General features: G+C 38.7%; 11 protein-coding genes across 11 annotated transcripts in view; 5 read left to right on the forward strand and 6 right to left on the reverse strand.

The window, feature by feature from the left end:
• Positions 1 to 1,613: 1,613 nt before the first annotated feature.
• Positions 1,614 to 2,384, forward strand: LOC129240989 (uncharacterized). The gene is made up of 2 exons (XM_054877098.1): positions 1,614 to 1,719; positions 1,783 to 2,384. Exons 1-2 carry the CDS (start codon positions 1,699 to 1,701, stop codon positions 1,990 to 1,992), a joined length of 231 nt encoding a protein of 76 aa, XP_054733073.1. The 5' UTR covers positions 1,614 to 1,698; the 3' UTR covers positions 1,993 to 2,384.
• Positions 2,385 to 7,287: 4,903 nt separating this feature from the next.
• Positions 7,288 to 7,830, reverse strand: LOC129241885 (uncharacterized). Its single transcript, XM_054878437.1, has 2 exons — positions 7,758 to 7,830; positions 7,288 to 7,638 (listed from the first exon to the last, which is right to left on the reverse strand). The coding sequence occupies exons 1-2, from the start codon at positions 7,767 to 7,769 to the stop codon at positions 7,288 to 7,290; spliced, it is 363 nt and encodes a 120-aa protein (XP_054734412.1). The 5' UTR covers positions 7,770 to 7,830.
• A 602-nt stretch (positions 7,831 to 8,432) lies between these two features.
• LOC129241886 (uncharacterized) lies at positions 8,433 to 8,897 on the forward strand. Its single transcript, XM_054878438.1, has 2 exons — positions 8,433 to 8,479; positions 8,544 to 8,897. The coding sequence occupies exons 1-2, from the start codon at positions 8,468 to 8,470 to the stop codon at positions 8,895 to 8,897; spliced, it is 366 nt and encodes a 121-aa protein (XP_054734413.1). The 5' UTR covers positions 8,433 to 8,467.
• A 16,654-nt stretch (positions 8,898 to 25,551) lies between these two features.
• On the forward strand, positions 25,552 to 26,095 carry LOC129242999 (A-kinase anchor protein 14-like). The gene is made up of 2 exons (XM_054880003.1): positions 25,552 to 25,563; positions 25,631 to 26,095. The coding sequence occupies exons 1-2, from the start codon at positions 25,552 to 25,554 to the stop codon at positions 26,093 to 26,095; spliced, it is 477 nt and encodes a 158-aa protein (XP_054735978.1).
• A 3,474-nt stretch (positions 26,096 to 29,569) lies between these two features.
• On the reverse strand, positions 29,570 to 30,187 carry LOC129242787 (A-kinase anchor protein 14-like). The gene is made up of 2 exons (XM_054879635.1): positions 30,094 to 30,187; positions 29,570 to 30,022 (listed from the first exon to the last, which is right to left on the reverse strand). Exons 1-2 carry the CDS (start codon positions 30,103 to 30,105, stop codon positions 29,570 to 29,572), a joined length of 465 nt encoding a protein of 154 aa, XP_054735610.1. The 5' UTR covers positions 30,106 to 30,187.
• Positions 30,188 to 35,279: 5,092 nt separating this feature from the next.
• Positions 35,280 to 35,864, reverse strand: LOC129241766 (A-kinase anchor protein 14-like). The gene is made up of 2 exons (XM_054878267.1): positions 35,830 to 35,864; positions 35,280 to 35,762 (listed from the first exon to the last, which is right to left on the reverse strand). Exons 1-2 carry the CDS (start codon positions 35,839 to 35,841, stop codon positions 35,280 to 35,282), a joined length of 495 nt encoding a protein of 164 aa, XP_054734242.1. The 5' UTR covers positions 35,842 to 35,864.
• Positions 35,865 to 39,282: 3,418 nt separating this feature from the next.
• LOC129241767 (A-kinase anchor protein 14-like) lies at positions 39,283 to 39,848 on the reverse strand. The gene is made up of 2 exons (XM_054878268.1): positions 39,837 to 39,848; positions 39,283 to 39,759 (listed from the first exon to the last, which is right to left on the reverse strand). Exons 1-2 carry the CDS (start codon positions 39,846 to 39,848, stop codon positions 39,283 to 39,285), a joined length of 489 nt encoding a protein of 162 aa, XP_054734243.1.
• An 828-nt stretch (positions 39,849 to 40,676) lies between these two features.
• LOC129242764 (A-kinase anchor protein 14-like) lies at positions 40,677 to 41,336 on the forward strand. The gene is made up of 2 exons (XM_054879595.1): positions 40,677 to 40,790; positions 40,860 to 41,336. Exons 1-2 carry the CDS (start codon positions 40,779 to 40,781, stop codon positions 41,334 to 41,336), a joined length of 489 nt encoding a protein of 162 aa, XP_054735570.1. The 5' UTR covers positions 40,677 to 40,778.
• Positions 41,337 to 52,535: 11,199 nt separating this feature from the next.
• LOC129241578 (uncharacterized) lies at positions 52,536 to 53,333 on the reverse strand. The gene is made up of 2 exons (XM_054877986.1): positions 53,172 to 53,333; positions 52,536 to 53,088 (listed from the first exon to the last, which is right to left on the reverse strand). The coding sequence occupies exons 1-2, from the start codon at positions 53,178 to 53,180 to the stop codon at positions 52,792 to 52,794; spliced, it is 306 nt and encodes a 101-aa protein (XP_054733961.1). The 5' UTR covers positions 53,181 to 53,333; the 3' UTR covers positions 52,536 to 52,791.
• Positions 53,334 to 66,534: 13,201 nt separating this feature from the next.
• LOC129241887 (uncharacterized) lies at positions 66,535 to 68,113 on the forward strand. The gene is made up of 2 exons (XM_054878439.1): positions 66,535 to 66,588; positions 67,577 to 68,113. The coding sequence occupies exons 1-2, from the start codon at positions 66,535 to 66,537 to the stop codon at positions 68,111 to 68,113; spliced, it is 591 nt and encodes a 196-aa protein (XP_054734414.1).
• A 2,723-nt stretch (positions 68,114 to 70,836) lies between these two features.
• LOC129241338 (uncharacterized) overlaps positions 70,837 to 71,630 on the reverse strand; it is a 1,257-nt gene continuing 463 nt past the window's right edge. The window contains exon 2 of the mRNA XM_054877596.1: positions 70,837 to 71,630. This exon is cut by the window's right edge and continues 304 nt beyond it. Coding sequence (XP_054733571.1) covers positions 71,077 to 71,630 — 554 coding nt within the window. The 3' untranslated portion in view covers positions 70,837 to 71,076.

Below are 71,630 nucleotides of genomic sequence, written 5' to 3' on the forward strand. Positions count from 1 at the left end.
ATGCAGAAAAAAAGATTAAAAGTTAAATATATATAAAGTTCGAGACTAATCCTGGGATCGTTAAAATCGAAAAAATTTACATCCCTAGTAAGTATACATAGAGGATGGGTCCATATGTAGAAGTCTACGCAAGTGGAGAAAGTTACTGATCGCCCATTCACTTGGGAGTAGACACGACGATTCTTCTGCATACGGTCCAAGCAGCTCACTACTTCAGAGATTAGCCCAAGCATCCTCTGGGTAGCTTCCGAACACCCGTTCGAGAGCGAGCCAGCGTGAGAAGGCGAAGCATCCCAGAATAGCTGGTTGTGCGTTAGGTGTGGGACCCGCCTCGCGAAACCAGATCGATCATGTTGCGATAGATGGAAGACACGCTTCTAGAGGGCGTTTCTTCGTTTCCTTTCGGTCCTATTTTGATCTTGTTTGCTTTGCTTGCTAAATAATAAATGCACTAAGTAGTAGTACCGCAGCTGGCATGAGGCATAAAAATGAGTTCTTTCTCGTATCCTGTCTTGCAAGCTCATTTGCCATGAAGTCTAAAGAGATTGGTGTCAGTTCAGCGAAAAGAATGAAATTAAAATTGATTAAGCCTTGATTGAGTCTGAAATACAGCCAAGCTAAGAGCCATCCACGTGAATTAGTAGAGTGTTATGACTGTCACGGGCCTTCCTTCGTTCTTGGAACTGTTCTGTTTGTATTGTTCTCAAGAACCGAGAACAGAGGAGTCAGGAAGTGATATTACGTTATTTCCTGCAAATCAATAAATCGCAAAGCCTCGAAATTTATTTAATCCAATCTCCATAACACATAGCACAAGCAAAATTAATCACTCTATCGGAAGATTTGTCATTTTTCCAAATGGCGTCGTATGTCAGTCATATTTGATACTTGTGAACTAGACAGTTTCAATATACAAACAGACAAGCAATGGAGTGCGTAAATGTAAAGTAAATATTTGCATTACCCAAAATAATTGTTTTATTTAGTAAATATCGAAATAAATATTTGGTAAGCGTCAAAAAAAAAGATTCCCATTACTCAAAATTATTTTTCTTTTTTATTTAGCAAAAAAGTTATTCAAAAACAAAATTAGATGATTAATTTTGCGCCACCTCAAAATTTATTTATTTAAATCTTACGCCCCAACTGAAAGCCTCTGCTGCTAGCGCTGCGTTTTTTTTTTTTTTTGTTTTTGAGTTTACTAATAAATTTTATTATCATGTAAGCTTTTGAAAATATAAAATATAAATAAATAAAATCTTACGCAGCATATTCGCATCCCACGCATTTGCGAATGAATCCCACTGTTCAAAACCAACCAACCGAGCTGCATTGTTGTCAGCATTGAACTTCAATTGCAATCCAATATGCTAAAGGCATGCCGTTGCACCTCGCTGCCGCTCAATTCTGCTTTACCTTCCGCGTTCACTGCAGTTGTTATGCTAAAACGTAGCTGCAGGCAATTAGCCGCGGTGCACTTAGACTCATTGAGGTGTTAGAAAGCAGTTTGCGTGAAAAAAATACAAATGACAAGCATACAAACGGACCGGAGCGCTGCATCAATGCTACTATGTTAGCTGAGGTGACGACAGCATCGGCAGTATCTTACTATAAAAGTGCCAGCTCGTTCGAGCAGCATCATCAAACTCTTTCTTTTCGTGTTCACTGCAAGTACAACGCAACGGTATTAGCGCAAAAATGTTAAACATATACAAATTGGTAAGGATATATTTAAAAAAAAAATGTAGTACAACAGATTTTCATAGATGTTTTTTTTTGCAGTTCGTGGTGCTCGCTGCGCTGCTCAGCCTTACTGCCGCACGCCCCAGCATCTTGGCGCCTGTTATCGTTCCAGCTGCAGTCTCTCATCAGAGCGTCACCCAGATACATGCACATCATCCAGTGCTCGTAGCTACGCCTATTGTGACTGCAATACATCCCATTGTTACACATCCCATCATTCATCACCCGGAGCACATTGTTATTGGTTAGAGTGTTGTTGTTGTTAACAACAAGAACTACCTATAATGACAGCCATGATAAACCTGCGACTGGACTTTTCTATAAAGTGAATACTCAGCACCTGTCACAATATTACACCACCGCCTACACATATACACATATACACACATACACGCGCATAGTTGCACTATCATCGCTTACATATTCATAAATCTACGTATTTATGTTTGGTATTTGTATGAAGAGCCCTGCAATATGTTTCTCTTTGACTAAGCGCTCGTTGCGTTGCAGTGCATTTAATTTTTATTTTTATTTTTTTTTTGTTCTATGGTTTTTATTTTACTTTGATTTTTTGTTTGTTATCCAATCTAATTTAAACAATTGCAATAAAATGCACAGCAAATATGAAATGAAAATCCAGATTTTTAAATATTTATATTTTTCGTAGCAGAAATAGCTCGGAGGCTTGCCAATGCCTGCCGAGAGGCGACCGTTGCTAGAAAAAATTGTTTTTCTCATTTGTTCATGTCCGGAGCCTCGAACTTAGGCACTTTCGAATGGTAGTCACCCAGCAGCCCCTTCGACTATAGCGGCCGCCAACAAATTAAGGGGTAACACCACTGTACACGCGTAAAATAAACACGATTTTTAAAGAATTTTTTTGTATAGAAGGAAAGGGAAAACAATCACTCTGATTTGGGAAGTTATTACTTATATACTAAAATACAAAACTACAAAGTTTGATCGAAAAATTTACAAAATGGCGGCATTGGAGACATTTTTGTAATGTGGTTTCTCTTGAAGGAGCTCCGCGGCACGCAGCACAGAGGGTGCAAATTTTAATCTGGAACAAAGAAACATTTTTTTTTTATCTAGATAAGAATAGCTAGAGAAACACGTAGGGGATTTAAAAAATATTTATTTTTGTGGAATTAGCAAGCATTTGAAGGAAAAAACTCTATTTTGGACTAAAAAAACGGCACTTAAATAATTATAACAATCGTTTAAATTAATCTATCGAAAATCCCCTACGCTCTTCTCTTAAGAAGGTTATTATACAGACGTAGTGAAAAGCCTGATTAAAAATATTTAAAATTGTTTGAGTTATGCTGCGTGCCAATTTCAGAAAACGTGTTTTGAGAAAAACGCGTTTAAAGTTTGGAAATTTGGAGAAGTCGTTAGGTAGCAGTCACTAACGCTTGGTTAAAAGCTTAAAATATTTATGAAATAAACTTCGGTAACGTATAAAACTTTTTGTTCTGTATTTTAAAAGGTTCAAAGAATTTTTTAAGCTTATAAAAAAAAAACAATTTTTTGAAATTTCTACAGTGGTGTTACCCCTTAAGTCTACTTCTCTAAAACTTTGTGAAGTGCCGAAAACTCACTTTTGCGCAGAAAGGATATGGTTTCCATATTTACTAGGAAATTCTCTATAGTGATTAAGAAATAGAGATGTCAATTTTTTCGATTTTTTGTCCAACTTATTATTTGCACTCGGAGGAATTGGAAGCATTGAAAATGGTTTTCCAGTTATGGACGCCTTCTTGACTTCTAAACCCAAACGATTCATATTCACAACACAGGCAGGTCTGGTACCATAAATTTGCACCGCGATAAGGCATCAACTCTTAAAGCTGTCGAATCACACGTTTTTCGGTCGATTCCGAAAAATGCGCAGGAAACTTTGTTGTTATAATTGGATTATTCATTCTGTTGTGAATTACAGGGTGTTAGCAATGGAAGTCAACAAAGAGAAAATTCGGTACGTATTACAGTTTTCCTTTGATAAAGGCGAAAATGCAAGCCAGTCCGCTGGTGTTTATGGTGACGATACTGTAACAGCAAATTACGTGCAATTTTGGTTTCGTCGATTCCGTTCAAGCATTTTTTATGTTAAAAAATATGTCAAAAATTCCGGTAGAATCACAGAAATAATCGGACAAGCCTGGTAGTAATCGCCCATAAAACAGTTTTAGCACATTTGCGAAAAAATTTTACACAAAAACATTGGATTTCTAGTTCCACAAACTAATATTTTGCGCTTTATTCATTAATCCCCTATACTTTTTTGGCCTAATGTAAACTTCTTCTTCATAAGTAATTGGCTCCTGATTTGTTTGGTCAAAAATCTTGTCGTTTTTTTCTAAAAAATTTTATTTACAAACAAATTTGTATATACTTCTTAGATTATAACAACTTTCTTTATTGTTCCAGACCTTCTCTCCGCCCATGAAACCAGAAATCTCTCTGCCCATGAAATAGTTTCAAAAAAGAGTAAATGTCCAAGATTGCCCTTGGCGCTATTAAAGGGTTTTCCAAAAAGAGGTGTTATTCCTGTAAAAGAGCAACGGTTTCGTTGCTTGTGCGACACGGCGCGCCGTCTTGTTGAAAATAAACCTTGTTCAGATTAATACCATCCAATTCCAGGCATAAAAAATCGTTAATCATCTCTCGATAGCGCAATCAATTCACCGTAACTGTTGCTACAGCTTTATTTTCGAAAAAGTAAGGTACAATGACTCCGCTGGACCATAAACCGCACCAAACAGTCACACGTTGAGGATAGAGAAGCTTTCCAACAATAACTCTTGGATTTTCTGAGCCTCAGATACGACAATTTTACTTGTTGACGAAGCCACCGAGGTGGAAATGGGCCTCATCACTCAAGATGATTTTCGATGAAATTCCGGATCATTTTCATGCATTTCAACGACCCAATCAGTAAAGACACGACGTTGCTGGTGATCGGCCGGTTTGAGTTCTTGTGTTAACTGGACTTTATAAGCCTTAAGACCCAAATTCTTATGCAAAATACGGTATGACGTTTGTGGAATGCCTAATCCCAAAGAACGACGAGGAATGGACAAACCTGGGTTTTCTCCAACTCGTTTGGCTACAACAGTAATATTTTCGACTGTTCTTGAGCGACGTGCACGGGTTTTATACTTCACATCACTAACTTGTCCCAACAGCTCGAATTTTCTCATCAATTTCTGTATTGCGGTCCGACAAGGTGCTTCACGATGATCCAAAAAATGTTCGAGCTTTACGAACCGTCTCTGCCAAATTTTCACCATTTTTATAGTGAATTTTAATAATTTTAATGCGTTGTTTAAGCGTGTATCGTTTTTTTTATCATTTTTGTTAATTGCGTAGTTTCTACTTGTCAAATATCAAAAAGTGACAACTTCAAAAGTGACATCTACCGAAATAGCGGGCTATTCAAAATAACACCTGTTATTGGAAAACCCATTATTTTTATTCGAAGGAATATAAAAAAAATCCTATTTCCTATCAATAATATGACATCTAAAAAGAAATCCTAGATGGTTTTCCATACGACTAATATACATTTTCAATGTTAAACTCTTTTTTTTGCCATTAGAGTCAGCCGCTTTTTGAATTCCTTCATGCGTTTTTTCAAATTTTCATTTGAACGTCATGATAAATAACTTTTGGAATATATAGTTTTATTGAATCTACTGAAAATTCTCTGCTATTAAGAGCAATACATTATTTATATATATGTATATATATATATATATATATGGTATATGCAATTGGCCCGTGCACCCTTTTGGGGTGTTTGGCCGAGCTCCCCTTCCTATTTGTGGCGTGTGTCTTGATGTTGGTCCACAAATCCATTATTTACTTAACCATAAACTCGTACATAAGGCGATGCAACAAAATGTAATAGCAATACTCATATTCATATGTATTTGTATGCACATTTTCATACGCATTGATTTAATTATGGTAATGATCATCATTGGCACTGCCTAAAAGTATGCACATTATTTTCCTTGAAACGATCTTCTCAATAAAGTTTTCGCTGTGCCGTCAATCAGCTAAGCAATCGCATTTTTAAATAAATATGTAATAGCGCTGTGCGAGTAAAAAGATGTAATGGACAAAAATATGGACTATTTGTTTGCAGAAAACCGTTACGAAGCAAAAATTAAATTAGGAATTAGGAAAAATTAAATTATACATCCATGCACTTGAGCTCACGGCACATATTCGTAAGGAAGATGGAATATTATATGGAAGAAAATGCTCAACATGGTGGTCAAAATTCTTATAAATTCTAAAAAATAAACGTGATTTTTGAGCGACTTCAAACATATGTACATTTTCTTATACTAAAATTGAAATCAAATTGCGCACTCAGAAGTTTTCTAAGCATTCTGATTAGAAATTTAAAAACTTTGAAGAGAATTATTGTAATTCGAAATTTGCAAATTGCAACTCGGATTTATAAAGTTTTTGTTATACAACGAACTATGTTTTTATAAAAATTAGAGAAAAAAATATAGCATGCAAAATATAAAAAAAAATAAAAATATTGGTGAAATTAGAAAAAGCTGAATTTACTTAATTATGTGAGCACAAGTATAGGATAGGCAAAATTTGTACATAATGATACCATACAGGGAGAGGGGAAGGGAAAAGGAGAAGTTAAGGGACCAGACAGGTGGAAAAAGGAAGAACGGGCTTTGGATTAGAGGATGACGACCAACAGTGGCGATTTGCGTTGGTTTAAACCGCTTCAAGCTACTCATGAATTACGCCAATCTATTGGCCGACGAGACCATATCAGCTGAAGAGAATGTTCTGAGAGGATTACACCTCGTCCTCCAGACAGCTTCTGCAGAAAGGTCTTGAAGCTACACCAAGTCTCACCGCATGGATAGAAGCATAGCATAAATGTAAATGAACAAAAAATGTACATATGTATATTAGGCCGGGTCGATTTGTGGGGAGGCAAAAAAATCGCCCATTGCTCTATGAAAATCGTATTCTAGGGATCAAAATAAGAAACTTTGCCGAAGTAACCATACCTCTAAAGCGAATTCTGATCTCCCCCAATTTGGGTGGAACTTTTTAGTTTCTTTTCTCATGTAAAGGCCAAAAATGGTGATATTTTGAAATGATTGTATGGGGAACTCCCCTGGGGGGTGTGCCACTGGCATGGGTGGATCGACCGTCCAAAGTTAGTGGGGGTTGGTCATACATTTGGACTCGATTGGAGCACTCTAAATGGGTCAAAGTGGGATTTTTCGTTCGACCCAAATTGGGGGACATCAGAATTCGTTTCAGAGGTATGGTTCCTTCGGCAAAGTTTCTTATTTTGATCCCTAGAATACGATTTTCACAGAGCAATGAGCGATTTTTAAATCGACCCGCCCTAATGTATATCTACAAGAGCCTTCATAAAAAAAGTACTCCAAACTCTGCAAAAACCCTTGGAAAATAAAAAAACGCAACTTCCAATTCCAAATTTATAAAATTTTATTCAAAACTTGTCATGAGTCACTCAATATTCTAATGATGATGCAGCGTATAGGCTAATGGGGCAGAAACAATACTCTTCACAACAGGAGCAGCATGCACCACAGGCACAGAGTGCACCAATGGAACGCTGTGTACGACCGGAGCGGCATGCACCACGGGAACAACGGGAGCAGCGTGGATGGTGGTCTTGACGGCATGAGCGAGGACGGGCTGAACTACGGATTTGCTGTGCACCTGAGTGATACTCTGATGAGAAACGGCCGAAGGAGCGCTGTGCACCACCGAACCAACTTTGGCCAATACAGGTTCATGGACCACATGGTGGGTTTCGATGAGACCAGCACTGACGGCGGCGAAGGTGAATGCACAAAAGAGAGCGACCTGCAAAAGGTTTGCAATCAAAAGGATTATTAAATAAGTATTTATGTATACCGAATATTGAAAATAAATTTTATATATATATTTATATAAATTCCAGAATTATAAATATAAACTCTTACGTATTTCATCATTTTGAGATTGTTTAAGTTTCGTGGCAGCTTTGTTTAACTTTGAATTGATGGTTTGCAACTGATGTTGAAAGCTGATTTTCAGTTGGCTTTTATACGAAAATTGTACCATTTGAGGGGGATATGAAATAACTGAAAACTTCTTCATTAACTTCATATCAACACAGCATTAAAGTTGGCACACCAATGTAGGCGTGTGTGTGCGTGTGTGTGAAGTTCTCAGCGCAGTAGCGGCATCGTAAGCAGCTGATATTGACTCAATAACTCATTCATCAAAAACGTAAACCCATGTCAACATAAGAAGTTGAACGCAAACGAGGTGCCCAAGCCGAAGCGGAATATTTTTTAGCCAGCTGTTGTTGCTGTTGTGCTTGCGTCTTCCGTAATTAAACTAGATATTTAATACGTGCATATGTGTGCGTGTGTTTAGGCGTTTACTTTGTGCGTGCACTTTCATGAACATCTCGAAAACACCTCCATTAAAAATAAATAAACGAAATACTAGCAGTTTTTGTTTTGCTCTTAGTTTGCTTGCTTATTTCAACGATTCCCTGGCAGTAGCAGATTTTCAAAACGTAGCGCCAATGTTGTTGGCTATTTCACTGGGTTACATCCTATAAAAGCGTCGTCGATATGCACTTTTAGTATCAGTCGCAGTTCACTGTTTTACACATCAACAACGTAAACAAAAAATAACAAAAATGTTCAAATTCGTAAGTTGATATTTTACTCAATTAATTATGTTTCTTCAATTTTTGATTTTGAATTTACGCTTAGAACGCCATCCTCGCTGCCGTCTGCCTATTCGCTGCCGCCACAACCGTCAGCGCTGGTCTCATCGAAACCCAACATGTGGTCCATGAACCTGTATTGGCCAAAGTTGGTTCGGTGGTGCACAGCGCTCCTTCGGCCGTTTCTCATCAGAGTATCACTCAGGTGCACAGCAAATCCGTAGTTCACCCCGTCCTCGCTCATGCCGTCAAGACCACAATCCATGCTGCTCCCGTGGTGCATGCCGCTCCGGTCGTACACAGCGTTCCATTGGTGCACTCTGTGCCTGTGGTGCATGCTGCTCCTATTGTGAAGAGTATTGTTTCTGCCCCGTTGGCCTATACGCTGCATCATCATTAGGATAAAAAGTTTGACAGAGTAACGAATTGTCTTTATTAATGCGAAACAGAAATAAAAAATAAATATTTGTGATATAAAATTAAAAAAAAATTGAAATTTTTTCGCAAAATTTTTTTTTTATGAGTAAATATTAATAACCCATTATACTCTAAAAAAATTAAGCTGTTTGAGTTATGAAGATATTTGCAATTTTTACTACTCGCATCTGTTCTCATAACTGGAGCAATGTCAGTCCCGCCATCGGTACCATTACATGAGACACTAAACTTCCTTCTTTTAGATCTACAGGCAAAATATATTGCTAGGAGTGTGGTAATAAAGTTGAATACCTTAAGTAAGTGGTCAAACATGGACTATTTCCATGGTACGATCCTAACTGGTATTTTGGAGCTTCGCGGACTGCTAAACTATGTATTTCCGCTCACAATTTTTATTCAAACGTTCACCCATAAATGGGAACCGGACGATGTGAGACAGAACGTATCCATCCATTTATACACAAATGTCTCAAAGCATAACGGCGGAATATCTGCGAATGCCCTTCAGATTTACTGGCTTCTCGACTGCTGCAGTGTCTTTCAGACTAAACTAATGGCAATAAGAAAAGCCATGTCACTGGTGCAGTGTGATGCGATACCTGGAGATGATATCTACATTTCACACGTAATAATCAGGCCACGATAAAATTCCTCACAAAGCAGTCGACAACATCTAAGGTAACCATGAAACGCAGCACATCTCACGAATTGATTGAGTCAATTCATCGAAAAGTAACATGCGTTCCATACCATTGTGACATTGAGTGGAAATGCAGGACGGATGAACTAGCAAGACTTGAGACCAAGTTGATTGATGAGTACACAGAAAATGGCATGTAAGCTACTTATTTTTGAGAAAATTGTAAGAGCAGGAAATTAAAGATAGCGTAACGAACCCACCTGATTTTGGTTACAGCGGGACACTGTCTAACAGGCAAACATGCCCAGAGGATGGGCGTGCGGGCGCAGGACTTCTGAATCTGCTGCAGAAGAAGTTGTAATAAATGAAGAAGTGTAAGAAACGAACTCGCACCTTCTGTGCCCATATCCTCCTCTATCCAGACGTAGATTCACCATTTTAGGTAGACAATTTTTAATGATTTAGATTTGTTTAGTTAATTTAATGAGAAGAGCTCAGTACTGTGCAAATAAGGTATCTTCAAAATTTTTGAAAAGTTCACAGTGATTTTAGAAGAGATAAGGACAAGTTCCTCCGCAACATCACAATGGGCTATGAGCCTGAGTGTGTCCTAGAATGGACAACCAGTATAGCCTCACCTACCCTAACCTAGATGTGGTCTAATTCTCGGAATGCACTTCCACTAACATTTAATTGGTAATCATAATAAACCGCAAAAAAAAGTAAAATTTTCCAACCACTTCTGCGCACTATTGTCTAAGGCTAAGAAAGTCACCACCATTTAGTCCTTTTTTGAAACAGGCAGATAGTTTTCACGCTGTGTGAAAAATAAAATTCGTTTTAAATAAGTTGAAATGAAACTTTTAGCTCAACCCGACTTTATTATGTATGTGATGATATGATTATCTTAAGGCCAATCACTAGCTTTCTAGGGGGGAGATTTATATTAATTCAACCAAATAGCCTGTCTCGCAGAGGCTCTACACTGTGAGGCTATTGAATAACGATAATGACATTGTAAAAGATTTAATTTCGAGCTCATGAAAAATTACTTGCTAGCATTACCACGTTCCATCCGCCTTCTGCGGTCAGTTCTCTCACCAAGCGTATCGCTTTCTCTTTCACAGCTTCAACGGACTCAAATCTTATTCCTTTCACAGAACATTTTATTTTAAAAAATATATATAAACCACAAGCCTTAAGACCAGGCGAATAACATGGATGATCTGACCATAGAATGTTGTGGTTTGCTTGAAACAAGGAATGCAAACAATCAATCATCGATTTATTGGTCAAGAAAATCGAGGTTTGCCACTGATATTTGGAATCTAAAAACATCGGTATATTGATATTACTTCAAGTGATGTTTTATGTCTACATTTTTTGCATAAATTTAGCTCAAAGTTTACTCCATATATTCACTACACTTTTTTCCCAATCAACCATTGATTCACTCCACCTTTTGAAATGGTGACTCTACTATACATCAATGCCATTAGCTGATAAAAATAATAATGAGAATAATTGACAGAATGAGGGGTCTTAATTGAACATCCTCGGCAGATAACAGCAAACCAGACATGAAAGAACTCCTCATAAAAAACCATTTGCCTTTCAGAGTCGGTTTAAAACAGTGAGTGCCTCCATTTATGGAACAGCATCAAGGCGCATGCCGCAAACAGGAGAAAGAGCTCGGCCGAGTAACCAAAAAACGGTGTTTATGCTATATATCTAGTACCATATTTAAAATTTTTAAGTCTTTGAAGGAAACGAGAAGTTATATCAGAAATTTTGGTAGGAATTGCACGACTGAAAAATGTGTCCGACTCGCATATTTTATTACAAAATTGTGTAGGAAACGAAAGATAAGATATAAAAAATCTAGGGTCTGTCAGACTCACGCACGGTAGAAGTGAAACTTCTAAGTTGGTTGTTCCATGCATGGGAGCCCCGGTTTAGATCTCTCCCCCCTCTCTCATGTTAAATTCAGGTTTTCATTTGATATATTTATTTGATATATTTACTTAATATATATTTACCTTGGATTGCCATGTATTTCATCAGGCATATTGGAGACAACTATCTGTTGATGAGTCGCATTTAATGCGCAAGTTTGCGTCACATCAGTCTCACTCTGACTCATTTTGCCCGTAACTTAATTGTTCACCAACACCCACTGAATTTCCTCTAAATAGTTACGCAATAAAGAAAAATCAATAGCCGTAATACGTATATTCCTTCGATTTAGCGATATTGTTAAAAACTATTAAGAATATCGCTTCGTTCAGTGCGAATCACAGGTCAACGCAATATCCTAACCTCGCTTCACACTTACTGAACGGCTGATGCACGGCGTGGGTAGTTTCCTATAGAGCAAACGGGAGAGAAAGAAATGCATTCGAGAGAAAAGGGGAGAGACGGCGTGTCTCGGTGGCTCCCTCACATCGTTCAGCGCTTGCGATGCGAGAGAGCGACAGAGAGAGCGAATAGGCGAGAGTGGGAAGGAGCAGCTGCTCCTTGGCCCCGCCCATTTGACGGATTTCGATAACGCTCCGAACTTACCGTTTCACTCGCCTATTTTCAATCTGCCTTGGGGCCCCCGACGCGCCTAAAGAAGTTTCACTTCAAAAACTAAATTAAATTAAAAATATATTATAATAAAAAAAAATATTCCTGAATTTAGTTATTTCTATATCATAATAACTCTGAAGGCAGCTGCCCGTTCCTTTTAAATGGTGATCAAATTGAAAACGTAGATAATCTTGTTTACCGGAGTCGTATCACTGCCGCTGAAGACAGTGCGAAATTAGACGATATCACCAGAATAAACAAGGTAGACGGCCCAACTTCGGCCTGTAGGGTCATCGAATATTTTCAGCGTGCATACAAAACTCCGAACCTTCAAATCTAATGTTCTTTCGGTGTTGCAAAACACAAAAAAGTTAGTCTTATTTGGGTGCCTGGACATTGTGGGACTACAGAGAACGGGTTAGCTGATAAACTGACTAATGAAGGCTCTGCAAGTATGCCACTAGGCCCTGAACCCTTTCTAGGTGTCAATTCGGCATCGATTCAACTACGGATTGACGACTTCATGAGGTCTACCCACAGAGGTCGTTGGTCTGGGTTGAACTCGTGCAGAGTAGCCAAGTGCATTGTGGAAGAACCAAATAGGAAAACAGAGACCTTTCCATGGGGGTCGTCGACAGCCCGATAAACCTATCTGCTCTTGAGGATGACGACGCTGCAGAGCATTTTCTCTGTAGCTGTCCGGTTTTTTCCAGAATCAGACTTAGGATATTGGGTCGCGATATACTGAGTATGGATAAGGTTGATACTCTTCCTCCTCCGAATCTCTTAAGATTCATCAATGAATCCTAGAGATTTGAGGAAGAGTGACCTCAAACTAATTTTTCCGACTTATCACCCACACTTTATCTACTGAACTCTGTCCGGGTGTAGTTCAATGGTATTCTCACTGAGTGCTTGGACTTGTCCAACCCCCCACAAATCTATTCTAATCTAATCTAATCTAATCTATCGGTGGTCTTACTTTGAGAAAACTGGCTCACAAATAATTGGATAGTAACAAAAATTCAAAGCTGGTTGCGCAGGCCATTCAAGATCTGTGACGATCTGTATGATAAATGCAAATTTCAACGAATAGTAAATTTGTTAAAGTAAAGAAATTGGACGCCGTAGCCGAATGGGTTGGTGCGTGACTTCCATTCGGAATTCAGAGAGAGAACGTAGACTCGAATCTCGGTGAAAGACCAAAGTAAAGAAAAAGCTTTTTTCTAAAAGCGGTCGCCGCTCGGCAGGCAATGGCAAACCTCTAAGTGCATTTCTGCCATGAAAAAACTCCTCATAAAAAATAAAAACTGTAGGTCCCTCCTCTTGTGGAACAACATCAAGACACACACCACAAATGGGAAGAGGAGCTCGGTCAAACACCCAAAAAGGGTGTGCGCGCCAATTATATATATATAAAGAAAGTGGAGGTGGATAGGTCACACGCTTCGCTAGAAGGCAAATGAAATCTGTCGTTTAACCCTGTATTGAAATCCGCAAGATGCTAGCAAAGTGGGTCGTCCAAAAATATCGTGACGGAGGACGGTTCAGAAAAAAATAGCATCAGAAAAGACATGGAACGAAATTAAGCTTCTTGCAAACAGTAACAAATTGAGGTGGGGCCCTATTCTGCGTTGGGAGAAACAGGAAGCGATGATGATGATGACCACCGCCGCCAGTAATCATTATTCTCAAACCATGACCATTATATCAAATTGTAAACAGTCCATCAAGTCAATGAGTTGCATTCTCACAAATGAAGACAATGGCCAAAACAAATCAAACCTGTCACAACGACATAAGGCAACTTAATGCCTGAATGTACTGAAAGCGGAAATAAATGAACGGAAATCAAACACTCAGTTAATCAATTTAATATTTTTCTAACAAATGACAAACTGAAAACTTAATGAGTAAACGATAAATGGTCAAAGCGCAAATCGAACAAAAAAACCAACAGGTTTTATTTGTTCACCTGTGAAGGTCTTAGATAAAATAATGTTTGGCGCAATTGAAGAGAATAAAGTAGAAGTATTGGGTAAATACCATATCTTAGATTTTTCTAATATAATATGAACATGAAATTGTACTTTATAGTAAATACTAGTGCAAATGGCATGTAATAGTGCCCAAAAAACGAATAAACAATTTATCAAACACTTAAGATAAGAGCCTTAAACGCACGCCCATCAACCATGGACATAATCTGATTAAGTTCATGCCTGCATACGGGTGTAGGCATGCAAGTGGTTAGCCCTTCAAAAGACAAATTGTCTCCAATAATCATAGAAAATAAAAAATGTACTTACATAGTACACAGTTGCAGGTATATATACATGACATAATTGCACTTTGTTGAAGACTTAAATTCTACATACCAACAAGTTCGGAAATGCGAAGTGAGTCACAATAAAAAAATCATCCGTAAAATGGATCGTCATGTGTTGAAGTGCGTGAAATAGTATTGAATCAATGAAATAAAATAACTGAGCTTAAAGTGCGTGAAAACTGTGTGCAAAATAAGATGAAAACTGCGCATAACAACATTTTCGTTGACAGTGGTTCTAGATAAATAATGCGAAGAGTACGTGAAAATCCGCATAAGAGCGCTCATAAGAGCAATTACAAATGAAGTTCAAAAATATCTTGGGAAAAAGTGTCATCCGCATAATCCTAAGCGAAGCTCATTTCCATGGACGCACAGTCCGCAACCAGCCAAAAACCGAACTGATGATTTTTGTAACTGAGAATGAGCACTTCTGTAACGCTATATTTTATGCTGCCTAAGCCAGTTTAACCTTTTCAGATCAGATGGCAAACGTTTTGTTTAAAGAAAACCAAATGCAGAGGTAGGTAGGTAGGTGAAATGGTTGAAGTACCAGGCTGGCAATTACCAAGTAGCATTAAAGCGTCGTTTTGATACCATTTCGAGACCTCCAACAGAGAGAAAACCAGAGCTGTTGCTGTTATGAAAAAGGTTGATGGGATTTAAGTTGGCGGACTGCCCTGAGCTGTAGCAGAAAGGAGCACCCAGTAATCCTAATCGTCTAGCTGTCAAACCCGGACATTTATAGAGAAAGTGCTCAACAGAGTCCCTCTCTCAAAGGTACACACAGCTTCTGCAATGGGCGTGAAATGGTAAACCTACCTTTTCCGCGTGTGTGGCAATCGCCCAATGACCGGGTATAGAACTGCGAGTTTGGAAATTGAATGGCGTGGAGTACCCGGGACATTCTAAGTTCTCCGTCTATTGTATTGGGCCCAAAAGGTTTTCGAAATAGCACATGAACAAATGGCGCTCCATCTTTACTGCACTTTCTTGAGAAATAAGTTGTGAAATTGCCCTTTAACAACTGTCAGGGGGATGCCGATGACCAAGGAAGTGGCCTCTCAGACCAATTCAGTCCCCTTCCTGATAAGCTCGTCAGCAATTTCATTTCACTCATCTTCCTATGTCCTGGAACCTGTTACCTGCACACCCAAGAGATTTGATATTCTCCTTACAGGAGTAGACTAGTTTGGATCTGCAACATGGCATCGTCAGAGCCTTAATCGTGGTTTGACTATCGAAAAAAATATTTATATCTCTCTCGCTGATTTAGAGAAAACCACTGCCCGACTCTCGAGTCCATCTTTGAGCCGTCATTGAAGACAGAGGTACAACCAAATGCAGAGCTACAACCACGAAATCTGTACAGGGCAATCAAAATACGATGGAGGACGTGTAATAGGATGCATGCATCTGAAGGGACTTAGCTTTTATTGAAAGTAATATGGACAGGCATAAATAATTAGATATCTTAGAAAAAGACTTGCTACAAATTGCCACAAACTTAAGCATTCAGGTTGCACAGACTACACGACTCCGTACTTTAATTGGGAGAGAAGATTTCGAACTACAATTGAAGAAGGGGGATGGCACAAAGGGATAAAGCCTGGCCATAGGACTTTTCACATCTACACAGACGGCTCTAAAATTTTAGACGGAGTGGGAGCAAGCATTTACTGCTCAAAACTAGTGATAAGGCAGCCTATCAAGCTGCCAAACCACAGCAGTATTTTCCAAGCGGAAGTTTTTGCTGTGGGGAAAGCCGCGGAGCTAGCCTACACAAGAGCAAGAAAGAACTCAACAATTAATATATACGTGGGCAGTCAAGCAGCAATAAAAGCAATAAGCTCATATTGTATTAAGTCCAAAAATGTTCGGCGGAGCAGGGAGGCCATAGAAAACAGCAAAAGTCATGTGTAGAACTAACGACAAAAAACTGACTCAATTCGTACCTCCGCTCTCGCGAAAGGACTGCAGAACTATTATAGGTATGCTAACAGGTCATAATCTATTGGCTGCACATGCGTACAAGATAGGGATATTGCTAACACGAACAAATGCAGGAAGTACAGAGAGGATGTTGAGGAAACTTTAGAACACCTTCTGTGCGTCTGTCTGGCATTATTAAAAACGCGTTTAAAATGCCCGGGAGCCCCATTGTTTGAGGATCTGGAGGACAGATCTCCCAGCTCTGCTTACATTCGCCAAAAGCGCTCACATCCTTCCTGATGTCTGCTTTCAGTATTCATGGAGGTCGGTCTCCATCTGGTAACCAGGCTAACCTAACCTAACCTAAGCAATCGGGACAATTTTCGCTTCTATTATAATTACGACCCAAAGCATAAATCGACAATTTTACAGAATTGGCTAGTTTGGGATGGCCCACTGCACCACCGTTAATGTTAAATTGAACAGTCATTAAGAAGCTGTGGCCGCTTCTAGATAAATAAGTTACCAGGTGAAACGACAGTAGCTTTGTTCTAATAAATTGGAGTTTATTTATTCAAAATGGTCCCCTCTGGCCTCGGTACACTGTTTTGCGCGATCTAAAAACTTTTTGAAAGAGTGTTTCAGGTCATTGACAGGAATCTTCTTCAGGATGTAGGTGCATTCCTTTTGAATGGCCTCTACGGACGCAAAACGTTTTCTTTTCATGGCCAAATGCAATTTTACGAATAGGTAGAGGTCACAGAGAGCCATATTAGGCGAATACTGTGAGTGTTGATGGTTAAAATGCAATTTATAGTGAAAAAATTAGTCACAAGAGTGAATCGATGAGATGGTGCATTATCATGCAATAAGCGCCAGCTTCCTCCTTCGCGGTATTCAGGGCGAATTCGACGAATCTAATGCTTCACAATGCCAAGATAGAATTTTGCATTGACGGCTTAGCCCTTTGGTACCTTTGGCTCCTTGTGGCCAATTCCCTTGGAATCGAAAAAACAAATGATCATCGACTTGATTTTTGACTTCTCCAAACGCGAATTTTTCGGTGGTGGACGCTTAGTTTCAGATTCATGTAGGAAACACGACGTTTCATCACCACTTACGATGTTGTAAAGGAAGTTCTTGTCTTTTCTCGCTTGTTTAATGAGGTCTTTCGAATGTTGAATTCTGAGTAATTTTTGGTCCTCAGTTAACTTGTTCGGAATGAAACGTGAAACAGACCTTTCGTAAGTCCAAATGATCAGTTAATTGCGATAAGTCGATATTTTGGAGATATTCAGCTCCAAATATAATTTAAAATCAAAAATATATTTTATTTTTCGTCAATCCCATTATTGGATAAAAAAAAGTTAGCTGGATAATTTGACTGTGGACCACTGTATGTCCCATAGTTACTTTTACTCAGGGTAAATTGAAAATTTTGAAGTAATTTTTCTCGACATTTTAGTTTTTTTTTTAATACGATACTATTGAAGTAAATAAGAGATATGTATATATGTATACACATTTTCAGTTTAGCGCTGCAGTTGTGTAGATCGCTTATGTGCATGCCCTTCAATCCCAATCTGGCTACACTTACAAACTGTAAACAACATTTATATATGTAAATATGAAAAAAAATCATAATAAACCTTTAATGCTGCACTGCGTACATTTATAGCTAATCCAATTGAATTATTCACGGTCAGCATTAATGCAGCAAATAAAAAACACATTTAAATGAAAATAAAGTTAAGCCGTCTGAGCTTCAAATTGAAGTTGGACCAACCCACGAACTTACAGCAGCATCCAAAACTAAAACCAATTTAAGTTGACGACTGTGAGTTGTGGTTTTGTATCTGCGCATATATTTTTTTGTGTCCCTATGTCAAGGCTGCCTAAAGCACTTAACCTATAATTTTGACAACTGCAACTGATGCCACAGTCGCCTCCATTGAGTGCAACATCAAATTGTAACCATAATGATATTAATCTTGCTTTGCTGCCTCTGCCGTTGTTCGCTCATTAAGCATTTTAATGCATCTTTATTATTGTTGTAATTTTTGCTTATTCCTTTCATACACTCGAAGGAACTACTTTGAAGCTTCCATTCACTTGCATTACTTTTCTTGTCTTGTGCAATTTTTGTTGGTAAGAAGATGAAAAATAAGAAAACGCCTCGGCTGAATGACCAAATTATTTTATTAAAATTCGAAGTTATTTTTTATATAGAAAGTTTGACTTCAGGGGCTATATATTATATATATATATTATTGGCGCGTACACCCTTTTTCGGTGTTTGGCCAAGCTCCTCCTCATATTTGTGGTGTGCGTCTTGACGTTGTTCCACAAACGGAGGGACCTACAGTTTCAAGCCGACTCCGAACGGCAGATATTTTTATGAGGAGCTTTTTCATGGCAGAAATACACTCGGAGGTTTGCCATTAACGGCCGAGGGGCAACCGCTATTAGAAAAATGTTTTTTTTTAATTTTGGTGTTTCACCGAGATTCGAACCCACGTCCTCTCTGTGAATTCCGAATGGTAGTCACGTACCAATCCATTCGGCTACGGCGGCGGCCAGGGGGTTATATACAATTAGAATTTTCAAAAATTAGATTTTTTTTTTTGTTTTCTCTTAATGTTCATATATTTAACAACATTACTCGAAAACGGATAACCAATTTATCTCAAATTTTAACACGAGCTTCTTAAATATATTTTTTAGTAAATAATTAACAACTAGGTTTGACTACTAGATTTAACATTACTTTGACGAAATCTGTTTGGTTTTTTAATTTCAGCGGGTCAGTTCAGAGTTATAGTGGTCACCGCAAAACGTCTTTTTTGAGAGGAGCTTCCGGAGATCAGCTGTAGCTCCTTTCCAAATAAATATTTTTACTAATACGAAGTCTTAAAATACAGTTAAAAGACATCATAATATGTGTACAAATTTCTAGATCAATAAATTGAAAAGTTTTTTCAGAAAAAATTCTAGATAATTCGCTTTTTTTTCGGCCTTCTAACTGTATATAACCCTTTCAGTTACAGTGATTGTGCTTGTGAGTGAGGTATCGCGCGGTGTGACAGAATATGCTGAAAATGATGCTCCCATTAATTAGTCCTTGTTTTTTTTACTTTTCTTAACTTGTTTTTAGTATCGGAACAAAGCATTGGGTACTGAATAAAGAAAATTTCTATTTTAAAGTGAGAAAATTTACTTTTTTTAATTTTTGCTATTGAACAAAAACTCATTTTTTCAACAAAAAAAATAGACATTTTTCTTTTAGCATTCATATTAATCAAAACAATCGCCTTCACTATCTGAGATATAAAATTTCATTTTTCAGAAAATTCAAAAAAAAAAAAGTTTATTCCTCAAAAGTGACATTTCCACTGTCAAAGTACTCACCATGAAATGAAACACAATTATGCCAGCGTTTCATCCAGCTCTCAAAATATTCCTGGAACTCTATTTTCGGTATAGCATCGCTTTTTGTTTTCCACCGAAAATTACGTGGTTTGTTTGGTCTTTGTTCATTCAGAACTCTCCACTCACTCGCTTGATGTTTTGCGGATCGTGCTAATAAGCCCACATTTCATCTCCAGTAATGATGCGTTTGATAAATATTGGGTCGCATTCAGCCTTGAAAATCATGTCTTTGGTGATATCAACGCGGTTCATTTTTTGCATGAAATTTAGATCCTTTGGGACCAACTTTGCAGCAAAACGGTGCAAATCCAAATCATTTACTATGGATCCAATGTACAAGTCCTCTGAGAGCTCTCTGATGATTAATTTGCAGTTACTGATCAATTTTCCTTTGACTTTATTGATGTTTTCATCAGTTTTCGGAGTCGAAGGCCTGCCACTACGTTCGTCATCCTCGATCCAGAACTCAAATCAGTTGACTTAGAGCGTCATCTGGCGGTTGTTCCGAGAGCAGAAAAGAAAGATGTGTTTCATTTCTCTAAAGGATTTTCTTTCAAATCAGATATGCCAAAATTCATGAAGAAATGCAACTGTTTGTGATGAATCCTCTAGGTTCATCGTTGCCATATAGCAAATACTGGCAAAAAGTATCGACACTCAGTACCAAAATCGAAAAAAAGCGATTAGAAAAATTACTTGCTTCGGGAAAAAGTATGAAATATTAACTTGCAAGTACAGTTATCGAGAAATCACTAAATAGACCTATGGGCTTATTATTGTATTTTCTACTCAGTCTTAGCAAGTAGGTCAATAGCAGGTAAATCAGTGAGTTAATATGCGGACAGTTTACTTTCATATATGTGGGAGCCAATCATGTCTTTGATAAGCTGCAATATAAGTTAACTAAGCACACAACTCGCTATTTAATTCGTTTTTGCTTAGACGTTTGATCGCGAAACCTCCATTACGATCAGTGAACCTCATTTTTCATCTCATCATTGGCTGAACGAACATTTCAATTGCACACCTTCACACCAAATTCTTTATTAATCAAACCTCGCGTTATCGCATTTTATCTACATATACATTTTCACAAATTCCATTGAACATCGTTTATAGCAGAAGTCTTCTTTGACCAGAGGTTCTAAACATTAAATGGCAGTAGACAGCCGGTGATCTACTTCTTGGTCAGACAGACCTCTTATTTTCCACAAATCTCTCATGGGTTGCTCACAGTACTCTAACCTGGGTCAAAACTCAAAGTCAGCCGGATCTAATTTTTAGCTATTATCTTTTTAAACAGTTGGTTTAAACAGCTGACGCACGTTTCGTGTTTTGTTTCACTGTCAAACATCTTCAGTTTGGTCTATAATTTAACCATCAATCGTCTTACAAACGAACAACGCTTGCAAATCACTTAATTTTATTATAAAACTGCGTGTTCTATATAAAAAGTTTAAAGCCGAAAAATTGTGTTCAGCGACGAAGCTCATTTTTGGATCAATGGGTACGTAAATAAGCAGAATTGTCGGTTTTGGAGTGAAGATCAGCCAGAAAAATTGCAAGAGTTACCAATGTATCCAGAGAAGGTCACAATTTGGTGCGGTTTATGGGCTGGAGGTATCATTGGACCGTACTTCTTCAAAGATGCTGCGAATCGTAACGTAACTGTGAACGGTGAGCGCACCGTGAAATGATATCCAACTTTTTTTTGCCCAAAATGCAAGAGCTTGACTTGCATGACATGTGGTTTTAGCAAGACGGTGCCATATCAGCACGCGTAACAATGGACTTGTTGAGGGGCGAGTTCGATGAACATTTTATTTCACGTTCGGGACCTGTCAATTGGCCACCCAGATTTTTTGTGGGGCTATGTTAAAGCTCATGTCTATTCAGACAAGCCTGCTTCAATTAACGCATTGGAAGACAACATTAAAGCATTTATATGTGAGCTACCGGCCGAAATATTGGAAAGAGTATGCCAAAATTGAACTAAGCGGATGGACCATTTGAAGCGTAGTCGCGGTAAACATTTGCATGAAATAATCTTCAAACATTAAATTATATGGACTGTGTTATCGATTTAATTAAAAATGTCATGCATTTTTCTGAATTTTACTTGTGTTTTTTTGAAAAACTTTTCTATAGCTCTTAAAAAATCAACCTTTAGTTAGACAAATGAACTATGCCATTATAGCGCTGTGCCCCCTAAATGTGACTGGCTTTGTTAATAATCTTAATTAATATTTAATCTTTGTTAATACTACAATTAAAGCATTCGTCCGCAGACTTAAGCCAAATTAGCGATACTAATCAGGTCTTGTGATTAAATTTCTTCGCGCCTATTAAGTTCCAAATAGCAACAGTTACAAGTAGGCAATCCAGTATTTTACGAAAATTAACAAAAATGGCATGAATGTAAAAGAGAAACACAGCGCGCACGCTCATCAACATTTATTTCAGTGGCATTAAAATTTAATTAATTAAATGATTTGCTCAATTCGGTGCAGTAATCAAATTTCGTTCAACAGTGAACTTCGTTGAGTTGAGTTATAGGTATGGTTAAATGTGTGATGTATGTCTATATATATGTGAGCATATAAAGTTGCGAAAATTATGTTTAGGGTACTATAATTAGCGTCTGTTTCTAAATTCGAAGAAATCGAACTTTAGATACCCACCGCATATTTTCAGTGATACAGTCAGTAGCCATAGTAAAAACCATCAACAATCACACAGTCCAACAATTTTGCAAAACTGTTAGTGAAAATGAACAAACGCTACTAAGTATTAATGAGAATGTATCCAGGATCAATTTTGATGCAAACAATACTGCCCCAGAATGTCTAAGGAGGGCTAAACTTTTAAAATTATGGCGGAAAGGGCGAACAGTTTATCATAAATATTATGTATAAGACGTCTTCAAATTTCTGTTCCCAAACTTTTTTAACAGAACTTAACGATGATTATTTTTTTAATTAAAATTTTAAGGCTCTACTTACTACCTAAAAGGGTATTTTTAAACGCTTTGATTAAGGGGATTAAAGTTCATTAAAACACACAGCTAGAGGGCTAAAGAATTTCACTGAAATTTTAACCAGACAATTCTGCTTGAGTCTCATTATATTGTTGTTGTTGTTGAAGTGGTTGAGTATTTCTATTGAAATAATCTCAATTAGCGACTAGCGCCGTTTTACCATCAGTGTTCTCGTGTGATGTCTGTTTTTTTAGTCAGATCCATTTCGTAGGATCCAAACGTTACGACTTGTGCTTACAAACGACTTGTGCTTATGCGAGAGCATCCTAACAGGTACTTCGTCCTCTGTATGTTGCACGACAGCCATGTTTTTTTGTTGTAGTAAACGTCGTTAATTGCTTCCACCTTCTTTCTGCAAAGCCTAGTTGTGTGAAGCAATATGTAGATGTTTCTACTGTGTTGAATGGTGTAGCGAATTCCACCACCTCTGTTATGTTTAGTGCAGTACCTTTTCTTGCTAGCTCATCTGCTTTCTCATTACCATGCATATTCCTATGTGCGCGGGAAACCATATCAGAGTAATTTGAAGCCGATGATCAAACAGTTCTAGTTTCTCGCTACACTGTAAGACAGATTTGGATGAAATGGAGCTGGAATTTAAGGTCTTGAAAGACGGCAACTCTTGCACAAATTTCTTTGTAGTCTTTTAGTGATTTGCAGGCTTTTCTGATTGCTCAGGAAGTCTAACGGATTTGAATAATTTGAGGGGCTCCAAATTCAGACCAGCTCGCACACCACAGCTTATCTTAGAACCGTCAGTGTAGATTTCAAAGGCGAATCTCCCAATCACCTTCCCTTTCCTCCATTCAGCTCTCAGTGGAAAGACACATTAGTTTAGTCAAACCTTTTTCACGTACTTTCCTGAAACTCTGCGAGCTTTTCGTCTTCGGTGACACCCAAAAAACTTATCAGCTTCAAATTGTTCTGAAACACTTTAACCCTCTATCTACCTTTCTCAACGAATTTTCATTTTACATGCCTTAAGAAAGGCTCAAATATGCTCATTTAGGTAGGAGGTAGACTGTTAAAATGTACTAAAAAAAAGAATTACTCATTAATTTCTTTTATAGACGTTTGAGGACAGAAATTATATTTGAAGAATTATGTATAAAATAGTTTTGATAAACTGTTTCCGATTTCACCCTCAATTTTAAAACTTTATCTCTCCAAAAATTAAACAAAAAAAGATACATATTTATTTAACATTTTCTTTTATTCCACGGTGTTTTAAGGGTTCCTATTCAAATAGTTTAAATTATTATTTTCTTTAATAAAGCTTAGGTTATCAGCTTTTGGATACTTGTGAAAAGTACTTAAAAGGGAGTGTAATTAATCTGAACTCATTTTATACCAAAAAATCCTGTTGTCCCATTCGAATTCAACAGAAATTTTTAAAACGTAGGTGGCGCGGGTAAAGATGAAACAAAAAACAAAGAAGCCAATAAGCGATAGGCCTTAAATTTTTTTGTTCTTAGAAAAAAATTTATTAATTAATTTGAAAAAGTATTTGCTTATGCCATCCTAGTGTGCGTATGTATGTATAAACTACTTTAAATTCTCTAATAATAAAGGGTTTTCCAATAGCAGGTGTTACAGATAAATGGATTGCGCTATCGACTAACGATTTTTTATGGCCGGGATTGGGTGGTATTGATCTGGACCACGTTTATTTTCAATAAGACGACGCTACGTGCCACACAAGCAACGAAGCGATTGATCTTTTGAGGGAAAAGTTTCCGGACCTTGTTATCTCTCAAAGAGGTGATCACAATTGGCCACCGAGATCTTGTGATTTACCTCCTTGTGATTTTTTTCTTCGGGGCCACGTGAAGGAGAAAGTCAACGCCAACTGCCCAGGGTCGGTTCAAGATCTCAAAGATGGAATTCGTGAGGCTATCGGGGACATAGGGCAATCACTTTGCAATACGGTTATGGACAATTTCATGAAAAGGATATTGTCCTGTAAGCTTGGTCGTGGTGGTCATTTGCCTGATGTTATTTTCCACTATTAACGGCGTGCCTTCCTCTTTATAATGAAATAAACATCAGATCATTTATATTAAAAAATAACCTTTTTCATTGAATATCAAAATAACACCTCTTATTAAAAAACCCTTTAGTTACATTAAATAGTTTGTTGCGCAGTAATTAACTATTGCAGTACCATTAGGCGATGCATGAAAAATAAATATGATAAATAGCAATACTCAAATTATAAATAAATAAAATGCATTTGATTAATAACACAAGAATCAAAATATATTATTCTTCATACACAAAAGCAACGCCCATTCAAACAGCTGCTTCCCAAACCTAGGTCAGTTAGACTTCCGTCCATTGGCACTCAACTGAAATCTGGGTGCAAAGCATAGAGAGTAAAGTACCAAACTGGTTACTCTTTATTTCGCATCAACTGCATACTTAGCTTACCTCAGCGCAAGCGTGTACGTATGTGTGTATTTAGGTTTTTATTTCTACCAACCTTTATCAATTTTATCTATGTACTTATATTTTCTTCTGTACCAACAACAAATTACCTATGGTAAGTGAATTAATTAATGCGGTGGCGCTGAGCATGACGGATTTCGTATAAAAACGCCAAGCAAATCTGAGAATGCCATCAGTTCCAATTTACTTACAATCAAAGTAACAAATTTGCACTCGCAAAAAAAAAAATTAAAATGTTCAAATACGTAAGTGGGATGTGGTTTAATTTTGTAGTATCATTTTCTAATGACAATTTTCTTACCCTTTTCGTAGTTCGCATTCTTCGCCCTCCTCGCTGTCGCCGCCGCCAAACCTGGTCTGCTCGCCGAGACACATACCGTTGTGCAACCAGCTGTAGTTGCTAAAACTGCCTACGTCGACACGAGCGCCTCCTCGGCCATCACCCACCAGAGTCACGTGAACTTGGTCAGGAAGGTGCCAGTTGTACCAGTAGTCCATGCTGCTCCGGTCGTCCATGCTGCTCCGGTCGTCCATGCTGCTCCAGTCGTCCACGCTGCTCCAGTAGTCCATGCTGCCCCCGTTCTGAAGACCATTGCCACACCAGTGGTACACGCCGCTCCAGTCGTTCATGCTGCACCCGTTTTGAAGACTGTCGTCACTCCAGTAGTTCATGCCGCCCCGGTGGTGCATGCCGCCCCTGTTTTGCCAGTCGTGCACTCAGCACCTCTTATTAAGACTGTTGTCTCTTCTCCTGTTGCTTACAGCATCCACCACTAATTATCTGATTAACTTGATTGTAATTTCAAAATAAGATTAAAAAACAAACAAAAAATAGAAAAATTAAAATCTATAATTAGAACTAACTGTTTATATGGTATTTATCGCATCGAAGATAAGGCAAACTTTCAAGTCCTTACAGTTGTCTTAATGATAGACTATACAACTTTGACCCTTACGAATTTTATTACATCCACATTGCTTACGTAAGTTAGGACAGATGGCAATTGTCGAATAATGGACAAAGTTAATGATACAAAGTTAAAACGGCGCCATTCATTTTTATAAAACTAAAAACGAAAACGGAAAGACAAAAAATAAGGGTAATGGAAATATCCGATTAGTGACTATTAGGAATTGTGGGTGAAGAAACGCTGCATGATAATATGGAAATTTTGCAGGCAGATACATTATAAGTCTGCCAGTCTATTAGAACTGAGTGGCAGGATGTCTGAATTACCTTCGCAATGAATCTTTGATGACGACCAGCCTCACGACGAAATTACGTATTTTCAAATAACCAGAATTTCAATAACATTTTTCACGAACTAAGACACTTCGGAAAGCGTGACACGATGCATAATACAAAGACAAACTTCTCTGAATATTTTGCCAGCTATGAATATGTCATTGAAAGTGTTATATACTCTGACAGCTCCTAAAATATAACCATTAGAAAAACTATCATCGCCATCTCATGGCGCTTTACTTAATCAATGAAAGCTGACCGGATGATGGGAAATTCTGTGTCTTTAGCAACACATGAGTTTTACGTGGGTATCTCGCAGCATCGGCTTTACACTACGTTGCTCAAAAGCACATCGGATCAAAATAATGCGTCGATCAGCTGAAATAATTTGTGGTACCAGTTGTTAGTGTGGAAAGGAGTCACTAGTAACCTTGTTGAGGTTCGAGGCTTATCTAAGCCTCTACCATGCCTTGGCTCCGACATCCATCTGCTATGCAACTCAACATTGATCCAAAAGCTCTACACTCATTTGGCTGTAAAATCACAACCACGGAGATACTCCTGCTCGCTTTGATACTATGTAGATTTAAATCTCCGGCCGGATTTTGTTTTCATTAATACACTTCCCCACACAAAAATTGTCAATTCATTACGTAAAGCTTCCAGCCACATCAACCACTACTCGATCATTCACACCGCCAAGAGAAGCTTTTCTGTCCGCGAAATACCTGCGCCTGAGACATAGCGTTCCTACAAAAAAATAAGACAAAAAAACGAACATTTTACTGAAAACGAATTAAATCCAATTTAGTCGCATGAAAATTAAAAAAAATTAATAACTTTAATTAATTTCGACTCGTCTCTTGTTTTTTAAATTTTTATTTCTAAAACTCTTTCCACCGTGGAAGCTTATGTACAAGGTGTGTTCAAAATTATTGGGAATTTTGAATTTTCGCAGGTGACGTATATTCGAATTTGGATTTTTTGTGGCGATATCTTGGTACTCATGTCTCTCACTCACGCCGACCCGAACTCGTCATTTGAATGTTCAGTTACTTGTTGACAGCTGCTTTGCTTGCAAGTGTTTCGGCTCGTCTTCGATTTTTAACTATTCAAAAGATGGATCAAAGAACCTGTATAAAATTTTGTGTGAAAAACGATATTAAGTGCGCGGATGCATTCCAAATGTTGACTGTGTCATACAGAGAAGCTACTTTATCGGTGGTACAAAATGTTCTCAGAAGGCGGAGAAGATGTGAACGAAGAAAAACGTGCCGGACGCCCGAGCACTTCAACAACAGACGAAAAAATGTATAAAGTTAAGAAAAGGGTATTGGCCAATCGTCGAATCGCCGTTAGAGATGTTGCTGAAGACCTAGACATATCGATTGGTTCGTGTCATTCGATTTTTTTTTCAATGATTTGGCATGAGACGGGTCGCCGCAAAATTCGTACCAAAACTGCCCAATTTCGACCAAAAGCAGCAACACATGAGCATTGCTAATGAGATGCTGGACTCTGTCCGCGACGACCCAAATTTGCTCCAGAGGGTCATAGCTGGTGACAAATGTGGGTTTATGGTTATGACATGGGCACCAAAGCTCAATCATCTCAATGGAAGCTTCCTCACGAACGAAACCAAAAAAAGCGCGCCAAGTTTGGTCGAATGTAAAAGTTTTCCTAACCGTTTTCTTCGATTACAGGGGCGTTGTGCATAATGAGTTCTTGCCACAGGGTTAAACGGTCAATAAAGAATATTACCTGCAAGTTATGCGCAATTTGCGTGAAGCAATCCGCCCGAAACGCCCGGATTTGTGGAAGAACAAAAATTGACTCTTGCATCACGATAACGCCCCTGCTCACCCATCGTTGCTTGTGCGTGACTCTTTGGCCAAAAACAACACACTAATGATGCCAGAGCCAACGTATTCCCCAGATATAGCCCCCTGTGACTTTTTTTAATATTTTTTATGAGGAGCTTTTTCATGGCAGAAATACGCTCGGAGGTTTGCCATTGCCTGCCGAGGGGCGACCGCTATTAGAAAAAACGTTTTCTTCATTGTGGTCTTTCACCGAGATTCAAACCTAAGTTCTCTCTGAATTCCGAATGATAGTCACGCACCAAACCATTCGGCTAAGTCTACCGTGGAAGCTTGACCGTGGAAACTTAGGCCTCTATAAATATAAGTTTGTACTGCTCCATTCAACCGCTCTTGTGACATCGTACTTCTTAAATAATCTTCCTATCACTAAGGGAGATTAAGACCAAATATTTTCTTTTCATTTTTGTGTACAAAATTTTTTCAGAGTCGTCAAGAAATTGATTTTGACAAGTATTTATATATATTCTAAGTAATATGATTACTAAAATTTCTTCTTCTATGGATGGTTATAGCAAATTTAAACTCCTTCGCCGGAAGAAGTAATAATTTTTTATTGATTTTATTAAAGCCCTAGAGAAAAATGTGAAGAAAAAATAAGTTTTGATTGTAAACTGTAATCAGTAATGGGTATAACCACCATTCCTTACAATTACTTAATTATTCGAGTTGGAATAGCCCCTTTAAGTAAGTCAAGGCTGCTTAAAGAAATTGTGGATCAATCTACTTTAATCGCATGAATTAATAATATAAAATTTTAATTTGTATCTGTTTTCCATTCTCATACACTCTCATACACTCTCATTCTCATACACACTTTCCTTCATTCACGCATGTTATATGGGGCAGAGTAGCCGGAATAGTTAATAAATTACATAAAAATTAGTATTATCCTTCACAGCACTCGAAACTCAACAAGAGCGCTGCTGGACTTAACAAAATGGAGGTTGGCTTTAATCCCTTTGACATTATCTTGACCTATGCAAATACCACTTATAATTTAATGTGTTGACTAAAATCTTCTAGCAAAATTTCTTTAGCAAAACACATCACATTTAAAATTAAATAACATCATTCAAATTTATTTTAACAAACATAAGACAGCCGGTATCATAAAGAAGAGTTTTAATGATGAACAACATGGGCAACTGGGGCAGCAAAAACTGATTTTACAACAGGTGCAGCATGGACGACTGGCACCACGGGAGCAACAACAGACTTCACCACTGGAACATGATGAACGACTGGAGCGGAGTAGGACTTCACAACAGGTACAACGGGGGCAACAGACTTCACAACTGGAACATGATGAACTACTGGAGCCGAGTACGTTTTCACTACGGGAACAACGGGCGCAACAGCCTTAACAACTGGAACTACTGGAGCAGCATGTACGACTGGAGCCACAGTCTTCACAACGGGTGTTACAATATGGCCATTGTTATGCACTTGAGTGATGCTCTGATGGGAGACGGCAGTTGGAACGCTGTGCACTACCGAACCCACTTTGGCCACAACGGGTTGTGCGATGAAACCAGGAGCGGCGGTGGCGATGGCGAAGAGAGCAGCGAAGGCGATCTGAATTAAAATAAAATGATGATAATTAATTTCGTTTCGCCAAAATATACTAAAATAGCTCAGATTCTTACGTATTTGAACATGGTGTTGTTGTTTTTGTTGGAGTTGTGGTTGTTTACTGTTAGAAGTGTAGAAGGCGTTTGATAGCTTCCTATGGATTTTAGCCAAATTTATAGTACGAAAATTAAAAGTTCAAAACCCGCTAGCTCAATGGTGTATATTTCTATTGAACTTCAAACTAAGAAAGTGCGCGCAACAAGCAGGTTTTTGTTATTATTATACTTATAATAACCGCAAAGGTTAGCCAAATATATGCGTACATAAATAAAGGAAATACTATACCTACATAAAGCTTTACTATTTTCCTCCTTCGTAGAGTACAGCGAATGTCGCAATTAAAGAGAAAATGTTGAACTAAAACTACTGTTAAAAAATCTATTTGAATAGTCTCGTTAAAATGTTAATTGTGTATTAAATATGTATATGTATACAAAATTTCAATTTGCAAAGTAATTTTTTACTACATACAACAAAAACATACATCCAAATCTACATAAAATTTATGTTTGCTTTGCAATGAGTTGATATTTCTAGCTCCTTTTCACCCCAACTTCAAAAAGTGCTGATTCAAATGCAATCATGTGAATGCACACAAGTACACGAAGACCTTAAAAGCGACATTAAAAGGAATTCATACTTCAAACTGAATGAACTTTATTGATTTTGCTTACCTCTGTTGCTAGTGTATACCTCGTTTTTCTTACTAATTAAGCGATTAAATTGAACCTTGCATGATTATTCTACAAATAAATACAAATACAAAGCTTGGCACGAAAATTTTTCTAATCTTGCGTGGGTTTATTACGGGCTCACGAGAATAGGCCTCCAAAGCTCATCTTGGCATGCCCTGCGCACAGGCAATCAATGATTGATGTTTCTCGTTATGCCTCTAATTTTTTTGTATTTTTGTTTTTTGTTTTACTTATACTTATACAGCTGGCGCCATTTCGTTGAGAGGCTTTTCAAAAGGCGTGGAATGTCTAATGCGAGTACGTTGCCAGTCAATTGCGGTTATCGCTGAGAATCAGTTAATCAATTTTATATTCGGCCGTATCCGAATGGGTTTGAGCGTGACTGCCATTCGGCGGGTTTTGGGTTCAATGGCCACTGTGTACAATGGAACATCGAGTGATACGAGATGTTTTTCAAATATTAATCGCCCCTTTGCAGTTGATGACAAACCTCTAAGTTCATGTCTGCCATGAAAATGTGCTCTTAAAAAACTATCTGAGTTTCAGAGGCAGCATAAAACCTCTTTAGGGTACTACATCAAGAATCGCACCAATAAAGAACGATTGCGCTAATTATGGGCATACGAGTAGGTACATTGTATATAAAGGGTGTTTTTTTTAGAGGTTAGGTTTTCAAGATGAAATAAAACGTATATAATTTAATGTTATGGCCAAGAATTTAGCTTTATTATAAAGATAAGGGTTTGCCATTATGTCTTAAAAATGATTTCGGGCAAGTGGCCGCCGCGGCTGGCTCGAATAAATTCCAGCCGAGAGGCCCAATTTTCGACCACTTTTTGCAGCAATTGGGGCCGTATGTCAGCAATAACGCGCCGAATATTCTCTTCCAAGACGTCAATCGTCTCGGGCTTATCTGCGTAGACAAGCGACTTCACATAGCCCCACAAGAAATAGTCCAGCGGTGTTATATCGCACGATCTTGGAGGCCACGCCACAGGTCCACGGCGCGAGATAATGCGCTCACCAAAAGTTTCCTTCAATAAATCGATTGTTGCGTTGGCTGTATGGCATGTAGCGCCGTCTTGTTGGAACCAAAGGTCGTCCACATCAACATCGTCCAATTCAGGCACGAAAAAGTCATTAATCATGGCTCTATAGCGCTCTCCATTGACTGTAACATTATGGCCGGCTTCATTTTTAAAGAAATATGGACCAATGATTCCCTCTGCCCATAGAGCACACCAAACAGTGACTTTTTGAGGATGTAACGGCGTCTCAGCAATGGCTTGTGGATTATGTTCACTCCAAATGCGACAATTTTGCTTATTGACATACCCATTCAACCAAAAGTGAGCTTCATCGCTGAACAAAATTTTCTTCGATGCGTCGCGCGAACCGAACCATTATTTTCGTAATAAATTTGCACGATTTGCAAACGTTGTTCAGGTGTAAGTCTATTCATTATGAAATGGCAAACCAAACTGAGCATAAATCAAGTGACAGCTGTCAAAAAGACCATCTACGAAAAAAGTAGTGCCAACTTGAAAACCTAACCTCTAAAAAAACACCCTTTACATGGTGGTCAAAATCATCTTTCTGGTGAAGCACATTTCGATAAGCAAACTGCCATGTCTGGTGATCGGAAAAACCGCACGTGACCCTCGAGTAGCCAATGCATCCTCAAAGAGTGGCAGTTTGATGCTTATTTTAGAGCGGTGAATGGTGGAAACTCCATTTCGGAAAACTGTGAGCACTACAAAGATATGTTAAGCAACTTTTTGTGGCCGGTAATTGAAGACATGGACTTGGACGATCTTTGGTTTCAGCAATATGGCGCGCCACGCACACAGCCCATGCTAAAATTGATCTCTGGCACGCAAAGTCAGTAGTCGTCTCATCAGTCGTCCCGGCGATGTCAGTTGGCCACCTCGGAGCTGCGGTTCGACACCGTGAGACTTTTTTGTGGCCTATTGTAATACTCGTTGCGAAGGCTGTTTCTCCAATCGTACATAATTTATAAGTGATTCAAGCCAATATCCGTTTTGATAGCGGTTTCCTTTAATGCTAAGTGTTAAGTCTAATAAGCAGTCTTTTTGAGTTGGGAGTGCTGAGAAGGATAATACCAATAGTTATGTAATTTATTAACTATCCAGCTACTCCGCCCACTATAACTTATGGGAATAAAGGAAAAGCTGTATGAGAAACAGATTGAAGATAATTTCATTAATTCATGCGATTAAAGCAGATTGATCCACAATTTTTTAAGCAACCTGGATTACTTTATGGGGCTATTCCAACTAAAATAATTAAATAATTGTAAGGAATGGTGATTATACCCATTACTGGTTAAAAAGAATAACAGTTTACAATCAAAACGTCTTTTTTCTTTACATTTTCCTATGCCGCTTTAATCAATCGAATCAAAAATTATCAGTTGTCAAAGGCAGAATAGGTTTTAATTTACTACTGCCATCCATAGAAGAGGAAATTTTAGTAATCATTTTACTTAGAATTTAATTAAATACTTGGCAAAAACAATTTTTTGACGACTCTGAAAAAAATTTTTATACAAAAATAAAAAGAACATATTTCGTCTTAATCTCCCTCAGTGAGAGGAGTAATCTCCCTTAGTTAAGAAGTACGAAGTCACAAGAGCGGTTGAATGGAGCAGTACGAACTTATATTTATAGAGACTCAAGTTCCCACGGTGGAGAGAGTTTTAGAAAAATCTTTTGAAAGACAAGCGACGAGTCGAAATGAAAATATAAAATATATATTAAATATTGTTTAATTTTCATGCGACTAAATGCCACAATAAAACAAGTGCTTTAGACTTAATATGTTTTCAGTAAAAAAATTTTTTTTTTGTTTTATTATTAATTTTTTAGAACATTGGGTGGGTTTCATAGACCACCTAATCACCAATCTTATTATTTGACGTAGTCTTTATTATCAAAGACTACAAAATCCTATAGCAAAAAAATCGTGTTCGAAGTTGTCACCTTTCTTTAGCATTTCTATGATATTGTAATAATCAAGTAGATGCAACCAGAATCCTAAACCTAATGCTTTGTTTCATATTAAAGGTAAGCCTAAATACCATTCAATATTTCTTTCTACGCACCGTAAAAGGAATCTTACGGGTACTGTAAGTATAGCAGAGGCCACAGATTGCGAAATCGCCCTTGTAAAAATTTCGAAGTACACTTTAAGAATATATTTTGTAAGAACGCCACCTTTCTTTCTCCACTTTGAATATGATTACGTCCGATCACATGTTACCCCATCTTAGTTTTCTGAAGGAACGCAGTGTCTCTGGCGCAGGTATTTCGCGGACAGAAAAGTTTCTATTGTCAGTGTGAAAGATCGAGTAGTGATTGATGTGGAAGCTCTACGTAACGAATTGACAGTTTTTGTGAGGGAAGGAGTATTAATAAAAACAAGGTCCGTCCGAGATTTAAATCTAGTATCAAAGCGAGCAGGAGTATCTCCGTGGTTGTGATTTTACAGCCAAATGAGTGTAGAGGTTCAGGCTCAATGTTGAGTTGCATAGCAGATGGGTGTCGGAGCCAAGGCAGGGTAGAGGCTTAGATAAGCCTCGAACCTCACCAAGGTTACTAGTGAGTCCTTTCTACAACTAACAACTAGTACCATAAATTATTTCAGCTGATCGACACATTATTTTAATCCGATGTGCTTTTGAGCAACGTAGTGTAAAGCCGATGCTGCGAGATACCCACGTAAAACTCAATGGACGCTTTAGCAACACAGAATTTCCCATCATCCGGTCAGTTTTCATTGATTAAGTAAAGCGCCATGAGATGGCGATGATAGTTTTTCTAATGGTTATATTTTAGGAGCTGTCAGAGTATATAACACTTTCAATGACATATTCATAGCTGGCAAAATATTCAGAGAAGTTTGTCTTTGGATTATGCATCGTGTCACTTTTCCGAAGTGTCTTAGTTGGTGAAGAATGTTATTGAAATTCTGGTTATTTGAAAATATGTAATTTCGTCGTGAGGCTGGTCGTCATCTAAGATTCATTGCGAAGACATCCTGGTACTCAGTTTTAATAGACTGGCAGACTTATAATGTATCTGCCTGCAAAATTTCCATATTATCATGCAGCGTTTCTTCACCCGCAATTCCTAATAGTCACTAATCGGATATTTCCATTACCCTTATTTTTTGTCTTTCCGTTTTTGTTTTTAGTTTTATAAAAATGAATGGCACCTTTTTAATTTTGTATCACTAACTTTGTCCATTATTCGACAATTGCCATCTGTCCTAACTTACGTAAGCAATGTGGATGTAATAAAATTCGTAAGGGTCAAAGTTGTATAGTCTATCATTAAGACAACTGTAAGGACTTGAAAGTTTGCCTTATCTTCGATGCGATAAATACCATATAAACAGTTAGTTCTAATTATAGATTTTAATTTTTCTATTTTTTGTTTGTTTTTTAATCTTATTTTGAAATTACAATCAAGTTAATCAGATAATTAGTGGTGGATGCTGTAAGCAACAGGAGAAGAGACAACAGTCTTAATAAGAGGTGCTGAGTGCACGACTGGCAAAACAGGGGCGGCATGCACCACCGGGGCGGCATGAACCACTGGAGTGACGACAGTCTTCAAAACGGGTGCAGCATGAACGACTGGAGCGGCGTGCACCACTGGTGTGGCAATGGTCTTCAGAACGGGGGCAGCATGGACAACTGGAGCAGCGTGGACGACTGGAGCAGCATGGATGACCGGAGCAGCATGGACGACCGGAGCAGCATGGACGACCGGAGCAGCATGGACTACTGGTACAACTGGCACCTTCCTGACCAAGTTCACGTGACTCTGGTGGGTGATGGCCGAGGAGGCGCTCGTGTCGACGTAGGCAGTTTTAGCAACTACAGCTGGTTGCACAACGGTATGTGTCTCGGCGAGCAGACCAGGTTTGGCGGCGGCGACAGCGAGGAGGGCGAAGAATGCGAACTACGAAAAGGAAAAGAAAATTGTCATTAGAAAATGTTACTACAGAATTAAGGCACAGCCCACTTACGTATTTGAACATTTTGATTTTTTTCGCTTGTGCAAATTTGTTGCTTTGATTGTAAGTAAATTGGAACTGATGGTATTGTCAGACTTGCTTGGCGTTTTTATACGAAATCCGTCATGCTCAGCGCCACCGCATTAATTAATTCACTTAGCATAGGTTATTTGTTGTTGGTACAGAAGGAAACATAAGTACATAGATAAAATTGATAAAGGTTGGTAGAAATAAAAACCTAAACACACACATACTTACACACTTGCGCGGAGGTTATCTAAGTATGAAGTTGATGCGAAATAAAGAGTAACCTGTTTGGTACTTTACTCTCTATGCTTTGCACCCAGATTTCAGTTGAGTGCCAATGGACGGAAGTCTAACTGACCTAGCTTTGGGAAGCAGCGCTGTGAATGGGCGTATATTCTTGACTACTGTTATCTTTTGTTGGTATGTTTATCTTTAGGAACAAATCAATTTTGATTTTTTACAATCAGTTTAAAGTAGATTTACACGTCGGCTGGACCAATCCGCTGTTGTATAATTTTTTGAAAGAAAATCATTACAAATAAAGCACCAAAAAATCCCTCCTGGTACGGGTACTGATTTTTATTCAGCGAGCTTTGTGTAGCTTCAAAGAACAAAGATCCAAAGCTGAAAGGTCATTATGTGAAATTTTCAAAGATGGAGTGCATTTTCTCGTATAAAAGAGGTCAAACGCCCATTCCTTCAAATAGACAGGTGGCATACTCTTCTACGTGGAAGATTCTGAGAAAACTATCCTTCGGAAAAGACCGCTTTGTTTTGGGGTCATATACATTTTCCAGTACATATACCTTCAGATGCCCTCGAGCTATTTGTATACTCTTGGAGTTTTCTTTCGAAAGCAGGTATACTCCAGTTGACTTCATTCTTCAGTTCGATCTGGAAATTATTCTCTAATCTACTGACCTTAGTGATATCATCTCTGTGTAGTTGCGCAAGTGGGAGCTGCGGTCTCATCGCAGTTGTGTTCTTGGAAGAAATTACTTTTTCTTTAATAAAACCCTCCCTAGTTATATTAAACACGGTACGCTTGTTTGTTTTCTGACTAACTATGGATCTGAAACGGTATCGCAACTATGGCGCACGTAATGCTAAGCGCTAGTCTCTGTTACCTAACACATGGGCTGAAAAGTCCCGGGCCTAACAAAGAAAACATGTGATGTTTTTTTGTTCAAAATTAGCTTAATTCATCAACGTAATTTCCATCAAGAACAACGCAATCATTCAAGCGCCGCTCTAACATTTCAATACCACTTTTGAAGAACGATATATATTTCGCCTAAAAATATACCTCAGTTTCAGCGATAATCTCTTCATTAGAGCGAAATTTCTTACCGGTGAGCATTTTTTTTATTGACTTGTGGCTTGTGTGTTTTTGGTCAACAGTGAGCAAATGCGGCACCCACTTTGAACAGAGCTTTCTCATAGTCAAATGCCCATGCAATATCAAGCCATCTCGTTATTTTGATATCTTTACGATGTCAGCTAACTCAGGCATCAATCAAAAGGATTTTACGTACTTTTTATGTTTTCTGTGTTACCGCCAATAGTAGCGACACCCTCAGCACAATAACTCACGAACTAAGAAATAGAATATCATAAAATTTTAACATCTGTATTTTTAATGTTATGTACTAACTGAAAAAAAGCGAATGCAATAAAACTAATACTAGTGTGTTAGGCTCAGGACATTTCATCCCATGTGTTATACTGTCCAAAAAGGCAGTTCGTATGTTGCCATTTTCTAATTATCATGATGTACATCCATGTCAGGATTCTTGAACTACAACCCTAGGATTCTCTTGCTAAACTTTTGCACTCCATGGCTCGTATGTGCTTTGCTGCCTGTTTAGTGCCTGCCGTATTCAACCAAAAGGTCGGATGAACATTTTTTTGCGGTCAGGAGATCATCTATGTGTGCTTACCTCACTATTTTGGACCGTTCTTTTATTTTTCCTTAGCCTACTTATGCGATTCTTCCGTGGTGGATGTGCGACACGGTGCTCTTGGAAAATATCAATAAAAAAGTAATTCGGTTGGATTTTTGGACTGCTTTTCCTATTGACTTTATAAATTGGCGTGTGAGTGAGATTTTGATCTCAGCTTGTGAGCACGGCAACGGTTTTCCTATTAACTTTATATAATTTATTAACTATTCTAGCAACTCTTCCCAGAGCAACTTGCACGAATGAAAGATAATTTTCACTTCATTGACTTCGTTAACCTCTGGTTAAATATTAGTAATACATTGTTTCGTAACGTCCGTATTACCACTATCGGAAACAGTAAAGTTTCGGTTCGATCCCATTCCAGTCACGATCAGTGTCAAAAAAAAGTTTGCTTGAGCGAGACCAGATTTGGAACGGCTTGGTCGCTAGTGTGAATGCTCTATTAGACAAATCTTTATGCAGCACTCGGTGCCACTTTATCGACAAAAAGAGTGATCAAATGCCTAGAAGTACAACTAGACTCAAGATAAACTTACTGGGCGCACATAAATCATGCTTCCACAAGTAAAGTAAGTTCATGGCAAATCCAAATCCATGGAAATCCAAATCGAACTCAGAGCACGCGAAAATTTTTAATGGACACGACGAACTCGATCCTTCAATACGAATGCGAAATATGGGCAAATTAGCTAAGGGTGAAATGTCGGTGAAACACTTTACAATCTGTGCAACGTAACTGAGCTCTCGGAGTGGCTTCTTCATACAGAACAGTATCAGAAACAGCGGTTTAGTTATCGGTTGGCAAACAAGATGGAATCTGAACAGTACGGTAAATGGACAGCGAGACTAATGCCCGATTTAAAAAAGTGGATAGAAAGAAAGAACGGTAAAGTTAATTATCACACAGTTTTTGTCCGGACACGGATCCTTTTGCAAGTATTTATAAATTACATTTATGGAGATACTGAATGGAATAAGGCGGACCAAGCCTTTTTCTCCTAAAGAAATAATCGATCAAATGACAATAGGCGAGGAAAAATGGAATACCGTCGCAAATTTCATTGAGAATATTATCCGACAAAAGAGGCGTGAAATGGAAGCTTACGTTGAAAAGCAATATGCATATGTTCTTCAAAACAGGCGACCCTGCACGCAAGGTGATTAAGTGAATGTGTCCTTCTTGGAGCTATGCGAGAGCAGTCCCCGGGTTGAGGGAAAAATCCAAGAGATCAGGTGGGAGGCTTTAAGTGGAATCACCACACACGTAGTACTGATGGTTGCTATATCGTGCGAAGGCACTTTTAACTCAGCCTCACAACCAAACAAAAGGAAAAAAAATCAATACACACTTATACGTAATTGTATACAACTAATATTAGTAAGGATGAAAAACGAAACGAAACGAAACGAAATTACATTGAAATAATATCTTATTTATTTAATTTAACAATATCACAGGTCACAGTGAACAAGTTTAATGATGAACAACATGGGCAACTGGGGCAGCAAAAACTGATTTTACAACAGGTGCAGCATGGACGACTGGCACCACCGGAGCAACAACAGACTTCACCACTGGAACATGATGAACGACTGGAGTGGAGTAGGACTTCACATCAGGTACAACGGGAGCAACAGTCTTCACAACGGGAACATGATGAACTACTGGAGCCGAGTACGTTTTCACTACAGGAACCGAATAGGTCTTTACTACGGGAACAACGGGTGCAACAGCCTTAACAACTGGAACTACTGGAGCAGCATGTACGACTGGAGCCACAGCCTTAACAACGGGTGTTACAATCTGGCCATTGTTATGCACTTGAGTGATGCTCTGGTGGGAGACGGCAGTTGGAACGCTGTGCACTACAGAACCCACTTTGGCAACCACGGGTTGTGCGATGAAACCAGGAGCGGCGGTGGCGATGGCGAAGAAAGCGATGAAGGTGACCTGCTCGGAAGAAAAAATAGTTTTCGTAGTTATTGCAAATATTGAATTTTTAATTAATTTCAATAAAGGAAACATACGTATTTGAACATTTTGCTGTTATATTTTTGCTGCTAGTGTTAGCTCTTTGAAATTTGTTGGTTAACTGATGATAAGCTGAGAGATATGCGAGGAATTTATATATTCAGTTAAAGTATACATCGATATTTTTAAGTTCAACGGTTACACACCAAGTCAATGGATTATTGGCAATGACTTACGCGTAAAAATTTGACCACAAAATACAAACGAGTACATACAAACAACAAATTAATGGACGATCATTCGAAATCGAATACGCAAATGAACTATTTAAAATAAATATGTATGCATTGTGCATATGTATTATATATGTATTTGTGGACCCTGTCTTTTGTTACTTACTTATTTTTAAGAAAATATTTTTTAAAAGCCGTTAGTATTGGGTCTATGAAGTATGCACAGAGTTAGTAGTCGTCCCCGGCAATCACTTGAGCTGAAACTTAAAAATATTTGCCAAATCATTGTAATTGGGCTTTAGAGTTGAACTTAAGCTAATTAATGTGCGTTTAATTGCCCAAACATTTCAATAAAGCTCCTGAAGAGTAGCTCTCGCTGTCAGTTTTCTAGCAGATACTTTGGTGGCGCTAAATAAGATACTTATTTTCTGCTTTCCAAGGCAAAATATTCAAAAGCGAAACAAATTCAATCAAGCGCGCCTCCTAAACTCACTACTTCAGTAATGTTTATTGTTGAGTATCTATTTACATGCGCATATGTGAATGTGTGCGTACTCAAAGCTCGCGAATAATGTTAATTATGGGCAGTTGGTGTCGCAAAATTTTAAGGTTCAAGTTCAATGCGCTATGTTTTTATGCTCAGTTCAGTTGCATTCAGCGTATATTTTTTGGCACTATAAATTTCGCACAAATTCATCTGAAAGCCATCAATCAGCTTCCACCCTTTAAACAGTGAACAACCACAACTCCGTCAACAAAAGCAACATGTTCAAATACGTAAGTCTTTTACATCTCTAGACTTAGGATATATTCTAAAATTTCATTAATAATTCAATATCCTCAAAGATCACTTTCATCGCTTTCTTCGCCATCGCCACTGCCGCTCCTGGTTTCATCGCACAACCCGTTGTTGCCAAAGTGGGTTCTGTAGTGCACAGCGTTCCAACTGCCGTCTCCCACCAGAGCATCACTCAAGTGCATAACAATGGCCATATTGTAACACCCGTTGTAAAGACTGTGGCTCCAGTCGTACATGCTGCTCCAGTGGTTCCAGTTGTTAAGACTGTTGCGCCCGTTGTTCCCGTAGTGAAGACCTATTCGGTTCCTGTGGTGAAAACGTACTCGGCTCCAGTAGTTCATCATGTTCCAGTGGTGAAGACTGTTGCTCCTGTTGTACCTGTTGTGAAGTCCTACTCCGCTCCAGTCGTTCATCATGTTCCAGTGGTGAAGTCTGTTGTTGCTCCCGTGGTGCCAGTCGTCCATGCTGCACCTGTTGTAAAATCAGTTTTTGCTGCCCCAGTTGCCCACGTTGTTCATCATTAAACTTGTTCACTGTGACCTGTGATATTGTTAAATTAAATAAATAAGATATTGTTTCAATGTAATTTTGGTTTTTCATTCTTTACTAATCTTAGTTGTATCTAATTACGTATAAGTGTGTATTAATTTTTTTCTTGCTTGGTTGTGAGGTTGGGTTAAAAGTGCCTTCGCTACTGTGCGACCATCGGCACTACGTGTGTGGTGATTCCACTTAAAGCATCCCACCTGTTCTCTTGGATTTTTCCCTCAACCCGTGGACTGCTCCCGCATTGGTCCATGAAGGACACGTTCACTTAATCACCTTGCGTGCAGGGTTGCCTGTTTTAAAAAACATATGCATATTGCTCTTGAGCACAAGTTTTCATTCCACACCTTTTTTCGGATAATATTCTCAATGAAATTTGCGACAGTATTCCATTTTTCCTCGCCTATCATCAATTTATCGATCATTTCTTTAGGTGAAAAATGTGTGGTCCGCATCATCGCATTCAGTATCTTCATAAATGTAATTTGGTACGTTCACCTTTCCCATTCGCCACAAATACTTGCGAAAGGACCCGTTTCCGGACAAAAACGTTGCGATAATTAACTTCACCGTGCTTTCTATCTACTAACTTTTTTAAATCGGGTATTATTTTTGCTATCCATTTACCGCACTGTTCAGATTCTACCTTATTTGCCAACCGTTTGCGATCTTGGGCCAAAATGTCTATAGGGATGGTTCCTCTGATAACTAAAACCGCAGCTTCTGATACTGTTCTGTATGAAGAAGCCACTCTGAGAGCGCAGTTGCGTTGCACAGATTATAAAGTTTTTCACCGACATTTCACCCTTAGCGACTTTGCCCATATTTCGCATCCGTATTAAAGAATCGAGTTCGTTATGTCCATTAAAAGTTTTCGCGTGCTCTGAGTTTGACCTCCATGAATTTGGATTTGCCATGAACTTACTTTACTTGTGGAAGCATGACTTATGTGCGTCCCGTAATTTTATCTTGAGTCTAGTTGTACTTCTAGGCATTTAATCACTCTTTTTGTCGATAAAGTGGCACCGTGTACTGTATAAGGAGTAGTCTAATAGAGTATCCACAATATCATCCATGCCATTCCAAGTCCAAGACTCTCGCTCAAGCGAGACATGACACTGATCATGACTGGAACTGGATCAAACCAAATATTAACTTTTTATTAAATAAAATAAAATATTAAAAATTACGGAAATATTTTTAGTGAAGGAAGGAATGAAAAAGTGACCTGTTCGCCCTTGTAAATAGTTTAAATTAGAACTTACATTAATTTTATTATTATTCTTGATTGTCTAACTAAGCGTATTAGGGCGATTGAGTGCGAGCTCCAGCTGATTCAGTCTGTTAGTAGAAGCTTTGGCAGGGAACTAATTTTCCCGCTGACATGTCCGTCTGACATTGAAGTGCCCTCCAAACACTCAAAGAAGTAGTCTATGGTCGCGTCATCCTTGAAATAATAAAGACTTTATAAAACTAAAAAAAAAATGTATAAAAAAATAAAAAAATAAAAGTTTTTCTAATAGTGGTCGCATTCAACGGCGAACCTCCGAGTGTATTTCTGCTTATCGTAAAAACCATTTGCGGTTCGGAGATGGCGTAAATCTGTAGATCCCTCCATTTGTGGAACAACATCAAGACGCTCACCACGAATAGGAGGAAGTGCTCGGCCCCAAACACCTAACAGACGTCAATTATTTATTTTATATTTTTTTTTTTATAAAATCTTAGTATGATGCAGATCACGTCGAGTCATAAGTTAATCGGAGTTAACAAAAGTACTTGGCAACGAAGCGTATGCCACCATAAATCCGATGCCCAATTTCTTCGCTCTGCTGCGCTTCCTTTCATGGAACCAGGCTTCGTTTGTTTGTAGGCCTTCGAGTAGCTTTTTTTTGTTTTTATTTGATAAACCGCAATAATAACGGTAGTCAATCAAAGTGTGATCAAATAAGAATTCATTTGGCGGGCAATTTTTTTATTTAGTAAAAGGCTTTTAAGTGCGAAACTTTTTCCAAAAATTATATACAATAAAAATTTTAAAATTATCAATAAAATAATTTTCAGCAAACGTTGAATTAAATATTCATTCAAAGAAATACTGTGTCGAACAACTTTTACACCAACGTTCCTGAAATTCGCTCACATTTACTTTCTATAGCGCCCTAACTACTGGGCGTGGCAATACGATTACAAGTGAAAAAAGAAAAAAAAAATGTTCTATCTTTATTTAAATTACCCAGGTTCTAAGATATTTTATTTAAAAACACTCTAACATATTTAGCTGTAAAACCTCGATCGTGAGCCCACCGAGGCTTGCCTTCTCATTTTGGCCTACCCTAAATAGGTGTTTAGTTGCTAGTCAGAGTATTATTATTATTTATTGGACCAGGATCTTCCAGGGACTTCTCAATCGGCGGGCATTTTAGCATCGGCGTCAGTGACCTGAATACAAAAAACCAAAAATTGTTTTGTTTATTAATGTCATAATTTCTATATGAATTAAAAACAAATGGAAAAAAAATTCGAGAAATAAAATGAATTTTGGGGCGAATTTCCCTACTATTTTTAAATTTGTTTTCGAAAATTTTTTGAAAGCTTGAAATACATAGAAAGTAATATCATAGAAAAGATGTGTGCAAAATTTCAGGGAGATCGGTCAGTAACTTTTCGAGTTACCGTGTGGGCCAATTCGAAAAGTATAGTTTTCAGAAAAACGCGTCTGAAGTTTGAATACATGAAAATTCAATGTCGGCAACGTAACTATACCTCTCCCAGCGCTCGAACGCAAAGAATAGAGTCGTCACGGTTGACGATCTATAATATAAGAAATACCTAAAAATGTTTTGAGATATTCTTAAAGGAATATATTAACATTTTATGAAAAAAAATTGTTTTTTTTTCGAAATTTTACAGGTATCTGTCCCCTTAAATAAAAAGGTGCTTTACGGCAATGAAGGTGCTCTGACATAAAATGTAAAAAACCTTGTTTACATAAGTTTTTTTTGTTAGAAAAGTTATACCGTAATAGAAGCCGCAATCGAAGCGTAATAGAAAACGCAATTCATGAGAAAAAAGTATGATTTTTCATATTGCTCTATGCTGCTCAGGCCTTCGGTAAGCTATGGATCCATAAGCTAAAGATCTTGTTTCCAAAGGAATTTTTTGGCGTTTTAACCTCGTATCTAAACAATAGATACTTCAGGATCAAGCGCGATAGAACTTATGCAAGCGTTACGCCAATAAATGCCGGTGTTCCCCAAGAAAGTATCCTTGGATCTATACTCTATCTGCTCTTCACAACTTTCTGTATACTCAATTAACCAGGTCATAATTTAAAGATATACAAATACCTTAAGCCTTTCTGTACTTAATTTTCATTTTTATATTTTAATCACTTTTTGCGCTATTTTTCTGTCGCAAAGTGTTTTTGCGTATGTTTTTGGTCACCAACACAGCGATAATCAACACAAGCAGCTAAACACGCCTCCCATAGCTTACGTGAGCATACATAAATGTGTTTACTCGTAAATTTTGTTGCTGAAATTCCTCTTTCTCGCTTTGTTTGGCACGTTTACTACGTGGTTTTGCTAAATTTGGCAAACTCAAAACTAACCAGTTACCTCTACAACTTTCCAATTACCAGCCGAAATAGCTGCGATACAATGTTGCTGGCGAACTTGCAACATTCGCTGTTCAAGTTCAATGTGAATATATTGATTGCCGGGAAAACTTGAATTAGTGAAATAAATTTCTGGTACGATTCAGCTGATTGCGAACTTCTTCGCTAGTGATGCGATCTTATCGAATTCAATAAATACATACGAGACGCCGTAGCCGAATGAGTTGTTACGTGACTACCATTCGAATGCGAGTAAGTTCAAATCTCCGTGCATGAAACATCAAAATTAAGGAAAAGGTTTTTTCTAAAAGCGTTTGCCCCCCGGCAGGCAATGGTAAGCTTCCGAGTGTATATCTGCCATGAAAAATGTTTTTTTTATGAATCTGCCGTTCGAAGTGGACTTAAAACAGTAGATCCCTCCATTTATGGAACAACTGCAAGACGCGCACCACAAATAGGAGAAGGAGCTCGACCAATATACGCCAATTATATATATGTATATATATATGGATCGCGATCATCGTTTGAAACGTCCGTGCAAAAATAAAAACAACTTCTTTCTTTCTTTGGGGTACACCTTTTTTTTATTTTTCGACATATGTAGTTTATACACTTCATCCAACGCTTCTAGGTAGTTGACTCCTTCCGAAAAATTGAATTTGTCCAAGTCTGACAAACAGCCATACGTTTCTGTAATCACCTCCTCGTTGGAATAAAATAATTTTCCCGCCAGCCATTTCTTCGAAAACAAATAGTAATCCGAGGGAGCAAAGTCTGGAGAATAGGCGGGATGTGAAGCGAGTTGAAACCTTTTTTGCTTAACTTCGCGCCCACAACTACTGAGGCGTAAGCAGGTCTGTTGTCGTGATGGAAACTTCCTCAATTCGAACGAATGCTGAACACAAAGAAATAGACCCTTTGACACTTGATGTGTATTCTTCCAAGAGATGCTACTAACTAAACACATCCTCGATATGCGCCAGTTGCGCCATATCATTGACTTTGCACGAACTTTTCAAACGACCCTCTTATGTACGTAGGTTGAGCAATGCCAACAGCAGTGTCTGTTAACGTAAGGTGTGACATTTTTAGTGATAAACGTATACAAAACAATTTGTCATACATATAAGGTTGTCAAAAAAGTCTTGCGGTATTTTTATTGAATTTTCAATTGTTCATAAAATTGGTTATAATAATGCGATTTAAGTCAAATATGCGCCGTTTTGTTCGATGACGAGTTCCCAACGAGATGTCAACTTCATAATGCCCCTCTTATAGAAGCTCGCTTCCCTATTGTCAAAAAACTCGGAGAGCCAATTTTCACAGGACTCTCTTGTGGACAACTTCCAACTACCAAGCTCGTTCGCCATGGACAGAAATAGGTGGTAATCACTTGGTGCGAGATCCGGACTATACGGTGGATGCAAAAGAACCTCCCATCCGAGCTCCCGGGACTTCTGGCGCGTCCCCAAAGATGTGTGTGGCCTGGCGTTGTCCTGATGGAAGACAATTAGGCCTCTGTTGATCAAAGATGGCCTCTTCTGCATGAGTGCTGCATTCAAGTGGTCCAGTTGTTGGCAGTATAGGTCCGAATTGAGCGTTTGGCCATAGGGGAGCAGCTTATAGTGGATGGTTCCCTGCCAATCCCACCAAACACACAGAAGAACCTACTGGCCGTCAATCCAGGCTTGGCCACCGTCTGGGCAGCTTCACCGCTTTTCGACCACGACCGTTTGCGCTTCACGTTGTCGTAAGTGGCACACTTTTCATCGCCAGTCACCATCCGCTTCAAAAACGGGTCGATTTTGTTGCGATTCAGAAGCGATTCGCATGCATCCATATGGGCAAAAATGTTTTTTTGCGTCAAGTCGTGTGGCACCCATACATCGAGCTTCTTTTTGAATCCAAGCTTCTTCAAATGGTTTATAACGGTTTGATGACTCATGTCCAGCTCTTGGCCGATGTTACGGCTGCTACTATGCCGGTCTCTTTCGATCAATTCAGTGATTTTATCGCAATTTTCGACGACAGGCCTTCCGGACCGTGGCGCATCTTCGGTCACCTCTGCACCAGAACGAAAACGTTGAAACCATCGTTGTGCGGTGGAAATGGAAACTGTATCGGGTCCATAAACTGCACAAATTTTATTGGAGGCATGAGATGGATTTTTGCCTTTATCGTAGTAGTACTGTAAAATATGCCGTATTTTCTCTTTATTTTGCTCCATGTTTGCGACGCTATAACTCACGAACGACTAAAAGCAAACAACAATTAATCAAACACGTGTTATCACGTGAAAAGAGCTTTCCAAAAAGCTCTAGCGTGAACCGATGCGACGAACACAACTAGAACTACGCGCTTGCAAAGACAAGCTTGCGGAAATACCGCAAGACTTGTTGGCCAACCTTATATATTCGCTAACTATTTGCGTTGTTACACGTACCTGCAGCATTGATATAGATCAAGAAATGAAATTAAGCTATACTCCATACATTCAGTATTGCATTAGCATATAATAAAATGTGGCAATCGCTCAAAAAAGTGCATGTCGATTGCTTCGAAACTTAGCTCAAACACATGCAAAGGAGTATTGACCCTCATGGAAAAAAATTAGCCCGCTTTGGCTATCACGAAGGATGAACTAAAATTCTTCTTTCAAGTGGGCCCACTTTCTGGGCAACCACTACAGCCTAACCTAGTCCTAGTAGTCTAGTAGGTAATAAACTCTCATTTCTACTTCTTTATAACGAAATTTAAGTGATATTTACATACATAACTAATATTGTATTTTGGCACGCCTCTTTCAGCCGATCTTCTCTTCGGCTGTCTGATGTGCGTTTTGATGTTGTCATACACGTAGACCTATATTTTTTCCTTTTCGTGGTAGAAACCCGCAAAGAGATTTATCATTGCCTGCCGAGAATTGTCTACCGTTGGAAAATACGCATTCTTTAATTCGATATTTCATGTTCACAGGGGTCATCGAACCCCGAGCCAACTGGACGCTAGCCATGCACAACGCTGTTCGATCGTTAATTCTGGTTCGGAATGATCAAAAATCGAGGCAAAGTGTATTAGATCTATGACTTCGCCGTACAAAGTTAATCATATGACTTACTAAATTCACCAAAAGCGCCCAAGTTTAATGCAGTTTAGTTTTTAATTTTTTTTTTAACAATTTCAATACAATGTTTCAACCAAAACAAATAACAGCAGTTAAATCTTCGTCATTACAAACTACCCAGTGTGAAGTTATCCGCATCCCCAGACTCTGAGCGAACTGTTACGAAACGGTCTCTAAATTGTGGACAGCTGAACCAGGTAGGGTGGGCTGAATGTCAACGCCCTAAAAATCGCAATGCTGATATTCACAAACAAATATAAAATATTTCAAAGTTCTCTCACTAAAAGGGGTGGGACTTACAATTGTTACTGGTAAACTCAACTGGAACCGTAATATCGAAGACAGGTCAAAAAAATTGGCCACTGCTCTTTGCGCATGCAAAACGGCTTTAGGTAAAAGATGGGTCTTAAAAACGCGCATAGTACACTGCATGTAGTGAGGTCTATCCTCATCCATGGTGGGACTGATTCGTGGCCAACAGTGGGAAATATGGTTTCCAATAGCAAATTGAAAAGGATACAAAGGGCATCATCCATAGGGCCGCTGCCATCTATCCCAATCAAGGGTCTTTAGACTCTATAAATATCTTTCCATAGATATCTATGGCGAATTCCGGACTAATTGCAACGACTGAAATCATGTATGGATTCATATTCTAGAAATATTTCAGATTTGGGCACTCGGAAATTTTTTGAACCCCTCCGGAGAACATAGGGAGCTGGATTACACTGCTCCACTATTTTATTTTGAAAACAAAAATTCTCCACACGAATCCCAGAAAAATGTGAATGGAATTACGTTAAGGACCTTGAACCAGCGTCCGTGGCTAACTTCACTGACAGCTCAAGACTAAATAATAAGGCATCCACTCAGAAGTACCGCAGATGAACTTACATAAGTCTGCGGCGACCTGACTACTGCAGTGTTTTTCAAGCAGAGTTTATAGGTATAAAGGAGGCTGCGTTATGGGCCAGGCTGTCATAAGACCTGTATAGTGATGAGCTAGCTAAGCAGTGTACCACGAAGATTGTCTGAGTTGCTGGACACAGGGACACCTTTGGAAATTGCATCGCTTATGAGCTGGCTAGGAACTAATCTTAAATCTATCATTTCTGTCCAATATATGGGCATCCTTTTTCCTCAAGCAAATTCTGGATCAGGTTGGTCTACATTGCGTAGGACAATAGAAAACGGACCACAGAGCTCACTTTCGAGATAACAAGACTGGTTTGGGTCATCAATCGAGACCGGCTTTTCATTAGTACGGTGGTTGATAAAATCACCGGACACTGCCTAATGGAAACACATGGGAAACGTATGAAGTTTCCCTTAAATTACTTTTGCCGCAGCTGCAGAAATGAGAAAGATGTGGAGAGTGTTAGAGACACTTTCTCTGCCTCTGATTCACTTTTGTCAGAACGCGATATCGATGTCAAAGCTCATACTTCACTGGATGACTACCAAACTAGGAATCGGCAGCCATCCACAGTTCCATCCATCGTTTCACCACATTGGGAATTAAAGAGGGAACTTGAAGACTAGTGGTATCACAATCAGCCTCTAAGTATAAGTGGGATCGCTCTACACCCTTATAGAGAGTCGCAAGCACCGTAACCAGGCCTAACCTAACGTAAAGCTGGAGTCACTGTTATCGTTGCCTGAATTGTATACTAATCAAAGATTTTAAATAAAATTTGGAGAACTTCAAATTTGAAAATCAAATTTTAAAAATAAAGCTGATTCATTCAAACAATTTTCCCTTTCTCAATCAATCTCGTTCTTGAATAATCACACCTCGTAATCTTAGGCTGGAATTAATGCACATGGAAAGTTTTAACATTTCTCACAAGTAAACATTTCTTTTGCACTAACAGTTTAACAATTATTATATTTTATATGTGGTGCATATATTTTTGACAGTCGTATGGATATCAGAAACGTATCATTTACTGGCACAACCTCGGATCACGCCATGAGTCTATAATGCTCTTGATGCCCTAGACGAAAATGAAGTTTCTGTACAGTTTCATTGTTGGCTTCATCGTAGGGCCAAAATAAAGTTACTGAAGTCATTACGATTATTAACAAGTTCTTTGAGACTATTACAGTTAGTATGGCGGTCGGCAGCTATCATACATCGCTAGGAGGTCTTTGATATACCTCAACTTCTAACGCCTTGCAGATTTCAGGAAAGGATTTCGCTGCAGCCTTCGCCAGCATCTTTGCGCAAAGTATAGCCTATTCAACCAAACCATCCGCATTTGATGGTTAGCACGATGGGGAATTCATTGATCGATTCCAAGGAGTCTGTAATAGAAATGAAATGCGGTCACCAGATTTTTAAATTTTGGGCAGGCAAAAGTTGATAAAATGCTGTAGTTTCTAGATCAGCACTGCTGCTAGCGCAATCATATAGCCTCGCAATCATATAGCAGGAACATTGGAACTGAAGAACCGAAGCTTAGTGCTGACTGATAATAATATAGTTTTGAAGACAATTTTTTAATTGTGCAAGAGCACTGCAGTCTATATTTATTCGATTTGCAATGACTTCGGATGTTTCGTCTGTTGCTGATATTTTGCTCTCGTGATAACAAAAGTCCTTCTTGTGAAAGACAGGACAGGAGGGAAGTCTACAGTCATATGTGGGACATCATTCATTGAGAAGTTCGATATGAATTCGAGCTTTATTCCAATAACTTAACAAAATTCAGCACAGGATTGTGGAAACTAAATGGCTGGTGGGACATATGCATGTAGTCCCAAGAGACTGTGACGTGAATGTCTGTTACGTACTTTAGAAGTATAACCTTCATAAAATGTAGTATGATGAAGCCCGATTTAGTATGTCTTAATAGCTTACCTGACTTGCTCACCATTTAGCCTTTAGAAGTAGAGAAGGCCTTAGAAATCTAATATATTGGTAGTTAGTTTAACGTTGGTCTATGCGAGTACTGAGTTAAAGTTATCTTTATGCGAATAAACAAAATCATGATAAAATAAACAACGAAATCTAAATCCGTATGTAACATATTTTAACTGAAGGTTGAATAAAAGTTAAATATTCTTAACTATACCTTCCCTAATAGTTTAGCTAAAAATGGCGCAAACATGCTTCTAATTGGTCCTGAGCCTCTCTGTGGACTTACAAAAGGTCACATTAATTTCTCAGAAAGTAGCAAGAGAAGAAATTCGTTGAACACTGGCGAAATTCTGTGGATCAACGACAGGCAAAATAATTCCCAACACCGAACAGAAGAATTTCTGATAAGCTATTGTACTTTCGCTGAGCAGAACAAACTTAAGACTTTTAACTGGTTACTTTACAGGCCACTGTAGCCTGAGTTACCACTTAAACAAAATTGGACTCCCTGAGACCATCATCTCTCGATTCTGGGCACTGAAAATTCAGAACACATTTTTTATGAATGTCCTGCACCTGTAAGGAGGAGATCAAATCTCTTCGGTGTGCATGTAACATATCTCTAATATGGGTTCCAGGACGTAGTAACATAGAGGGAAATGAAATTGCTGATGAGCTTGGAAAGAAGGGAATTGGTCTCAGAGATCTCCTATCCCGTCATCAACATCCCTCTTACTTATTTTTCAGGCAAGCGCAGAAAAGATGGAGCTCCATTTCTTCATGTGATATTTCAAAAACCCTGTGATCCCAGTGCAATAGACGAAGGACTCAGTAAGCCCTGGCGCTTCCACGCCATTTTATTTCCAAACTCGTAGCTGTGTTTACCGGTTAGCGGGCGATCGGCACACACGCAGGAAAGCTAGGTTTACCATTCAGAAGCTGTGGGGACCTTTCAGAGAAGGAGACTGTTGAGCACTTTCTCTTCTAATTGCCCGCGATTGGCAGCTAAGCCAGGTCACTGGGTGCTCCTTTCTTCGACAGCTTGGGGCAGTGCGTCAACCTTAATCCAATAAATCTTCTCAATTACATCAACAGCTTTGGCTGGCTGTAGATATTTGACTGTTGTATGTCTCATAATGATATCAAAACGGCGCTTTAGTGCTACTTGGGGAGTGCCAGAGTGGAATTGAAGGCATTTCACCTACCTACCTACCTGCTGCACTAGGCAGGACGACCGAAATGACAGTATCGTGCATTCATATAAATTATGGAACCGTAAACCTCGGAATGTGCCACAACTTTTAAAACGCCTTAAAATATAGGGTGCCTCAGCGGGCTTTGCATGATATATCTGTTTTGATCGCAGTATGCAGTAGCCTAATAGTAATAATAATAATAATAATAGTAATACCTTCTCCAGCCATCTCAATATCATCAAGAATTGTCTTTTATATGCAGTTTTTCAAACATACAAATAATTATTTCCTACCAATAACAAACCAAAACAAACTAGCCTTATTAGTGTATAAAAAACTATATTTCAAGTATTGTTAAATACTTTTTACTTACAATATTAATACAAAAATTTAAAGCTTTCTAAGTTCATTAGAAACACCAACATTCACTAAAATTCACTTATACTCGTACATAAAAATATCAACACAAATATTATCAATCTATCATCGAATAGGAAAAAATAGCAAGCACGCATTAATAGCTGCTTTTTGCACAGGCCTACATATAAACATATTTACATAGGTATGTATGAACAACGGTTCACTTTGTTCGTTTAATGCTTGTGCACCCCACTCAGTGCACAGGCGCCCTTCACTCTGGCACATACACCGGACTGATATCCAGCACTTCGTGTCGTTCGTCTAAGCGTTCATTTCGCGCCAATGTACGATTCACATCCAACGGTTCCACATAGCCCAAAGACCGACCCATGGGCGCTAGTACGAGATGCGCATGCGCCTGCGAAGAGCCCTGATAGGAGACCACCGAAGGTGCCGCATCGATAATTATACCCGCCGCTGTGGCAGCCGCCAATCGATCGATTGGCTGTGCATTGCAATTGTAATGGAAAACAATGCAGGTGAGGAAAAACGCGACAAATGTGGAAAACTGCAAATGAAGTGCGAGTATGAAAATGTGCATGAAATTGCAAAAGTGACAGATTGACTCAATCCATTTACAAATATACTTACAAATTTCATGATTACGAGCTCGAACAACTTCAATGCGCTCAATACGCTCGACACTTTACGCGCACAGCGAAAAAATGTGCAGACTAGGAAAGCGCAATGCCGCAGACAGACTGAATGACTGACTGATTGGTTAGCTGATGGCTTGGTTGTCTGCCTTACTAACTGACTTACCTAGCCAAGTGAATGTGTGAGTGGGTACTTAGCCAGCCGGCACGATTGTTGCGATCGCTGCCATGCATTGTTGGTAGGCATTATTGGAATGAGTACGGCGAGCATGTAAATATCAGAGTTGCGGTAAAAACTTGATTTCATATAACCGCAAACAATATGCGTACAGCTACGGTCAAAATAATAGTAGTACACACGAGGAAAACCAAAATAGAATATACGAGCACATAAGCAACAAAATCTAAATTGTACACAACTTTTCTCAAAAGCAGACAAACTCAAAAGGGAAGCAAATGGGTGAAGAATGCAAATATTCTTGGCACAAATGGCATTGGATTGGCCACACGCTAAAGAAAAATCACGAAGATGTCGCTTAACAAGCGTTACGCTAGAATCAACGAACTGGTAGAGGAATTGGCAGACCACGTATCACCTGGCGGCGTTCAGCAGATGCTGAAAAGAAGCGTCTTGGATTATCGTAGAACGAACTAAGATCCTTAGCAGAAAACCGTTCCCGTTGGTGTAGAGAAGTGATTGACGCCCTATGCTCCAAAGAGGAGTTAGAGGAACACAGATACTTATATGTATATACATATAATATATGTATGGTGATAGATATATATATATATATATATATATATATATTGGCACATAACAGTTATAGTTTTGAAATAGTAGAAAACTTATTTTACTTTGAAACCAACAGATTTGCTAATTTAAGCAATAAAATCTGCTCTTGACAATCAAAAGAAACGCTTAATGAGGCTCTCATCATGATTTGCTTCTTCTTCTTAATTGGCGCTATAACCGCTTACGCGATTTTGGCCGAGTTTAACAAAGCGCGCCAGTCGTTTCTTTCTCGTGCTAACCGGCGCCAGTTGGACACACCAAGTGAAGCCAAGTCCTTCTCCACCTGATCTTTCCAACGCAGTGGAGGCCGCCCTCTTCCTCTGCTACCACCAGCTGGTACCGCATCGAATACTTTCAAAGCCGGAGCGTTTGTATCCATTCGGACGACATGACCCAGCCAACGTAGCCGCTGGATCTTTATTCGCTGCGCTATGTCTATGTCGTCGTAAAGCTCATACAGCTCATCGTTCCATCGTCTGCGATATTCGCCGTTGCCAACGTGCAAAGGTCCAAAAATCTTACGCAGAATCTTTCTCTCGAACACTCCAAGCGTCGCTCCATCGGATGTTGTCATCGTCCAAGCTTCTGCGCCATACGTTAGGACGGGCATGATGAGAGTCTTGTAGAGTGTTAATTTTGTTCGTCGAGAGAGGACTTTACTGCTCAATTGCCTACTTAGTCCAAAGTAGCACTTGTTGGCAAGAGAGATTCTACGTTGGATTTCAAGGCTGACATTGTTATCGGTGTTAATGCTGGTTCCTAAATACACGAAGTCTTTTACAACCTCGAAATTATAACTGTCTACAGTGACGTGGGTGCCGATACGCGAGTGCGCCGACTGTTTGTTTGAAGACAGGAGGTACTTCGTTTTGTCCTCGTTCACCACCAAACCCATTCGCTTTGCCTCTTTATCCAGTTTGGAGAAGGCAGAACTAACAGCGCGGTTGTTAAGGCCGATGATGTCAATATCATCGGCATACGCCAACAATTGTACGCTCTTATAAAAAATTGTGCCTGAGCGATTAAGTTCTGCGGCTCGTACGATGCTCTCCAACATCAGGTTAAAGAAGTCACACGACAGCGAGTCACCCTGTCTGAAACCTCGTTTGGTATCAAACGGCTCGGAGAGGTCCTTCCCAATTCTGATGGCGCTACTGGTGTTGAGCAACGTCATCTTACATAGCCGTATTAGTTTTGCGGGGATACCAAATTCAGACATAGCGGCATCATGATTTGCTTACGGGCGTAAATACTCTTGTCCAGAACACGATGGCAAATGTTGGCAGAAGGAAGTAAGGTCTGGCTTGGCGCTAAGACTTGGCTTCATGCGATATTTATAATCAATTTTAATTAGCATGTCCGTTATGTAAATAGATCTAGTTAGCCCATCTGTCCTTCTTCACTATGTGTTCACTATGCGATAAGAAACGAAGTCAAGTTTGGAAAACTTCTGAGTCGTTCAGGAAAAACAATCTCGTATGCGGACAATATCGCCATAGTGGCAAAGAAAAAAGGTATCTATTTGAAACCTTTTGCAACATTGAAAGTCCTGCCAAAGCGATAGGCCTTAGAATAAGTGAATGCAAAATTAAATAGCTGAAGATTTCTCGCAGTGAAGAGAGACGAAATCCTGAAAACTTCGTAATCGGGAGTTCAATACCTGAAATATTTGGGAGTGTTAATAAAAAATTGCAACAGTAGTCTCGGCGCAAACACAGACGATTGGCAGCAAATAAAGCATATATAAACTCCAACTCTACCAGTCAATAATACTGAGAGTGCTGTCGTACGGCTGTGAGTATTGGACAATGATAAGACGAAAAAACCTTAAGAGCGTTCGAGCGAAGAGTGCTCCGAAGAGTGTTTGGCCTTAAGCGCTGCAACTTCCGGGTAGAAGATGTCGTTAAACACATTAAGTCCCAAAAGCTTCGATGATTAGGACTTACTGTGTACATGGAGGACAGCCACGCTCAAAAATTATTTTTACAACAAGCTCTCTAACGACACGAGCTCGAGGACGACCAAGGTTAACCTAACTTGACCAAATCATAGCCGACCTGAAAAAGCAGCGAGTTAGGAGCTCGAAGCCTATTGCTAATTGGAAGAGGATTGTGGACGAAGCTGAAGCTGAGCTAAGCTGTAATCGCTACTTTATGATGATGATGATGAGTTTATTAGCATGTGAAAGGAAAAAAGGCTGATGTACTTTATTAGATTGAATTGTTCATTATCTCACTCAATATACTTTTAAGTTCTTCACGTACAAAATTTTTCTGAAAAAGCCCTTAGTGAGATTTTCCAGCAACTAATTCTCAGACTGTCTTAACTCGCATGTGATCTGCCAAACTAAGCCTTTTACAAAAACAAAGCCTTCAAATCAGCCCTTATATGGGTTAAAATGTTGAACAAAAATACTCATCACTAAACTTTACTACATATGTACATATATCTGTCTAACTAGGGCTTTCGTTCAGTAACTCATATAGAGTGTCCGGTAGCAGAATTAGATTTAAAATTAAAGAAGAATCTTAGACTTTACTTATACGACGTAACGGTCCGCATGTAGAGAAAATATATTTTGAAACTTAGGCGTCGATGGGCGAGCGAGAATGGAGAGTAATATTTCAAGGCCATGCAACGTTTTGGGCATTTCCGTTCCGCGAGAGAGAAAAAAGATATAACGTAGAGGAAAAGGAGAGAAAGAGTTATACCTGATATATATCTTAGATACACTTTAGGCTATTTTTCCTGAGTTTTTCATTGTGGTTGCTAATTTCTGTTGTTTGTTGGTGCAAACTTGTAGGAAATATATTTTTGGTGCCTACTGTTTGGGGCGTTTTTTGGTCCCAATTTTTGTTGGCGTTTTTTTGGTGTCTCCTTTTTGGAGCTTATTTCCGTTTACTGGCTAGTGCTTGTGCGTACTATAAAGTGCTATCCATTCCGACTTGGATTTATTGGTATTGCCTTGCGGTAATTTGTGCCGTTGCTGCGGTCTTGGAATCGCCGCGTTGGTGCGGGTAACAAACACTCGGAGTAGAGCGCTTTGTTGCCACGGTTTGTGTCCGGCATTTACCTATACCGGTCGACCCTTCTCCGTTTTTTGTAAATTTTGTCGATTTGTATTCTCTGCAAATGTTGTGAATTTGTTTGGATATATGTTCTTTCTCTCTCTCATTCTCTCTCGGGTCTCTCCCTCTTTCTTTGCCTGGCTTAAAAGTTTCACTTCTGATATGTGTACTACACGCACTTTTTTTAATAAAATCCGCTCTTGTCTTCCTTGTGACCGTTTTTGAAATCAACTTTTATTAGTAATATTTTTTTAATTAAACTTTTAATTCTTAATTCTGCCATCGGACACCCTGATGAACGATTAATAGTACATGACTGATATGCACATATCTATATAAATGATATATTTAGTAATGTGGCCATATAAGAAAAATACGCACAATATAGTAATATTGATTGGCTAATAAAATGGCGTCCAAATTTCACCAGTTTAAGATGTTTCTACAAATATTAGCCTTACACCTGCCCCAATAACACTGTGACAATTTTTTTTTTTGGAAGAGCCAAAGTAGTGCAACTTTTTTTCGTAGAATATATAAAAAATAACGACATAATGCATCCTTGAACCATATTACATTGGCGCGGGTCCACAAACGGAAAATCACGCACAGAAGCCTCGATGTTTAACAGTCGTAATTATTAATTTTAGCTTCTATTGAAATTAAATTTCTTTCAAATCGCCTTAACCAGTTTATGGTAGAATTCATGACAACTTTTTTTTTAACCGCAACTGTACATATATAAGTCTGTAAATAGATAAGTGTTTTAAGGTGTTTGTATTTACCTTTGCCTTTTATTGGAATAGTCAATAACAAAAATGTATGTAGAAATAATAACAACACAATAGAAGTACAGCAAATTAAGCGAGAAATGAGTGATCGTCAATGATGTACACTAGCGCAATTTGCGCGCCAGATAAGGAGTGGCGGAATGAAGGCAAGCAGAGGGTAAAAATATAATATTTTAAACTGAACAAAACCTGAGCTTTGATACCCTTCATATGCGCAACCATTTCATTTTGTTTGGTATAGGAAGGGAATATAAGAATGTCTTTCAAATGAAAAATACTTTTATTCAAAATACTATATTAATTCCTGAATTCTTAAACCTAATCTTGTTATATGTGATTCATTCCCAGTTCACCAATGGAAATGTTAAAAGAATCATAAGTAATTTCGATTTTTAGAACTTTTATCTAAAAATACTAGAACCTCATGGTTAGATTATTAATCGTCTCGTATATATATGGTAGCCATACCCGGCGATATATTGCCTTAAGCTACGTTCACGTTACGGGTAAAAATTCCATGTTTATATAGACCGAGTTTTGTGTTTTAAGCCCCTACTGCAATCAAACTCATTGCAAGGAAATACGTTATAATTTTTCGTACGTACTTTTTCGTCAATACTGAAAATCTATCAACTATTACCCCGCATTATGCTCCCCTTTATTTGGAGGTCACGATTTTAGCGGAGTATATTTTTCCTAGGCCACCAGGCTCACAAGTGAGTGCACATACTGTACGCTGTTCCCACATTAGATTTTAGATGCCGTTTTTAAAGATTTCCATAAGTTTTACAATGTTACCCATTATTCATGCTCTGCACTCTTCATGGATGAGTTCACCTTTATGGTGATGTGATGCCGTTTTGAAGGAGGACATTTCCTTCCAAACAAGTCATCAAATTGTAAATATCCACCAAGGCACACCAAACCTAACGCTACAGCATTGGCCCAGTCCTCCAAGATTTTATTCTGCCTAAGTTAAAGTAATTGTATATATCCGCCCTATAGTATACCTCTCGAATCAGTCACCTGTGAGAATTTGTGGTTTATATTAACGAATACATACATTTTAAAACCAGCAATCAGTAAATATTGGGTTGGGAAATAAGTTCGTAGCGTTTCTACCGAAGACTTTTATTTTAACAAAAAACAATAATTATATCAATAAGTCAATCAATTATATATTCGTCCTTGCTGTTTACAACCTCTTCCCACCTCTAGTCCAATTTGTTGATGCCGTTCCATCAAAAATCGCCTGGTCTTGCGTTAAAGCAGTTGTTGAGTCAGTTTTTTAGGACCTCTTTGTTATCGAAGGTAAAGGTTTGACAGGAAGCAGAATAGATGTGCACCGACCAATGTGCAAGGTCCGGAGAATACGGCGAATGCTGAAGAACCTCTCATTCGAGCTCTTGGAGTGCGGCTTTGATGACTTGTGTAACATTGGGCCTGGCGTTGTCGTGAAGGAGTATGGTTTGACCACGTCGATCAGTGCTTTTCAGTCGAATAGTCTCATTCACGTGGTGAAGCTGGGCAATGTAAAGCTCCTTGTTGGCCATGGCAGTCTCTTCGAGCATTTTCCAGTGCATCATGCCCTCCCAATCGCACCAAACACATATCATGTTCTCCTTTATATGAAGATCCGGCGACTTTCTTTGTTTTTCTTCGTTGAGCTCGTGGGGCACCCAGGCTCCCAATTTTTCAGTAAATCCTATTGAATGAAGGTGATTGAGAGTTATTTTCTGATCGCAGTCAAAATTTTCCACCAATTTACGACTGGTTTGACGACCGTTATCCGGATTTCAGACATTCTTCACCGAATTAAGGAGACCTTCCGCCGCGGGACGTCTCATCGACGTCAAAGTCGGCAGTTCGCCTTCTCCATATACGTCGCAAACGTCCCGGGCTGTTTCGGCAGCTTTTTAACCTCGGTGAAAAGCAAAGATGAGCAGGTGTCGAGAATGTTGATTTGGGATCCTAGGTATTCCATTTCTAAGCTTCAAAACTAATAATAAATTAAATAACTCAAAAATACAATTAGCATAGACCAGAAAGAGTTCTATCGAATGAATACTTACCCTTGCCAAACAGCAAACAAATCGTTATACCTAAAATAAAAAGTTAAGTTAGAGAATATCATCCACAGACTTATTAAATTACAGGCGTATATTTAATTCCTGTTTTCGATGATTAACGTACAAGAATTTTTATTATTATGATTTGAATTTTATAAAGAAGCCAAAATTTTTGTATTTTTATTCTTAGACACATTTCTTCCGATGTAAATATTAACTGCTTCCAAGAACTGCAAGGTATGTATATAACCAACACAATTTTTTCAGACAATTATTTTTTTTATAATTAAATATTCTTAAGCGACCACCGTAGCCGAACTGGTTGGTTCGAAACATCGGGCATGAAACTCCAAATGATAGGAAAAGGTTTTTCCAATAGCGGTCGACGCTCGGCAGGCAATGGCAAACCTCTGAGTGTACCTATTTCTGTCATGAAAAAGCACCTCATGGCATAAAAACTGTAGATCCCTCCACTTGCGAAAAAGCAACAAGACGCACACCACAAATCGGAGAAAGAGCTCGACAAACCTCACTGGTATAAATGGTCTTAATTACAACAGTCAATTTTATTCTTTAAAGATGTAAAAAAAAAATAAAAAATTACGAGGTTTAAATATTTCTGCTTTTCAACAAAAAACAAAATAATACTTATGGACTAAAACAAAAAATGTTCCGACTGATATCTGTATAAAAGGGGCGAAAATTGGAAAGGAAGCAACGGGCTTTTCTTGAAACTCGCAGTAAAAAACTTTCCCTTTATCAAATGCAAGCGTCTCTGTCCAAAAAACCCCTATAATTTAGCCTTCTTTGACTACTCACAGAAGCTCTGAATAGGCTTATATAAAATTTTAAATAGTGCCTTTTATCATTGCCTGCCATTACGCGCTACAAAGGGCATAAAATCATTGTGACTCCATAAGAGAACCAAAGCTCAGTTTACTAAAGCATAAACTACAAAACAGCAATCAACAAAAAAAAACACTTCAAACAACAAAAACATGCGGATTTAAATTGTTGCTATAGTAGGTGGCACCCAAACGATTGCACTGCTGACTTTTCTACAACTTATACATTACGTAAGAGGCTCTCGAGAAGAAAACCAAACAAAATGAAACAAATAATAATAGCATTTACTAGGAGTAGAAATAATAAATCAAAGAAAATAAATAAATAAAATAAACAAGTGAAGGTTGATTGAACACACTTTTTGTTTTGTGCGCATGAGTGCGGCCCTAAGTGAAGCCAAACATGAGTAAGTAACTATGATACATTCCTTCGAAATACATTGAATAGTCGTAGCCACATACTCGTACAATACAATAAAAGTGTAAATTGCCCCCAGCAAGTGAACAAAGTGGCTAAGCGATATTATGCATTCAAGCGCACACTCAAAAAAAAACTGTAAATACAAGAATTTTGTATATAGACATTTGCGACAACTTTTATGGGTTAAATTGTAACCAAAAATTTTTGGGTTTGAAGCGAGAGCGCAAAGACTGTTAATTTTTATTAAAAACTAGCACTTAGTACAACAACTTTCGCATTTAGTTTAAGAGTTGTTGATTTAGATTTTATTTCAAATACTAATTTTTTAGGACAAAATCTTGAAATTGTTGGAAAAAATGTGCAATTCTACTGGCTTACACTGAGAAAAATGTTTAACGTAAACTCAATTGATTGGTTAAAATAAAATAAAGTAAAATAAATTTTATTAAATGTTTTGTACATATGGCGCAAAATTAATCACCTCATCGTAAGATTTATCATTTTTGCAAATGGCGACGTACGTCAATCTTATTTCACACTTGCGATCGAACGAGCTGCACTATATACACAGACAAGAAATTTTTTGTTTTTTTTTCCTTGATCACTCTTCTCGGGTGCATAGGTCCTCGACAAGACTCAATTTTGCGTTGGACTCGTTCATCTATTTTGATTTCTGACAGTGTAGGTGACTAGCCTGCGGCAGACAAGCAACGGGCCGCGTAAATGTCGAAATAAAGATTTCACTCGAAATCATTTTTTATTTAGTAAAAAAATTATCTAAAAAGACAAAATTGGATGATTAATTTCGCGCCACCTTGTATATATAATAAACTAAAAATATTCAATTGTTTTGCACATATTTGGAAATGAAAAAAAATTACAATAATTCATTGATCTGACAGTCTGTCTAATGGAAGTGTGACCGGCAAAATTCAAACTTAGAGTTCGGTTATGAAAAATTTAAATGCTACGTAATAGGTGTACCCTTTTCCACCTTGTGCAATTTACAAAATGAGTTTCGCGTATGAAAAAGGATTTGTAGCAGTTTTCCTATGTACACATCCTAAACGCCCAAAAATGTCACGTGCAACTGTAGCAAAATATTTGAAGAAGTCGAAGACGTACATAAATAAATGGATAGAAAGGTACACCGAAGTTAAAAACGTTGACGACTTCCCCGAAAGAGGCCCATAAAAAAAATACTTCTACAAAGAAGATTATTTATTTGTTTGGGACAAACCCGAACTTATCGTTGCGTGAAGCTAAAGCAGTTTTAAGGAAAAGTGGTGTTAATGTGTCCAAAGACTCGATTCGAGGACGTTTACGTGCATAAGACCTCGAATTCCGGAGCACATTGAAGAAACTGCTGCTCTCATTATCACGCATTGAAAAAATACTTGCATGGGCTTGGGCAAATTCAGAACGGAATTAAATACATAATTGGCGGGTACACTATTTTTTGGTGTTTGGCCGCGCTCCTCTTTCCATTTGTGGGGTGCGTCCTGACGTTGTTCCATAAATGCAGGAAAACTACAGTTTCAATCCGACTCCGAACGGCAGATATTTTTATGAGGAGCTTTTTCATGGCAGAAATACACTCGGAGATTTGCCATTGCCTGCCGAGGGGCGACCGCTATTAGTAAAAACTTTTTCTTCTTTTTGGTCTTTCACCAAGATTCAAACCTACGTTCTCTCTGAATTCTGAATGGCAGTCAAGCCCCAATCCATTCGGCAATGGCGGCCGCCATCAGAACGGAATTAGGCAAACGTAATATTAATGGATGAAACCTCCTTTCGGGCGAATAGTTGTTAAGCATCCAGTCCGAAGCATCGAAGTCGAAGATTTGTAGAGTGAAAACAGCAAATTGGATTTGAAATGTTGGATTGGCCTTCACAGACGCCGGATCGCTAGACAATTGAAATAATTGGGCATAAGTTAAGTTATCACTCCACTCACGATGATAGGGCCTCGACAAGACTCAGTTTTGCATTGGCTTCGTTAATCAATTTTGATTTCTGACAGTGTAGGTGATTAGCCTGCCGCTTAGAAAAGATTTCAACAATAAATTCGCGTAAAAACATCTACACATATTTGGTGATTGCTGAATATTCGAAATTAAATATGAATCATATTTTTATTACCTAGTTCTGACGTGGAACAAGCAGCCAAAATGGTCATCCATCACAACACACGCTGTCATACTTGTAAAAAACCGGAGAAAAAGGAAATGATTTTCTATTGTATTTCTTCTGTCAATGTCCTACCCTATGGAAGGAGAGAATATCAACCCTGGAAAGACCACTGTTGGAGAATCTCGAACAACAACCTAATAAGGTTCTTAACCGCGCAGACTGTTGCAAATAACCGTTGGCAACAAAATGATGCGGAAGCGCTAGTTGGATTTTATATGAACAAACCAGGGCACGAAGTAAGGTCATCCAAGTATGCATAGAGCTCTGATAAATTTTAGACTGAACTCCAACAAAAAAAGTTTTGCATCACAGTTTTTGTCTTTTCTTGAATGACACACGCATTCATAAGGTTTTCTTTTGTCCGAATAATGTCGCATTTATTCCGTCCTCCACCAGAGCTGTCACATTTTAATTTTATTTTTCTCAAACTGTGATACTCTAACCAGACGAATGATTGGCATTTTCTACCCTCTACAAAAAGTGAGGGGGAGAGTTGTTCAGCTGAATTTTGTTAAGTTGTGTACACAAAGTCGTCCGAATATATGTATATATAAGATGCTCTAACTTCTAGTAAGGAGGCCATCCAGACGATTCGTTATGTAGTATTTTTCTAGACTTAGATAAGTAGGTTCCTAGCCTTCCTACCCTTCTTTGGTGATAGTTTAACTAGCCGCACCATTAACTATCAGGTGTTTTTCTGTTTTGGTCCGCGAGTGGTATTTTATTTCCCTCCTACCCTCTACATCTATCGAGCCTTCCCGATCCGCCGCAAGGGAAACGTCTGATGGGAGACAGACAACTCCGCATGGACCGAATAGTTGTACGAAAACTTTAATCGTTGGAAATAAATCGTTCTATTAACTTTTGATTGCATTTTTCATAATACTGTGCAATCGTTGCCGGCAGCATGTACTCCGATGATTTCACAGCGGCGCCCGTAGTTCCACAAGGCAGCTATTCGTTATTTTTATCAATAATACATCTTTTTGTTTCACCAACTCTAAATTTCTTTTATATACGGATGACTTGAAGATATTTTCAACAATTTCAAACTTTTTAGACTCCATCAAGATCCAATCTGACTGTATTATGTCTCAGCCTTACAACTTTACAAAAACGCAGAAGTAATTCAGTGTGGATTTGCCAGTCTCCCATCGGACGCGTCTCCAGATGGCGAATAGATGAATGCTTCACAGATATGTAGGGTAGATGGGAAATCAAATACCATCCGCGGACCAAAGTAGGCTTATATCAACTCGATTACAGTCTTTTTGTCATCGAGTTGAAAAAAACACCGAAATTCATTCAGTGTCTGTCTTACAAATAAACGACGCCTGACTCAGAATGATCGGCTGTACATAGAAGAAGGAAAGCTCTACGCCTTTTAGAAGCCGACAGGAAATCACTAAAATAAACTCCCACGAAAATCATACAATAGTGATTAATGGAAGTACAATTGCAAAAACGGTCCTCAGTCTCCGGCAATATGAGGCTGCCAATAATGCCCGGAGAAAAAACTCGTCAAACACTCAATATTGGAACTTGGACTATTCGCAGTTCATACGAAGCTGGCTAGCTCAAAGATGCGATAATATAAATGAACAGATTGAAAATGGACATGCTAAGTGTTAGCGAAATATGATGTCCGGATAGTGGCGAGTTCAGTTCCAGATGGTATGAAAATTTACTACAGAAATCAAAGAAGAGGTGCCGCTATTATTATGAAAAAGTCATTACCGCGCAGCGTTGAGGGCTTCATTCCTAAATTGTTTCAACTGTTTTTTTTCTTTCGGTGTACCCTTATATGTACGATTTTACAGAGACACTGAAAAGTAATTGCGATCAAATTAGTGCAGACGAGGTGAGGTGTTGGTAATTGCAATCGCTACGCAGAGGTAGCAATACGCACCTGAGCACACCCTAGGGGGAAAAGCTAACGGAGTAAGTAACTGGTTCACAACTAGTGTAACTTCGGCAAGCTTTTCTATATATATCGAGTTTTTTTTTAAGAGCTTGGGAACTTCAAATGATAATATAAAACAGAATCGTTATTGAAATGATTTTTTTTATATTATATATTTATTATAATCTGGTTCTTATTTTTCGAATATGATATCCGTCATATGTCCGCTGTGGCTGCGATTTATATAGTCCCTTCGATCAATCCAGTTTTGTACCACTTCTTCCAATAAATCTGACCATATGGCGTCAATGGTGGCTTGAGTATTGCAAAAAACCAATTATTAAGCGCGTTATATGGGAAGTTACGCCGTCTTATTGGAACCAAATGTTGCCGACGTTTAGCTGATTAACTTTTGGCTTATTTTCGAAAGAAATAAGGCTGATGATGCCGCCAGTGCTCTATGAACTCCACGAACAGATTTATTTTTTTCAAAGTAAAGTTCTTCAAAGGTCTACTTTTTCATTCATCATTGCTTAAAGTAAATTCAAAGTTAGTGCCAAGTAGGATAGAATTTATAAAGTCTCCTAGATATAAATATTTACTCAAGCATAGGTTCTGCCTTTCCCAAACTGGATAAAGAAGCAAAGCGAATGGGTCTGGTAGTGAACGAGGACGAAATAAAGTACCTCCTGTCATCAAACAAAGAGTCGGCGCATTCGCGTATCGGCATCCACGTGGCTGTTGACAGCTGTGACTAAGTAGGTAATTGAGTAATAAAGTCCTCTCTCGAGAACAAAACTGACGCTCTGCAAGGCTCTCATCATGCCCATCTTAACGTATGGCGCAGAAGATTGAACGATGAGAATATCCGATAAGGCGTTCCGTGGAGTATTTGAGAGAAAGATTCTGGGGAAGTTTTTTGGATCTTTGCACATTGAGTATCGTAGGCGATGGAACACTGAGCTGTGTGGGCTTTATGGCGGCATAGACATGGTGCAGCGAATAAAGATCCAGTGGCTTCGCTTGCTCTTGTCGTCCGAATGGATACAAATGTTTCAACTCTGAAAGTAATCGACGTGGTACCAGCTGGTGGTAGCAGAGGAAGAGGAGTGCCTCCTTGTGTTGTTGAAAAGATCAGGTGGAGAAGGGCTTGGCTTCACTTGATGTGTTTAACTGGTGCCGGTTAGCACGAAAAAGAAATGACACCCGCGTTTTGTTAAACTCGTCCAAAATCGCGTAAGCGGTTATTGCGCCAATCAGTTCATGCTTCAAAATATGTCAGACTATAAAGACACCAGAGCGGCCAGCATTACGCATTTTCCCTACAAGGTATTTTAACGAATTTATATGTATACTTGTGCATACTTACCATTGCTGCTAAATTATGCTATCTTAAATAAATTTGTTAGAGATTTGATTTATGGGTATCTTAATTTCCTTGATGGGAATTTGTGAGTGCAACTGACCTTAGCAAATGACAAAAACATGGAGAAGAATTGTATTGCTGTTGGAGTAAACAGCAAAAACACCGAAATTATTGTACGGATTTGAACATAGATTTATGGTATATCTATGTACATATATGTATGTCTACATACTAACATTTTGTGAAATTCGCAACCACATAAAAATTGTGTGGTTGCTGCACGCGATTTACTCCAATTCAAGGCGTGCCACCGTCGCACAATAAATGCGTCTACAGCTGCAATGTAACGTATAAATTCAATTTACGCAAATCATCGGTGTTAATCTCGATTTGTGAAGCGCGTTAAACACGTAGTAAGAAGAAAAACGTTACGCAGAAAAAATAAATAAATAAATAACAAATAATAAGTTGTTTATGTGCATCAATAAAAAAATGGTAATTAATTAAATCAGCTTCCACAATTGTAGTGTTTTCTTTTCTCGAAAAAAATCACCTCATTATAATTCGACATTACGAAAATATTGCCACACACACCCTGTGAAAATGTTGTATATTTCATACGAAAATAGACCAAGAAAAATTGAATTATATATTTCATATAATCAAATATATTAATACTGGATATAATGAAATGGAATTTTTGTGAAAATATAAGTTTTCGTACCACTATGTGAAAAACTTGTGAGCACAGCTAAACAAAAATCAGCAGGACAACGCGCTCAGTTTTTGTAGAGGGTAGAAAATGCCACACATTAGCCTCGTCAAAGTATAACAGTTAGAGAAAAGAAGAGCTCTAACGTGGGGCGGAATGAATGCGACATTATTTCGAGAAAAGAGAACACCATTAAGTGAACTAATTAAACATTACTAATTAAACTCCATTCGCAACAGATTCTTCTCATCTTCACCGCCTTTATTGCCACGTGCCATGCCGGCCTACTCTCCCTGTCTCCAGATGATTTTAAGCAATCCGGCGATATAAAAATCGCCACAATCGTACATAATGCACCATCTGCCGTTTCGCATTCAACTTTCACGCGCATTCACAATCATCACGCCAACCCTAGCCAACACATACAGTCCACACAGCCGAACATTGCCAGTACTACCACACAACCGGCAGTACTTCATCACATACCAACGGTCGCGGTGCAACCGGTCTACACTACACAGCAATTGCATGCCATTCCAGCGCCGATTGTGAAGCATGAATCACCAGCGGGACAAGTGGTGAACAGTGTGGCGACCACAGCGACAGCAGTCAAAGGCGAGACTCCAATTGTTGAGTCATTGACGCATACGCCAGCACATTTGACTTTCGCCGCTCGGCCAGTGGTTTATCAGATGTTACCTGAAATAAAACCAGTGCGTAAAATCAATTATGATGAAGTTGTGCCTAGTCCAAGGCATGGGCCATATATTCATTAGTGTACGAGTATGTATGTGCAGCAAGTGGAGTGGAGAATAAATTGAGACTATAAAAGACACTATTAAACCTGCATAAAATATAAACATTTTTATTTTGAAGCTTTGTTCTAAGTTATTGTGCCACTGTTCCTCATATTCTGGTTCCAGAGGCCTGCATTATCTTTTATTTCTCTAACCCTCAGTAACTAGGACACCCTTCTTCTTCTTCATTGGCGCGATAACCGCTTCAGCGAAACAAAGACAGGATACGTACAAACGTAAGTGTTGAATTAGTAGAAATAGATCAGTAGACACAGACACCCGCCTCTTGAAGGATCATCACATTGACTTGTTTGCCGGCGCTTATTGAAATTGCAAGGCATTTTATGGTTGCCGATCTTACTATGTAGATACTCGTATAAACTTATTCAGATAGGATAAAATGCATAATTCTGTAGCTTCTTCTTCTTCTTGATTGGTGCAACACGATTTTGGCCGGGTTTAGCAAAGAGTGCCAGTCAATTCTGAAAACCGGCGCCAGTTGAACACATCAAGCGAAACCAAATTCTTCTTCACCTGATCAGGTCGTGAGGTCACCTGAGGTCTTGTTCTTCCTCAGCTATCACCAACTGGTTTTTTTTTTCCTCCCCTCCACTCGGCCTTGACAAGACTTGTTTTGCGTTGGTTTCGTTAATCTATTTAATTTCCGCTATCAGTCCTAAGTAGTGGGAATGCCCACTGTCGTTGCTTAGAAACAACGCCTTCTTACTGCTTGGAGCGCTATCTGTGTGTCAGATTTTTCTACCAGAAGGATCGCACAGATGGTTGAGGACCTAAAGTGGTGTGTCTGCGCTATTACCGCGGCTGCCTGCTTCCTCTTACTGATGCCACTGATGCAATGTGTGACTGTGTGTTTTTCTTTGTTTTTGCTTGTTTTAGCAGCCACAATGCAAATAATGCGCTGATTATTGTGCGGGAGTAAAATTGCAGAGGATAAGTTTTTGGGTTTAAGGAATGAGTTTTTTTTTTGTAGAAATAGAGAAAGTAGGTAAATTTGAAAAAGTGTGAGGACCGTGCCTTATGTGGGATTCGAATACACAACCTCTAGGATGGCAGGCCAATGCACTTACGCTTGACTACCGAGGCCGCAAGACCACCAGCTGGTGCCGCATCGAATACTTTCAGAGCCGGAGCGTTTGTATCCATTCGGACGACATGAATCAACCGACGTAGCCGCTGGATCTTTATTCGCTGCGCTATGTCTATGTTATCATAACGCTCATACAGCTCATTTTTCCATCGTCTGCCATAATCGCCGTCGTCAACGTGCAAAGGTCCAAAAATCTCTCTTTAAATCAAAATCTCTCTGTAAAACACTCCAAAGAACGCCTTATCGGATGTTGTCATCGTCCAGGTTTCTACACCATACGTTAGAGCATGATGAGAACCTTGTAGAGTTTTAGTTTTGTTCATCAAGGTAGGGTTATACTGCTCAATTGCCTACTTACACACTCTCTATACAACACTCCCTAATGAAGGTTAAAAGGATCTTGGATGACATATACATAACAGTAATAAAATTAGCTGCAAATTCCTAGGCATTCTAGCAACTTGAAGAAATATCTATCTGTATAGCAGCTTGATCAAAATGTTATGGAATGTTAAGTATTCAGAAAATTCAAAACACAATTTTATTTCTCATAAGGGGCAATATCCTCTTCAAAGTACTCCCCATAAACTGCAACGCATTTATGCCAGCTAAGCATTTCTGGGCGTTCATTTTCTATATAAGGCTATAGCCATCATTCGTTTGCGATCGTTTTTTGACTAAATCAAACAGAAAAAAATCGCAGAGAGCCATATCAAGCGATGGCTGTTGGATAGTATTCTTTTCGTTCTTGGACAAAAATCCTCGAATTATAATGGTGCAGAATCCACAAGTTGTTATCCCACAAATCCTTTCTTTTTTAGCGAATTTCTTCACGTAAATGACTCATAATGCCCAAATAATAGTCTTTTTTAACAGTCTGGGCTTCTGGTGAAAATTCCGTTGTGATTCGTAGAAACCGTGAGCATCGCTTTCATTGTCGAATGAAAATGACGCACTCATATTCATCTCGTCTCCAGTTTATCAAACGCAAATATTTCATCAGATTCAGCCTTCAAAATCATCTATTCGGCGATATCAACGATGTCCATTTTTGCTTGAAATTCCGCGCTTTTGTGATCAATTTTGCAGCAACATGGCGCAAACCCCCCAAATCCTTAACAAATACTCTTTAAGCAGCACAACCGGCCTTATTGGTCTTGTGCACTTTGAGCACCCTCCATTTTCACTCTTGCCTTTCAAAACTGCTGCCCTTAGTTTCGCACAGTGTAGACCTCACAAAAGCGGGAAAATGTAGAGGATGGCGTTCATACCTGGTTTTAGTGACGCTCCCTCCCTTTTTACCATTTCTCCCTTTTCTTACCATTTCTACTTTAACATTTACCATTCAGTGGACTCTCAAGCCCCTTGGATTCTCAAGACTAGCCTTACATCTAAGTTGTTATTAGAGGTGTTCGACAGAGCACTGAAACTTTTTTGCCTCGCTTGTTACCCGACTAAGTCTCCACAACATTCGGTAATTGGTAGTCAGAAAAGTGGCGACTCGAGTTTCACATGAATCAGTCCCTTCTGGAAACGAAGCAAAACGCTCAAGGTGTTGTCCTTTTGCTTTTCTTCCAAAGTATCACTAGACATGTTTATCAACCATTGTAGAGTTTGAATTTTTTATTCCAAAAAAGTTTGAGTTAAAGTAAATATGAAACCTAAACAACACGAGTGATGACTGTAAAACAGAAAACACACTTTGACTAAAATTTGGATAATTAAAATTTTAAATAAATTTCTTATAACGAACATCAACCTGGAACACAGTAAGCAGTTTCAAAAGATTTTAAAGTAAATAACAGCTAGATCAGCAATAAGAGCATCCTTTGCCTCAGAGTTTGTATTTGTTGTTGGCACTACTCTGGGCATTGCTTGCATTCGAGATGATGCTTGCACTTGCGCTTGCACTTGCACTTGTTTTTGCATTGGCACTTGCTTTTGCATTTGCATTTGCGTTTGTGTTGCCTCTACGTACCACGGATGTTTGTGGTGAGAAGATGATCGGGGTATGGTAGGCACGCAACACTTGTGACTTGATTGTACGCACTGCGGGTGCCACAATGGGCGTGACCACACGCGCATGCTTATGCACCACCGTTTGACTCTGATGTGACACAGCAGTCGGTATTTTCTGCACCACTTCACCCACCTTAGCTACAGTCGACTCTCGAATAGTGATGGTCTCTGGTGCGATAACAGTCCGTAGGCCAGGACGCGTAGAAATGGTAATGGGCAGTGGTATAGTCTCAGGCGGTAAGATGTGATGTTGGATGGTTGTAGAGGAGCTGCTGCCTGATGGGACGTTAATCGAAGAAGATACACGTAATGCGGAGCGCGATGCTGATGCTGAAGCCAATGCAGAACCAGCAGAGGCCACAGCTGTAA

The sequence above is a fragment of the Anastrepha obliqua genome, chromosome 3, assembly GCF_027943255.1.
Source record: "Anastrepha obliqua isolate idAnaObli1 chromosome 3, idAnaObli1_1.0, whole genome shotgun sequence".
In the NCBI taxonomy this organism is placed as follows: Eukaryota; Metazoa; Arthropoda; class Insecta; order Diptera; family Tephritidae; genus Anastrepha; species Anastrepha obliqua.

Coding starts and splice junctions, on each gene's coding strand:
- LOC129240989 (XM_054877098.1), top strand. CDS start 1,699: ATGTTAAACATATACAAATTG. Junction 1,720..1,782: donor TGTTAAACATATACAAATTG/GTAAGGATATAT, acceptor TTTTTTTTGCAG/TTCGTGGTGCTCGCTGCGCT.
- LOC129241887 (XM_054878439.1), top strand. CDS start 66,535: ATGTCAGACTATAAAGACACCAGAGCGGCCAGCATTACGCATTTTCCC. Junction 66,589..67,576: donor TTACGCATTTTCCCTACAAG/GTATTTTAACGA, acceptor CATTCGCAACAG/ATTCTTCTCATCTTCACCGC.